This window comes from Mauremys mutica, chromosome 4, assembly GCF_020497125.1.
Source record: "Mauremys mutica isolate MM-2020 ecotype Southern chromosome 4, ASM2049712v1, whole genome shotgun sequence".
Taxonomy (NCBI): Eukaryota; Metazoa; Chordata; order Testudines; family Geoemydidae; genus Mauremys; species Mauremys mutica.
The window spans coordinates 40,590,339-40,651,106 of NC_059075.1; the positions used below are offsets into that span (position 1 = coordinate 40,590,339).

Consider the following 60,768-nt stretch of genomic DNA (forward strand, 5'->3'; position numbering starts at 1 on the left):
GACCTAATAGAAACATGGTATAAACAAGACTAGGTAATTGGTAAAGGGTTCCTATGATTTAATTACATTCTATGATTGATAAGAGGTACTTGTTATTGCAGAAGTTTTCTGTAATGGGTGAAATAAGGATCTATTGAAAGATGTTTTTAACTCAGTAAGAACTGACAGTTTTCACAGCTGTCAATAATAATGACCGAATTAGAATTACTTTTAGCTTATCAATCATGTAACCTAAAGATTCCAAGAAATTCCATAAGTAATTAGGAAAAACTAAAATGTCAAATCAGAACACACAGTAAAATTAATCATGGGAAAACAATTTTCCCTCCAAAAAGGAGTTTCCTTTGTCTCACCCCCATAAAAGGAAAAGGGTTGAAAAGTTATGTTGGGAATGAACACTGTCGGCACTCCACCAGGTACTGAAGAAGGGACCAATGTGCCTTCTCTTCACTATTTACAGGGGGTGGTAAAATACGCTTTCCTTCTGTATAGTGCTCTGCTAATCTCTGATTGTTAATCTTTCATTAAATAATTCCATTTGAGCCCATTATGAGAATCTTGAATCGTTATTAACTTCAATCATGCAACACCAATTAACTGGGTTGCTGCTTATACCCAGAAAGCTATAATAAACACCTACTAACAAAAGTGGCTTATTGTCTGCAAAGAGGAAAGATTGATCAGGGCTTCCCTACACTTGAAATGCTACTGCACCTCTGTAGTGTGTCAATTTAGACACTACCTACACCAACAGGAGTGGTTCTCCTGTTGACAAAGGATGATAATTCACCTCCCCCAAAAGTTGGTAGCTAGGTGAACAGAAGAATTCTTCCATTGACCTAACACTGTCTACACTGGGGGTTAGGTTAGCTTAACTATTTCACTCAGGGTGTCAACCTAATTTTTTAGTGTAGACCAGGCCTCAGCTGCAAAAGGAATAAGCAGGGAGAGCAAGGAAACCAGTGGAGCATTTCCCAAGTATTCAAGTTGAGGCAGATTGCTCAGCTCCAATTTTACATAACAGTTTTAGCTTTCATACAAACTGTATCTCAAAACACTTGACAAAGTTGCATACACCTCTACCCCGATATAACGTGGGTTAGCATACAACGCGGTAAAGCTCTGACATGCTGCTCTGAGCAGCGTGTTAATGGTGCTGGGCCAGGCCGGGGCTGAGGGGTTTGATAAGGGGTAGAGAGTATCGGGGGCGGTCAGGGGCTCCCTCTCCCAGGATCTAGGGGGCAGGAGCTGTGGGATGGCACTTTTGGGGGGGCCCGCAGTCCCAGAGTGGTCTGGGGGATTAGCAGGGTGCCGGGAGCAGCCTACTCTGCTTCCCTCACCCTGGCTCCAGCCGTGTCACTTGGGGGTGGGGGCTTGGGGGAAGGGATTCCCCTGCACTCACCAGCAGCAGTGGAAGCGGAGCAGCCCAGCCCCAGCCCGCTCCACTCCGCCAGCTCCCAGACGCAGCGCTCCGCTTCCCGCCGCAGGTGAGTATGGGGGGCTTCCTTTCCCTAACCTCCCTGCACTCACCTGTGGCGGGAAGCGGAGCACCGCAGCTGGGAGGTGGCAGAGTGGAGCAGGCTGGGACCACGTCTCTCTGCTTCCTGTCGCCGGTGAGTGCGGAGGGTGTGCTTTCCCCAACCTCCCCACACTCACCAGCATTGGGAAGCAGAGCAGGCCAGCCCCAGCCCACTCCACTCTGCCAGTTCCCAGCCGTGACGCTCTGCTTCCCACCGCAGGTGAGTGCAGGGGGACATCCTTTCCCCACCTCCCCGCACTCACCGATGGCGGGAAGCGGAGTGCTGCGGCTGGTAGCTGACGGAGTAAAGTGGACTGGGGCCGGGCTGCTCCGCTTCCTGCCGCTGCTGGTGAGTGCCTGTCAGGGGGCGGGGGCAGGGGGGTGGATAGGGGTCGGAGCAGTCAGGGGACAGGGGAGTTGGGTAGGGGGTGGGGTTCTGGGGGTGATTAGGGATGTGGGGTCTCTGGAGGGGGTGGTCAGGGAACAAGGAGGGGCAAAGCAAGTTTGATATAATGTGGTCTCACCCATAACGTGGTGAGTTTTTTTGTCTCTGGAGGACTGCGTTATATCGGGGTAGAGGTATAATCTACTTACCACACATCATTAAATAATATATCAAAGCACAGGGAGAAGATGAGAGCCAGAAGCAAGGGAGAAAAAGTAGTTTTTTTCAACTGAGTTGTGTAAGAGGGTTTGGAGAGACAGAGAGACATAGGCCTTGGCTACACTTGTGAGTTACAGCGCAATAAAGCAGCCCTGGGCACCCTAGCTCACTCCCCGTCCACACTGGCAAGGCACGTAGAGCACTCTGACTCTGCAGCCACAGCGCTGCTGGTACTCCACCTCGGCGAGTGGAATAACATTTGCTGCGCTCCCGCTGGAGCACTGCGTTGCCAGTGTGAACAACGTGTTGCATTACTGCACTATGATCAGCCTCTGGAAATGTCCCATAATCTCCTTAAGTCAAGTGGCCACTCTTGTCATTGTTGTGAAATTGCTGCAGGAATGTGGAAATGCCCTTTTAAATCTCCATTTTGGAGAAGCTGGCTGCTTATCAGCTCCAAGGAAAAGTGAGACAGTAAGAGAGAGATGGGGAGGGGAGGGGGGTCTGAACTTACAAGACAGCATGCTGACACACTTTCAGCACCCCAAAACCCCACTCTCTCCCCCCACATACACACAACACACTCCTTGTCACTCTCCACACCCCACCCCGATTTGAAATGCACGTTGCAGTCACTTGAATGCTGGGATAGCTGCCCATAATGCACCGCTCCCAATGCCGCTGCAAGTGCCGCAAATGTGGCAACGCCAGTGCGCTTGAAGCTGTCAGTGTGGACAGATTGCAGCGCTTTCCCTATTGCACTCTATGAAGGCGGGTTTAACTCACAGCGCTCTACATCTGTAAGTGTAGCCATGCCCACAAGAAGCTGCCTGTTTCAAATGGCAGGAGCTACAAAGGAGAAAGTTCTTGAACCTGCAGTGGCAATATTATGTGAACCAACAAATATATGCTTGTTGCTAGAGGACTGAAGGAAGCAGGGAGGGGAGAAGAGACAGATGAGGACTGAGAAGATGATTTCCTGTTAACTCTTGATAAACTATATGTGTAAAAGTTTTGTATCTTTGGCTGAAGGCTCGTGATGGAGAAGGAGAGAACACCTGTCATATACATGTATCTGGTGAATTGTAATTCTGCTAAGAGAGATTGAGCCTGAGGCAAAGATCCCACTGAAGTCAACAGGAATTTTGCCAGAACAAAGACTTGAGGACTGCCCTATCCTTCCCCTCACCCCACAAATGCACCATCCAGTGGAAGTTTAGAAGGTAAATTTGGGTTGCAGTTCTCTCATCTGTTTCCCTAATCCATTTGTCTATCTAATCAGAAGCTGTAAACCACCTGTCACAGGAGCATTGGGAAGAATCCTACATTTGTTAATTTCTGGTAATTTCTATCCCTTTCCTCTACTCTGTATCTGTTTTGTCTACTACATTGTAAACTCTTCAGGGCAGGACCACCTACTACTCTGTGTTTGTACAGTTCTCTGTTGATCCCTAGGCACTAGCATAATAGCAATTACTACATTCAATTTCTTATTTTTATTTTATATAAGGTCAGAGTCTGCTACCCTTACTCACATTACATAGTGCCCCACTCCATGATGAGTTCCATTTAGTCCAGTCGACATTTCACAGGCTAGCAGAGCTCAGTGGAGAATTTTTTCCTCAATATCATTTTCTTTGGCTTCTTTTTGTCTTTAATTTAAAAAAGCTACTTTAGTGGTATTTGAACACATGCCCACCACACAAATTCAGCCCAGTAGCTCACACTTAATGTAATATATGAGTTACTTTCTTTAAATCTAGTTAAGGATATTTTACCTGTGACAGAGTTTCATAAAAATGCTTATAATATTTACCACTTTTTTCATCATCATCTTAACCAGCCTACCTACCTATTTCTAATGCAGCAAGCTATGGTTCCTAGGCACTATATACCAGAATTAGTAGAAGTTTCATTGCAATCACACTTGTATTATATTTTTCTGTCACTCCCTAGAACAATTTTATTTTAGATAATTAGTGTTAACTTGCTGGGCTCAGCAGCCATCTTTGTGGAAGGCAGGTCTGAGAAAAGTAGGGTGACCAGATGTCCTGATTTTATAGACACAGTCCTAATTTTGTGGGTTTTTTCTTATATCGGCTCCTATTACTCCCCACCCCGTCCCAATTTTTCACACTTGCTGTCTGGTCACCCTAGAGAAAAGATGCAAATATGTTATTGAGCTCCCTTCCTTCCACTTTAAGCAATTTTCCTGGGATTATCCAGGTTTTGTTGGATTTGTGACATTCTTCTGGCAGCAGTGGTTTGGAAATGCCAGCAATATCCGAGGGTGGGTGCGGGGACTGTTGTTTTGCTTCATCGTACTGACTCTTTTTTGACTCTTTAGTCGCAAGTTAACAATATCGCATCATGACACTAGTGTTATGTCATCAGAGTGCAACACACCACATCCTGACGCAAGATCACCATGTGGTGACTGAGTATGGGCATGGAGCTTCACCCCCTGAACAAGGAAGAAAGCTCTGGCATTTGTCCAATTGGATCAGACAGCCCAAGGGAAAACTCCCCAACTGTGCTACATAAGAGTGTTTGCACAGCGCCTGTAAGCATGAAAAGTCAGCAATTCCCATCGCAGCTTCAGTAGCTATGAGCATCCGCATGAAAAGGGTGGGGGTCAGTTTCCTAATCAGTGCTCAGACTTCTTTGGAACACAGAAAGCTCCCAGCCCTGCAAGACACTATGGCTTGGAGAAGAGAGACTACAACTCCCTCAAGTGTTCAACCTGCGCATATGCATTAGAAACATGTATGCAGCATCTGAAGAAGTGAGGTTTTTTTACCCACGAAAGCTTATGCCCAAATACATCTGTTAGTCTTTAAGGTGCCACCGGACTCCTCGTTGTTCATCAAGTCTAGAGGCAGGCTTGTGAGGAAGACTACAACTCCCAGAAGACATTTCGTCATACGTCTGCGTAGTGTAGCATGTGACCTTCCCGCTGAGAAAAGATATGAGAGAGAGACTACAACTCCCAGATGCTTTTGCTGTCTGCGCTTGCGCACTTGCGATCTCCCTCCCTCCCTGCGGCCACTGGCCAGGGCCCCCGAGGCCCGATCCGAGCGAGAAGAGGAAGATGGCGCTCACCAGGTTGGTGGGGCAGGTCTCCGCTTGGGGTCGGGTTCCCTCCGTCCTGCTCACGGTCCAGCCCGCGTACACTTACACCCCGCAGGGGCCGGGGCCGGGTCCTGGCGGGCCCCGTTCCGGGTGCGAGGTGGCTCCTGCCCCCACCCAGGGACAAACCGCGCGGGCGGCGCGTAGGCCGCCCCGAGCCGGGGCCTTTCCCGAACGCCCAGCCGCGGGCCCCGCCGCCAGGGGGACAGGGCCGGAGAGACGGGGCGGGTCGGGGCGCGGGGACCGGACACCTCCCACCGGCCTGCGTCCCGGTTCGGGCGGCGGCTGAGCACTGGGTCTGGGGAAGCGTGGGAGCTGCCAGCTCCCAGGGCGGCACTGCGGGAGGCAGTGTGCACCCCGGGTCCGGAGGTCTGCGGCCAGCCTTCGGGCCTGTACCAGGGGGACCCCGAACAGGGGGGCTGGAGAGGGAGTTAGAGACGGGAGCCTTCTTCCAGAATGTGCAGCGAGCTCTCTGGAGCTGAAAGGGTTAATTTCCCCTCCTCACCCCCCATGTGGGGATCCCTAGGGTGTGATGCCTTCTCCGAGGGGCTACGCAATCACTCCTGCGTGGAGACCGGGGCATAGGGAGCCTGGGGTCTGATGCAGCGTTGTCCAGGACATCCCTGTGCACGGGGGTTGCACATAACGCTCTGGATATGGGCAGACACCCGTGGGCTGGGATGATAGATCCCATGGCGTGCACAGCTCCATCTAGGTCCTAGGGCAGTCTACTGAGAGAAGTTGAAAGATCAGTGTCATTGCTCTGTCTAGCTTAAGGTCTATCTCTTTTTGTGTTTACTCTGACAAACGTTTTGCAAGCAAACGTTTCCTTAAGGACGTGTAAAGAGGGGCAGCCTGGTACTCAGATGGGGGTGCAGGAAGCTAAATGTGGGAAGCTAAATGTTTGGAATTTTAGCTGAGTCCTTTGTTCTTGGCCAATGGGAACAAGAGGTGCTCTGGAGAAAGTGTGCACTACCCCGGAGAAAGGAACATCTTGTATAGCTTGGGTACTTTGTCCAAATCTTACTGAGAATGAGGTATATCATTGTGTCTGAGGCCATTTACATGAGAGAGTCATTAAGAATTGGAGGATATTTTCTTATTCACTTTGACAGAATGGTAGAAAACATACTTACATGGAAAGATCTGTTATGTTCTTTTGCTCTGTTGCTAAAGAAAAGGCAGACATGGCTCCTGGTGTGCTTTGGTTCAAATGGGTTGGCAATATGTGTTAATTAATTATGTTAAGTCTAGAGAGGTTGAGAAAGAGTGCCACCTTCAACATTTCAATTCAGTAGCAGCTGTGGCCCAGTTGAAAAGTCCTGCACTCAACTGTTAAATCTTAGATATTATTTCTGATCCAACACAGATCAGTGGCAAAGATTAACATTCCCTTGAAATACTCTAACAACAGACTCAAATATTGCATTTGATCTCAATTGTGTTGAGTGGGTGAGGCTGTCAAAGTTAACATCCTTTTGTTTTTGTTTGTGCAGTTTTTTGCCAGCCCCAACTCAGCTGTCTCAGGACCAGCTAGAGTTAGAAGAAAGGGCAAGATCTCAGAGGTCAAGACAGACTGCACTGGTGTCATCACGCAGGGAACCTCCCCCATATGGTTATCGGAAAGGATGGATACCACGAATGCTAGAGGTAAATATTTGAATTCACGCTCTGGTGATAGCTCTCCTTTATTATTGATGTTTTTTTTTTATTTTAAAAAGGATAGATTAAATCTAAGCATTTAGATATAGCACAGAAAATTGTGTAGCGCCCCACCATATGAGAAATTAACTGGTTATGTCCACCAGTCCAGGTGGAAATATTCTGGGTTTGGTTTTGTTTTACAGTATTACTACTTACCATAGGAACTTTCTAGCTATATTGTACATTACCTTCCCTGTGGAGGAGAATATAAAATGAAAGCAAGCAGCCCTTGAGATCATGGCCTTCTGAACACATGCCTATTTTCATTTTCCTGATTTGTTAAATACACAGTTCAGATTAAAGTTTTCCATGCATGATTACAGTTGGACAGCTAAAAAGAGTTGCATCAGAGAACAAACTCATGGTTACAGTGTTTTAATTAGTAACAGATTATCTTACTCTCCTGTGGTTGTAGAAAGCATTGGCATTTGTCAGACATCAGTGTTAAATATATAATTGCCAAAAACAACCAGAGATAATGATGTGTGTGTTCTTAGTCTTGACCCTGAACTTGGTTAATCTCCTTTCAACTGCAAATGCTGACAAATTGGGAGTGAAATTTGAGAAATTGCACCAAGACACTTTGTATTTTGACCCAGAAATTCCTTGCAGTGATTTAAAATTACATTTGACATGAGGTCTGAGACTTGGTGTGGTTAGTCCTAAACCAGTGTTAACAACAACAACACTTCTGGGACAAGGGACCAGTGACTCTACTGAAGTATTAATACTTTGCAAACCACCAGGACTAGAAAAGGATATCTCATATAGCAGTTGCGGCTTTCCACTAATATACAATATTCTTTTTTAGTTTCAATGTCTGATGAGAGATCGGATCTTAAAATTTCCACATTTTCATTAATTCTTTTCCTTACTGCATTTTAATTAGCAAAATTAATAGAGCTGCTAAAGATATCTTTTTAAAATTGGGTGTCATGGCTTTCAAATAGCATCCAGCCTCACTTCCAAACACGAGCAGTACATGAGCTGATAAGTATGTGGGAAGGACTGTTACAAGTATCTGTCCAGTTGATAGATCAGTTCAAATGTCTTTAAGAGCAGTAAACTGTTCCAAGCATGATCTTGGCCCAGAGAATAAAAACGAAGTTTAAAAATCAGTCTCTAACATAGCAAAAGTACTATGAAAAGGAATCTCATTTGGGTTTACTGACCAATGACTATCTTTTGGTCTGGTTAGGGTATGAAGACTATTTAATTCTGTAACTGGGGTCTTGGAATGTGACACTTGAATGAAAGAGCCTTGGTAACTCAGCTCAGATTGTTCTTAGCGTGTATGGATCACTAATCCTAGATGTATCTCAACTTTTATGGATTCAGAATGGTCTGGTTTGAGAGGCCTGTCTCCTTCAGCTCATTAAATACTGAGTGAAAGGGCAGGTAAGAACTCTTGAAGCATGGGGGCTTGGAATTCCTACCCAAGTGCCAATGTGTTGGAGTCTAGCATACCTACCATTTTGAATGCGTGAGCTACAGGTTTTGTGAAAAGAGTGTTTCATTGTTAAAGCAACAAATAAGCTGCTAAAAAATGTCCACTGCTAATTTTGCTGTGAAAAGTGACATACCAAATATAGCTTAGCAGCAGAAACCTGTCACTCTTGTAACATTAGTAGTTTGCAGTTGCTTTATTGTAATAGTAAAATACTTAAAGTTCAAACTCCTTGATTCATGTCTGAATCTAATTCTGTGATTATTATTTGTATTGTGGTAGTGTCTGACATAGTCCAGTCAGGGATAGGAGCCCTTGTATGGTGCAACAAATAATTCTGGACATTGCCCGAAGGAAAACGAATGCATCTCTCTTCTATTTTAAGAATTCTGAATTCTGCTGCCCACTGAAAGAATACACTGTTGTATAGTCTGGTTGTTGCACTCTGGGAACAAGGCCATTGTGCTGGAACCAAAGCACTCCCTGCTCCCATTCCTTGCTGAAAAATACTGGCAAATCTCATGCTTGGTTTCATGCCACATGTTTCATCTATTGCTCACTTCTGTTTCCTTTCTGTGCAGGATTTTGGAGATGGAGGTGCTTTCCCAGAAATCCATGTGGCCCAATACCCATTGGATATGGGCCGAAAGAAGAAAATGTCCAATGCTTTGGCCGTTCAAGTGGATGCAGAAGGAAAGATAAAATACGACGCTATAGCTCGACAGGGACAGTCAAAGGACAAGGTAATACATTCTTACAATAGGCGTACATGTGTCTGGAAGCCTTAAACAAATTGGGTTAAACATGTTTGTTCTAACAAACTGTCACCATTTTGACACTGGAAATCTAGATGGTCACTTTTAAGCATTGATGTGTTTTGTTAAAAGTTTAGGAGGTGAGGTAAGATCACTCAGATATGAGTGGCACGATTGGCAGGATATGGTGACCCAGACCTACTTGAGTCTTTCTATTTTGTAACTGAGATAATAACTTTGTGATCTTACAGAGGTTAGGTAATGGGGGTGAAAGTGCCTACTCAAAAGTTGTTTGTTGTTGGTGAGTATTATACTGGAGTTTGACCATCATGGGGCATTCTACAGAAAGCAAGGCACGAGGGTCGGCTTGTCAGAGTCAGCCTTCAATCAGACTTCTGTAATTCAGGACCAAATCAGGGGTCTCTTTCTGGCTATGAAATGCAGGCAGTAAAATAGCACAAGCACAGCTTCCAGAAAAGTGGACCCTATGTGCTTTTATTGTAACTGTCATGCTATCTGGAGTGACTCATGACCATGAGTACCTACCTTAGGGCAAAAATAGGACAGACACCCCAAACTGGTGGAATGTTCTGTAATTAGATTTCACCAACCCAGTATCAGATGTGAACTCCTGTATCACTATACAGTCTTTCTGTAAGTCACAGACTGTCCCCTTAGGCTCTCCAGTCTATCTTGCCACCGAGGCAAGCTGGACTTAGTGATAAATGATCACTTACACCAGAATAAAAAAAATATTCAGGTTGAGACCAGTCACTTACCCCAAGTCAATTTGTACTGTATATCTCTTACCAGTGACAATGCCTGTAGCCAATTCTGTAATAAACTAAAGATTTATTAACTTGGGGGGGGGAGAGTAAGGGTTATTTACAGGTTAAAGCAAGCAAGCATATAACACAAATGAGTTGCAATATAAATCCTAAGAGTGACAGAGTTGTAGTGATCTTTTAATTCAAAATATCTTTCAGGGCAAACCCAGGGATAACCCTGGTGGATCTCTTGCTTCATTTTGGAGTCTCTGGCCCTGTGAGAGTTCAAACAGCAAAGAGATGATTATTTTTCCTTGTGAGGCATTTTTATATCTTCTTCCCTCAGAAATCAAGCTGATAGTCAGAGTTCCCATAGAAGTCCCTTCCTCGTGGGGGGAGGGGTGAAGAGGAGGAGGAATGCACTTAACAGAGTCTTTGATCCTTGATATTATACAATGGCTCATTTGCCTTTAATTAACAGGATTTAACATCTTCTTGTTAACGACCATCAACACACAAAACAAATGTATTGCACAAGTCTCTTCCTCTTTCCTGGTTTGTTGAGTTACATAGAGGTTTACAATGCAAATGCTTGTTATCACTTTATAACAAGGGGTACAGTTGCATGAGAACAATACATGCAGCATGCTACAGGCATTTTATAAAACACTAAACACAACTTACCATCTAATATTTATTTTGCTAATGCTAACACACAAGTAACCAAGAGTGGTTTCCAGCTATGCATTTGTAAATGTTCAGTGAGGCCTGGGGCCTTGGCATGAGTTGGCACCTGGTCTGCCAGTGTCACAGTAACATTTACTACTTTTTTTTGTGTGGATAGTCTTCATGTTTTAACTCTTTTTTGCATTGGAGTATTATTTTGTTATTGCAACTTCCATTGCATTGCAATATGGGGTGGGCAATGTTGCTGACTTAAAATTGCTGTACTGTCAGACGCTCTGGGCCCGGACCTGCCCCCACTGAAGTCAGTGACAAAACTCCCATTGACTTCAATGGGAACAGATTTGGCTCCTATATCTGTAGTAGTGATTCCTAAAAGGAAATGGTTAAATTGGTTATTGTGGTGTCTTAATTGACATTTAGAAGACCATTATGCAAACTCCCAAGCCCACTATGAGGAGCTCATATTTCAGAGAGGGTGGATTGGATCATAGACTACATCAAAGCTTTCATTTTCCTTAAACAGGTGTGGGGACAGGAGAATTAGTGAGGTTTGACTAGATCATTTCCTTGCCACAGTAACTATTATCCATCTCTCTCCAGAGTAACCTAAAAGAAATCTGAAAAAAAAGAGCTGAACACAGAGGGCTTTTTAATTTTAAAATCATTGAGATGTTGGTATGTATAATTGTTCAGGAACTCAAGATTCTTCCTGGACTGATGGATAGCCCCATGAAAATTTAAGCACGAGGAGGAGCACTTACTTTTTACAGGGATGAGTGCTGTTCAAAACCCCAAGGTAGATGAGGAAGGGGTGTAGCTTTCTAAAAGTATCAAGTGCCCAATGAATGCGACGGTGACTCAAACTTTGAGGGGTGAAAATTTCCTTAATCAGAACACACTGATGGCTATGGTATGAAAACATGAATAGAATAGACCTAATAATTTGTGAAATGGTTCATTACTCATATCAGAGTAGTAGCCATCTCTTTTGATAGAGCTTTCCTTGAGAAGTGGGGTTAATCCTGGGTCTTTGTGGAGTGACCTGAATTCCAGTTTGGATAAATAGATGGTGCCTTCTCCAGTTGAAGTGCAGGGGAGAATTTTGAAGTTAGTCACTTTTGCCATAGACCAAAATGGAAAAATCTGTTTTGTAGTGTTCGGGGTTACCACATTCCATTCCTGTAGATGGCTGCATTTCAGGCCTGCAAATGATGCTTGCTTTACATATGTAGTTGATATAGCTCTGTTTAGAGCCACTTTGAATATACAGAATCAAACATATTGCTGAAAAAATATTTAAACAGTTACAATGTGACAAGTTTCAGGCAAGAAAGTTCTCCATATAAGCCTGTTCTTATAGAATTCTAAGCATGTATGATTAGATTCTACTGCTAGGTGAAGTGCCTTCAGATATAGGAATGTCAGAAAGCAATCTCTTCTGATAGCACCAAAGCACACAGACATTTAGTCTTTGTCTGTTAGGACTGCCCCAACCTGCAAAAGGAATCTTTCAGAGGGACCAATAAATTGATTTCTGATCACTCCACATTGGAATAATTTCAAAATGAAATGCTAAAGTCCAATAGCGATGAATCTCTTACCTGACTTTCCTTCGTCCTCATCATCAAAACAGTGGTCCAATTAACATTTATAAGATATTGGTTATCGCCACTAATGTCAGACTAATCTCCACATTGCATCCACTTTATTGTCACTTTGCACACAAGTAGAATGTCTGTTTAGTGGGTAATGAGTTGTGGATTTAGTTCACAAAGCTCATTTGTGCCCCAATCACCTGACAGAGGTATATTGTAATTTTGAGATAACTCCTTTAGCCTTCTTTTGGCTCTGAGAATATTCTGAGCTCCTTCGATTGCTTGGTCCTTCGTGCAGTGAGGCTCTTGAGTTTTATAGTTAATTACCATAGAGGAATACTGTTCTTCAGATGTCCTTCACTTGGCTTTGTGAGATGCTGGAATAGTGATGCTCATTTAAGGGATTATTAATTTTGGAGTATGTGGATAAGAAGCAGTAAATGGCTCTTGTGTGCTAATTTGGCACTGAGGCTAGAGGTCAGTTTTATAGTTAGGCATACACTACTAGGAGCAGTTTATTCCACCTTTCTACTTGCAAGAAAAGCTATTGAGAGATTTTAACCCTTTGAGCCAGGATTTTCTGATGTTACTTATTGAGACAGATGTAAAATCCTAATTCTAGGTGCAATTTTTTTTCCTTATATGAACCTTTCAATAACACTCCTTCCCTATATTATTATTATTGGGGATTAAGATTTAATAATTGTGTGTTGGAGGACTGAATTATTCATGCTAGGAAAAACATGAGATCTCTCAAATATTTAGCAATTTCAAGGAGGTAGGGAAGATGATGATGTAAGGTATAAAAGCAGGATAGCCATTTGAATTAAGTTTCCCTAGTTCTTGAAAACTGATATATAAATCTGGGTTTTCTAGCTTTGCTAGGGGATCCCAAAAAAGGAGAGGGACTGGGTCAGGGACTGGGAGCCAGGAATTCATTAATTCTAATCCCAGCTCTAGTGGCAGTTTGCTATGTCACTTGGGGCAGGTCACTTCTTTGCCTCCAAGTTTTTCCATTTGTAAAAAGGGGGTGATACTACTTCCCTATTTCACAGACGTTTTTTGAGAAATCCTGATTTCTGTGGTGCACCTGGAAGCTGAATGATTGCTATATAAATGCTTAATATTATCAAAAGGATAATCTATCTTCTGAAATATCTCCTTGTGGAATGGTGCATTTCCATGTATTCCTGTTCCACAGCACTGATCAATTATAATGTGTTTCAGGTAATTTACAGCAAATATACAGATCTGGTACCTAAAGAAGTTATGAATGTGGATGACCCTGACCTGCAAAGACCTGATGAAGAAGCAGTGAAAGAGGTACTGTATGCATTGATGCATATAGCTATTAAAGCTACATTTTATTTTTTGCATCTTTGTTATGGCACTCAACATTATATTCCTAATTACAGCTAACTGAAAAGACGAGAGCAGCCCTGGAGAAATCTGTCTCCCAGAAAGTTGCGGCAGCCATGCCAGTCCGAGCAGCTGACAAACTAGCTCCTGCTCAGTACATCCGGTATGGACTGAGTTAAAGTATATAATGCTTTTGTGTAGAATTGGGTTAGTAAAAGCGTGCCTTGATTTTTGGGAGGAGGGTCCTCTCTTTTGAAGCTTACTCCTTTGCAGGAGGCTGCAGTGTGAAACTTAATTCAAGAAATGTAGACTTCATTATTAATGAGGAGTTAGTTTGAAGCATGTTGATTGTCTTCACAACAGAAGTTAAACCATTTTAAAAGGTTATTGGTTTTTAATGGAATGTGATTATTAGTCCCATTACAGAGGGCACAGTGTGCTGGGGAAACTGACCATGATGTGTGCGTTTCCACTCAAAATGAGGTCTTTATAAGCAGGCTCTCCCTGTACATCGTGTGACCAACTCTAAAGCAATTCTGAACTACAAGATTAGTCTTTAGTTAGAAGGAATCTCAGCTGTGGCCACAAGAAACTTCCAAACCAGAGTTTGGGTCACTTCAAAGCGTACTTCTGCAAGTATATTAAGGGCTTTTCTGGGCCATAGCCAGTGCGTAGTCCAACAGTGTCTATGAGCATGTACTATGGCATCTGACTAGATAAGACTATTCTCGTCCTTCTAGTTTGTAATTTAAATATTATACTCTGTCCTGTTGCAGAAACAGGACACTATAGCCTGAAAAGGGGCAGTTCAAATGCTGAATGAATGTCTAGTTACATCTGTGCATTCTGATGTTGAAGAGCATTTTTAAAAAATGGTGTGAACAAAACTGAAATGCAGAGCAGTTAAATGAGGAAGGATGAGGCTGGCAGTGTATAGAGAACTGAATGTATCTCAACTGCTTTCTTCAGATACACACCATCTCAGCAGGGTGTGGCCTTCAACTCTGGAGCAAAACAGAGGGTTATTCGAATGGTGGAGATGCAGAAGGACCCCATGGAACCTCCAAGATTCAAGTGAGTACCTGGAATTTTTCATAGCAAGTAGAGGATTTTGATAAGCACATTTTCTTACTGCCTATTGATCACACTATGCTTTATCCTTCAGGATTAACAAGAAAATTCCTCGTGGGCCACCTTCTCCTCCTGCTCCTGTAATGCACTCCCCTAGCAGAAAGGTATTGAATGTAGCTCCTATTTTCTGGTCTGGCTTCTAGCGTGTGTTCTTAAACCCCACTCTATTGAGATCTAGCTGGTACCTGTGGTGCTTTTTCTCCTTTCCTCTGCCTTATGGTGTGTTGCTAGGTGATTAATTTAGTGTGAAATGTAAAATTCTGTGCCTGGGCAGTGTTGAAGGTATATTTTCCTATATACCTTCACAAAGGTTGATTTAAATTCCCCACTTGTTTTACAAAGGCTCACATTGCTGTGACTCTTCTCAGCTTGGAGGGTTGGTGAGGCTTTAGACTTAGCATATCAGTACTGCTCAGCCTCCTGTATTTCTTGCAGTATGTAGGACTAACAGGGCATTATTTTAAGTAATTAAAATATAATATGGACTCAGGACTGATTACCAATTTTACCTTTTTCATATGCAGGTTACTTAGTCTGTGCTGAGGTTTTGAGAAATAAACCAGTTCAATGTATCTCTTATACTTTTAATAAAAAGATTAAGCAAGCAGTTACAAACAAACAAGTTCAAGTGAAATATGTCACCAGCTAACTTATAGTTTTTATAAAGGTATAATACAGTGGTCAAATTGAGGGTACTAGTCAATGGTTCAATTTATCTGGCTAGTCAGTTACTACAGTTAGTAATTTAATTATGAGCAAGTTAAGGAAAACAAGCTTCTTAACCTTCCTGTAAAACTTTAAGGGGAGACATTCCTTTTGACTTGAACAGTTTAGCTCAGTGTCTAAGAGGCAAAGGCTATTGCCTGCCTTGGTTCTAGGGAAATATAGCTCTTAAAATAATTTCCCATAGCACCCTTTTGGCTTTTTCTCCCATTAACCTTCACTGTTTGAAAATTTTTGTTAAGCTTGGTTTGTTTGATACATTCCCCTCCCCACTTTAACACAATGCCTGCATCTTTCTGGCAGTCTGGCACAGACACAGAATGATTTATAAAATCCTAGACTTATAGGAACTTTGGAACACTATTGGTTTAACCCAGAGATCTTCTACTGTTTCAATAACTCCCTTAGAGGTTTAGTGTCTACTTTGGAGAACAGTTAGTAATTCATAGAGAGACACGCATACATGCACACACAAACTAGTGAGCATTAGAGTAATTTGAGCATCCTCAAATTGCTTTAGAGAAGAATTTTCACACCTTCCTAAAACCTTTAGCTCACAATTATCTTAGTTTGGATCTAAACTGATATTAACCGGTGTCTTTGATGATGCAATGTAATTTAAGCACATTCACATGTGAGGAGGAGGGTTGGTCTCTTCTCTCTTAGTTGTACTGCATGGTTGGCTCAGCTGGTGTTGTCTTTTACCACCCTTCCTTTGGATAGCCAGTCCAGAGAGGAAGAGTGTAGGATACAACTTGGGGTGTTGTGTTGATGGTTGGCATCTTTTGTAGGGCTCAGTGACTTCTCTGCTCCTCCCCAAGGGACCCTCTTGTCCCGTCATGGATTCTAGGATGTTGGCTACAGCTCATCATTGAACTGTGACCTGGCATCTTGCTATTGGTTTACAAAGAACCTTGCTTTCTGACTTGTCCCAATACTTCCCTAGCTGTCTTTTTGAGAGAGAGGAAGTGTAGAATTTTCCTTACTGGTATAAATCTAAAAAAAGTCTTTTCTCTTCTTCCCCCCAACCCCTCTCCCTTGTCCTTTCTCTCAATTCAGATGACCGTGAAAGAGCAACAAGAGTGGAAAATTCCTCCATGCATTTCAAACTGGAAAAATGCAAAGGTAATTAAGTTGTCATAAACTCAGCCTTTAATATTGCATCCTGCTGGAAGACTTCTGTGAATGATCTGCAGCCTGAATAATACTGGCTTTAAACCTCTAGAGCTCAGTAAACTGTCTGCTTTCAGAATGGAGAATAGTTGCAGAGCTTGTTTTTTCTATCTCCTATTTATTAGGAGTGTCAAGATGACAGGAGCACAGAGCTGATGGGGAATATATCTCTTCATGGAAGAGATTATATGTGTTGAGAGAAGGAATGGTATTTAATAAAATCCCCATAATATTGCAGTATGTGGAGCTTGAAACCAAAACCTCTGGGTTCTCTGTGAAAGTCAATTAAACTGATAAAAGGGGAAAGTGGCATCAGAGGACAGAGTGCATTTCTTTACACTCACTCAGACTCTCTAGATAGTTCTCAATTATGCCTTCTAAAACTAGTGCATTTTCCATTTCCAATTTAACTAAATTATTCCCTGGCCGGGGACATATGTGTTGTGCCATTCAGCAAGAACTATAGGGGGTCCCACTGCTTTTGTCAGTAGATCAGTGTTTGCAGGCGATATTAATAATAAAATTTCAGTGACTGTTCTGACCATTCTCTCAAAGTTGCTGCTGTGCAGAAATTCCAAATGAAGGAGGCAGGAAAAGCAACAGGCTGTGGTACTTTTTCCTACCGAAATGCAACTGTTTAACTGTGCTTGACAGTGATTAGAGGCTTGAGTTTTAGGTTAAAACTGCATAAACCCTAGCTAAGCAAAAACATTATAGAAACCTGTCTTAAATATCTCCCAAAATACCTGCAATATTCATAGACTTGCATTTTTGAGGTGGAGGCAGACCCTAACTATCTCCCAGCCTCACTGGGAGCCTTGTCTCCTGGGGACAGAGAGTCCTGAAGTGACTAATGTTTTACATGTATTAAAAACAATTCAGAGAAATCCGCTTTTAAACACAGATTTTAAAACTGGCTACCACCAGAAACAGTGGGTCCCTAGTTTTTAACACAAAGTCAAGAGCTGAGATGTATCAATTGCAGGTGATCACTCGCATCCCAATAAAGATGCTAGTTGAAAAAAACAGATGATCCTTGTGGAAAAAAAGGAGACTGGAGACGAGGCTTGTATTCTCCAACATAATTATGCAAATACGTGAAAAGCTAGTCCACTGAAGCATATTAACGACGGGTAAAGATTTTGATTTCCTTGTTCAGTATTCCACATTTCTTTCTCGTGATGAAGTGTCTGTCTGTTTTCACTCTAGGGTTACACTATTCCATTAGACAAGCGTCTGGCTGCAGATGGCAGAGGACTGCAGACTGTTCATATTAATGAAAACTTTGCCAAGCTGGCTGAGGCTCTCTACATTGCTGACAGAAAGGTCAGGCTGTTGTTTAATCTCAGTGTTGTTGTGGTTGGTTTAATTATTTTCTTCTGTGTATTTTTATTTCCTTGGAAAAAATCAACTGAGTGACATTATAGCTTTCTACTCCATCTTCCTCTTGGGCTGACATGAGACATATAAGTGGTATCATCAAAATATTTGAATCAACAGCTCAGCATGGACTGGTCTCCAGGGAGCTTGTGACTCTTTTCTTACCCCTGGTCTACACTTTGGGGGGTAGTGGTGGCGGGGGGGAGCTAAGTCAGTCTAAGTTACGCAACTTCAGCTACGAAAATAGCGTAGCTGAAGTTTACGCTCTTAGAGCTACTCACCACCGTGTCTTCACTGCGATAGGTTGACTGCTAACATTCCCCTGTCAACTCCGCGTACGCTTCTCACTCCGGTGGAGTACTGGAGTCAACAGAAGAGCGCTTGGTGGTTGAGTTAATCGCGTCTTCAGTAGATGATAAATCAACCCCTGCTGGATCGATTGCTCCAGAGCTAAGTGTAGACATGCCCTTAGTCTTAGCTGCTAGGCTGTATGGCTACCTGGTTTTGTTTCATGTTTACGATCTGATTTCTATTGAAAACAAAGCCTGTTTAGTGCGCAGCTTCATAGCTGTTGCTCTCCTTGCATCCCTTGCCCTACCAGCGTATTAACAAGTGTTCTTAATCTCATTCAGGCTCGTGAGGCTGTGGAGATGCGTGCCCAGGTGGAGAGAAAGATGGCACAGAAAGAAAAGGAAAAGCATGAGGAAAAGCTCAGAGAAATGGCCCAGAAAGCCCGAGAGAGGAGAGCTGGAATCAAAACCCATGCTGAGAAAGGTACATCCCTCCTCTCCTTCCCCGCAAGAAATCTTGTCAGGATATTAAAGTTGCTTTCATGTTAGTTTGAACCCTTTAAACTAGTTGGAAGAATATGAGAGCCTGTGTTAACTAAACCTAGACTGCAATTGCTAAGCACAGCAAATGCTTCTTGTGTCTTGAGTGACCTGGTGTCAACTCAGCTAGTTAGTGGGAGTGCAGTTTGATTTTGAACCCCAAGCTCCTGTGTCAGGGAATGCTGCAGAGGAGGTTCTTCAGTAAACTAGAGATGCACTCTGACCACAAGAAGGAGCAGCTTTTATGGATTTGTAGAGGGAACCCTTGACTTAAAGGAGGGGCTGGGGCAGCGAGAGATTTGGGGAAACAAACTAATTCACTTCTGTTGTCTAGAGCATGCTGATATTTCCATTCTGATTCTTTTCACGGGACTGTAACTGAATTACATATTTTATGCCAACGTACAATAAGACAGTCACAGGCCAAGAACAAATCTGACTTTACAAAACATAAATGAGCTTTTTTTAAGTCTTAGGGTGTCAGGCAGGAATTTTTTTTGCATCCCTGTAACTGGGCTTATTTTAAACAAAACTCTGCAGGCTTTAGTTCACACTGAACACTAGACCTGTTAGTTACTAAACTGTGAATCCCAAGTACTGGAACAGCTGTATGCTCTGGTTTGAAATATTATGTCAAAGATCCAGGTACCAGTTACAAAGAGCAAACATACTGTCTGGTGATAAATCCACTCAGTTGTTGGATGTTCTTTCCTAAGCTGGAAGTGCATGCCAGGGCTCGTTCTTCGGCTAGTAAAACCTAATTTTAATAACGCTTTGAAGTATAACTCTTCTGTAGTACATGGGGACCTATGACACCCTTTTACTTCCATGGGAGTTGCCAAGTGTTAATCCCCAGGCATTTTAGAGAGAGAAGTATCCCTTGAAGATTTAACTTAAACCCCTGAAAGCCAAGAAAATGTGGTTCAGACAGACTGCCTCCTCCATCTGTCTTGTTAAGCCAGGTGTTAGAGAAATGCTCTCAATGTCATTAGAAAGGGATGTTTTGATTCTGCTTTTTCACTTTGTTAAACATCTGATTTAAAAAGTGATAGAGCCCTTCATCTTCTGTAAATCAACACTGGCTTCAGTTACTGCAGTTTAACTCTATCAAATAACAAGTAGCTGTCTATAATCAACAATCTTAAACGTGTTTGTACAGAGGATGGAGAAGCTAGAGAGAGGGATGAAATCAGACATGACCGTCGCAAAGAGAGACAGCATGACAGGAATCTTTCCAGAGCAGCCCCTGACAAAAGGTGAGTCAGGAAGAGCAGTTTATCTAAGTGCTGTATTCATGCAACTCCCTTCCTGGGCAATGGAAATAACAGTAAAGAAGTTTCTACCCATGGGCCAAGTTTGAGTGACCTGTATTGATGAGAGGGCTTCACTGGTATTCCTCCCTCACTTTCTGTTACAGGATTTTAAAAGCTTTATCAGCATTGCCAGTAGTGTGTGTAAGTAAATGTTTAGATCACACAACTTAAGTTCCACAGGATGTCTGCAAAGCATTTAACTTCATGGAAACTGAGTTTACAGGATGTACACGTTGATCTTAAGGAACTAACACTAAAAACCCGCATTTGGCTCGTACCAGCTGATTTGGGCTTAGGGGCTATTTAATTGCAGTGTAGAGGTCTAGTCTTGAGCTGGAGCCCAGGCTCTAGGACCCTGAGATGTGGGAGGGTCTGAGTGCTCAGGCTGTAGCCTGAACCCAGAAATCTACAGTCATGCAGCCATGGGAGCCTGAGTCAGCTGGGATGGACCAGCTGTGGGCTTTTAGTTGTAGTGTAGACATACCTGTAATTAGTGAAATATTTGTAGCAGTTAGTATGGTACTTAGCTCCTGGAAGCTAGTTTTCTTGATCAGAAGCTATTTAACTCAAAGAGCTCTCAAACTTCTGTATATACCCTGAACCAGAACCATTTGGCTGAAGGCATTTTTAAATCCTGCAAGCATGCTGAGGAATTTAGTTGTGAACCAAAGTTTTAGTGATACAGAGCCTAGAAACCACATAAAGTCTCAGTTGAGATGAAATTCTGACCCAAGATCAATTGGAAACCTGCTGTTGACTTCAGTAGGGCCAGGATTTCACCCCTGGTATGTGGTTCCAGTTCATTAAACTTATTTAATTCAAGCAAAATGGTTCAAACGAAGCCTGTGTTTTTGCCCAGACCAACTTTTAAGTTCCCAAAGACTTCAGAGCTTGCACTTTTGAAATTTTTGTGGGATCAGCTCTGAAATTAACCACCCAACCTCCTAAGATTGTCTTCCGTATGGGATCTTATTGAAAGCAAATATAGAGGTTTCTAAACCTAAACCAGTTTGATGTGATGTTAAACAGTAGAAAAGCAAACTCAAAGGCCTTCCCCAAAATGTCTCCTGTGCCAAGAGACCACGTTAACCTTCAGCCTTAAAATGGAAGTTTCAGGGTCAAAATCCAGCTTCTGACAGAAACTGTCTTAGTCATTGGTCCAGCGGCAGGTCATGATTTTTAATCTTAACTTTAATAACTTTGATTATCTTCCAAATGAACAGTGTTAATTTTGTTACATTTTTAACTCAGGTCAAAGCTGCAGAGAAATGAGAACAGAGATATCAGCGAAGTTATTGCCCTGGGTGTTCCCAACCCTCGGACATCCAATGAGGTCCAGTATGACCAGAGGCTTTTCAACCAGAGCAAGGTAAAGAAATGAGGCCCTTTCACACTTGTGTTTATTTCTAAAAGGTGAATGTCGGGCCAACTCATCCCTTTGTAGGGACAGTCCAGTGCAGAGAATTAGTGACCCCTTTCTACTGGATGTGCAGAGGAAAGCTTTGAAGGCAGACAGACAAGTTGCAAGACAGAGCAGGAGCCACTTCAGCTAGCTGTTCTGATTCCCTTTCATTTAGTGCGGAGATACTAAAGTGACTGGATACTCTCTAAACTTAGATGGATGATGACCCTCTGTCAGGGGAATGAAGGAACTTCATTTGAAACACTTTTTGCAAAATGCATAAAGAAATGGGCTACTGAGACAAGGAGGCATATGGTAAAGACATGGATTCAGAACAGGAGGTTAATAGTAGCTTGAAAGTGGCAGATTGCAACTCCATGTTTTACTGCTCATATTGAAAATGCTTCTCAAACAATTATCACTTGCAGTAAGTTTTATTTAACCAGGTCCCAACTGTACTTTGAAATCAACACTATCAGGGAAGTCTAGTTAATTGAAAGAACTGCATGTGCCCCTTTTGTCCTCCTGCCCAGTGACTTTACAGTCATTTTTCTTATTTGTTCTCACTTCTTGAAGACCCCCAGGAAGGAAAATTGACTCTGTAGGGAAAGTGTAACATATGCAAAAAGCTGAAAAAGCAGGCTTTTCTTCTTTACTTCAATTCTAGAACTCCTGGGTATTTTTTTTTAAAGATGGCTTGTTACTTTTAATGCTGTAATAAAAGTATTTTCAGTTGCTTTAGTCCTAGTCTAAAACTGTTGCGTTAAACAGCTTCTCTGTAGGGCAGGTTGAAATAATACCTGTATATTAAAATGCAGGTGCTCTTTCCTGTTGCTTGCTGTGAGGACAGAAATGTCCTTTACACAGCAGATGTTTGTAGCACCGAGAATTCATGATCAGTAGACATTATATATTGTACTTCCCTGTAATTCATCAGCTTAATGTTACCTCACTGAGCTTTTGAAAACTCTTGTATCCTACTCTGATTAGTACCTCACACATGATCCATTCTCTTCTCTTTTTTTAGGGTATGGACAGTGGATTTGCTGGAGGAGAGGATGAAATTTACAATGTCTACGACCAGCCTTGGAGAAGCGGTAAAGACATGGCCCAGAACATCTACAGACCTAGTAAAAATGTGGACAAAGACATGTATGGAGATGACTTAGAGGCTCGAATAAAGACTAACAGGTAAGAAAACAGGAGAAACTCAGCCTCTTCTTGTGTTATTTAAAACAATCTGGACTAAACATCATCTCTCTTCTGCTGCAGGTTTGTTCCAGATAAGGAATTTTCTGGCTCAGACCGTAGACAGAGGGGCAGAGAGGGACCTGTTCAATTTGAGGAAGATCCTTTCGGTCTGGACAAGTTCTTGGAGGAAGCCAAACAGCATGGGGGTTCTAAGAGGCCCTCTGATAGTAGCCGCCCTAAAGAACATGAACATGAGGGCAAGAAGAGGAGGAAGGAGTGAATAAACTGTCCTAATTGAGTACCAAGAATGGACTATAAACTGGGACTTCATGCTCATGATATTTTTAATCTATCAGCAGTGGATGGTTACACATGAAGCAGTTTAGCAGTTCTGTGCAGTGTAGACAGATGTGCATAATGATTCTTTTAAGTTCTAACTAGGACAACCACCCATGAAGAACAGGGGAGGGGGAAGATTGTTTTGAACCATTCAGGGGCATATTATCTTTATGCAGGGCTTTAGCTATGCTACTCCCCTGTGCCCTATCAGCACTCACAAGAGCTCTGTCCCAGCATCTCAGGGTAAGATACTCTTGCCTGGAGCTTTAGTTTTGTTTTTTTTTAAACTAGCAAAGCTTTTACTTAATACGATAGTTCTCCTTGTGTATATAGCTAACCCCCTGCTTATGCTGTAATAAATGGAATTTGGGGGAGCTTGTAGGCTAGAGTTCTTATGATTCACTGTTCCCCTCCCAGCTCAAATATAAACTATACAGCCGCAGCAGGGGGAAACAGCTGGATTCTGTTTTAAAGTCAAATACTCTCACACTTCCCCTCAGTAATGTTTATTTTAGACTTTCTTTACATGTTGGTGAAATAAAGTCTCCTGCTGCTGCTAACTCATGTCAGTTTCTCCTTCATTTGTATACTGGCTTCGAAAACTTCTGCGTTTCTGCTGTTGAACCTGAAACTGAAATAGTGAAAACAGCTATTTAAACCACAATTGAAACTTCAACAAGAGACAGCTGACTTAATATTCTCCATCCCCACTGATCTCACTCTGGGACAGATGCTCTCAGAAGGTATTTTGCTCTGCTAAACTTGCAGTTTCAGGAGCCATAAGTATAGATACTAGGTTCCCAACAAGAAAGTTAGAAATAGTGCTGCCCTGTGGGAGAAAAATCTTAATAGCTTCCCCAGAACTACACCTAAAACTAATGGAAAGTAACTGTCTAGGATTAAATGGGATAAACTGCCTATGCATAGTCTTCTACAGGGCGGAAAAATGGTCATAGTAGGGAAAGGGTCCAAACAATACTGACAAAAGGCCTAGTTCTGTAAGGAAATGAGTCCCCCTGAGAGGATGGAGTAGTTTGGGGCAATCGCTGACTTCAGGAGCCAGTGTCTTGTTATTCCTGCAAGTGAGGCCACTAAAGGAGACAGCACGTGGTTTTCACTTTTCTGATACTTTGCTCTAAAATTGATGCATCAAACCTGGACAACTCAGTTGTCTGACTCTAGCATTACCCACACAAGTTTTGGGGCATTGAGCCCATACAGTCAATGTGGACATAAGAGGCAATATACTAAATTGCACAAGCAAGAAATGAAAAATTCAGGTGAGGGAGTATGTCTACCCTTTGACACAAAACCTAAGGCTTCTTCTGAATCCTCATGTGCTGGATTTCCAGATAGCCTTAGTGGCCCAAACCACCACCTTTTAGCCCTTCTGTACTTGGCTGGAAAGGCCTTGATTGATGGGGAGTGTCATCCAGATCTTTGACCTTCAGTATGAATGTGTGCAATATGCTTTACAGGAGACTACATCAGCTATGTCTACACTGCAATTAAACACCTGCAGCTTGGGCTCTGTCTACACAGCTGTTTAACTGCAGTATAAACATTTGTACTGGATCTTGGGTTCTAGGACCCTACCACGGGAAAGGATCCCAGAGCCTGAACTCCAGTCCAAGCATCTACACAGCCATTACACAGCTATGTAGCCCAAGCCCTGCATGCCCAAAGTCAGCTGGCATGGGCCAGCTGCAGGTGTTTAATTACAGTATGTGTGTGGGGGGGTGTATATATCTATATATCTCCATCCTTTAAGGCCACTCAAACTTTTGGAAATGCAGAATACACCTACCTTTTTAATTGTGGTTATATGAATGACACCTGTGCAGGGGTCCCCAACCCCCAGGCCGCGGACCAGTACCGGTCCGCGGCCTGTTAGGAACCAGGCCACGACCCGACCCCTAACACATCAAGCAGCGTGTCTCCAGCAGGGCCCCTGAGCCTCGCCCCATCAGAGCCGCGTGGTGAGGGGGCGGGGCTGCGAGCTCCGGGCTGAGCTCAGCTGCCTCCACTCAGTGTGGAGCTCCCAGCCCCGCCCCCTCACCACACGGCTCTGAGCGGGACGGAGCTCAGGCCTCGCCGGAGGCACGCTGCAGCTGTTCAGCGAGGCGCTGAGGCTCTGGGTGAGGAGGGAGCCAGGGGTAAGAGGCTGGGGCCAGGGGGGTTGGCTAAGGGGCAGGGAGTCCTGGGGACAGTCAGGGCACAGAGAGGGGGTGGAGGTTGGGGGGGGCGTTCAGGGGGCAGGGAATGGGGGGGTTGGATTGTGGGTGTTCCGGGGGGGTCTGTCAGGACTCAGCAGGGGGGGGAGATAGGGGATGGGGCAGTCAGGGGACAGGGGTGGGGTCCCAGGGTGGTGGGGGTCTCTGGGGGATGGTGAGGGGACAAGGAGCAGGATGGGTCGGGGATTCTGAGGGGGGCGGGCAGTAGGGGGGGCAGGAAGTGGGTGGGGGTCAGATAGGGGGCAGGGCTCCCACTAATTCTGCATTATGGTCAGTTGTATAATTATTTCACTATATATTACAATAATAATAGAAATAAAAGTACAAAAATAAATGTAATGCGCTTGAATCGTCCCAAAACCATCCCACAGGTCCGCGGAAATTTTTTTTTCTACGAAACCGGTCCCTGGTGCCAAAAAGGTTGGGGACCGCTGCTCTACAGACTACACTGACTCCCATGTAATTTCCACTGCAATTTAAAGTGTTGGTTCTAATTTAAATCCCTTTACAATTCAGGTCTTGCATATATTTCTCGGTTCCTATTCTACCTCAAATACTTGACTTCAAGTGATACGTGCATGTAGACCAAAGGTCCCCAAACTGAGGAGCACACTGAGGAACCTTCGGCAGGGCCAGGGCTACCGGCCCCATGACTGACCCCAGCCTGGCCCTGTTCCCAACCCAGGGCTGGGAATGGGGCCAGGAGTAGAGCCACACCTGGCCACAGGCCCAGCTGTGGCTCAGCTCTGCTCCCGGCCGCATCCCCAGCCCCTTTATCCCTGTCCACATCTCTCTCTCTTCCCCTGACCCCCGAGGCACAGCCCGGCTCCCAGCCAGGCACAGACAGGGTAAGGGGGGGGCAAAAACCATCAAAAGTTTGGGGACCACCAATCTAGACTGTCCCTAAGTTTATATAGCTGTGGGCTGCATTCAAGGCTGTCTTGGACAGCCCTCTACTCTTGAATTTTTCTTCCTTTTAGTCCAACATGAGGGAAGTTTGACTTTCAAGAGACACTGCAGAATCTGCTTAGTCACACTATCTGGAAAAGAGGTTTGGGATAACTTCAGAGAAAGTTCTCAGTTATAGGTTGGGGAGTGTTACAGTTGTCAATTTTACATTACTTCTATTGTAGTGTTTAGATGGTTCATCCAACTTGTGTTGGGCGAGGCACACGGAAGACACCTCAGCACCCTTGGGCTATGCAAAAGAAGGTAAGAGTTCAGTTTCTTTTATAAAATAAAGTGTTCATTTAAAACAAACTGTTACCTTGATGCCGTCTAGGATGTGAGATTCCTTTTGTAATGCATTGCGAAGGCCTTCTTCTGAAGAGAATCCAACCCAGCAAAAGCCTTTGTGAAATCCTGTTTCTTTATCCTAGCCACCAAATACAAAATTAAATGTAGCTCAATAAACTGAAAGTACTACATATATATTAAGTATCAGAGGGGTAGCTGTGTTAGTCTGGTTCTGTAGAAGCAGCAAAGAGTCCTGTGGCACCTTATAGACTAACAGACGTTTTGCAGCATGAGCTTTCGTGGGTGAATACCCACTTCTTGCATCTGAAGAAGTGGGTATTCACCCACGAAAGCTCATGCTGCAAAACGTCTGTTAGTCTATAAGGTGCCACAGGACTCTTTGCTGTTTCTACATTTATATTGTTACAGCACCCTCTTACAAAGTTTTTCATGGTAAAGATCTTTAGTTCACTAGAGAAAATTAAATACTTTTTCAGGAGCTCATCATACCCTTTCCAGAACACTTGTGCTCAACTGCCTTGTGAACTTGATTAACTGGATACTGCTCCCCTCCCCTCCAACAACTTGAGTCCAGCAGCCAAAAACATTGTCTTTTCAACATTAGTTTGAAAGGCTGGATAGCATAGGATGGTTATTTGTTCAAGACTGAAGGCATTATCTATTGTCTACCACAAGTGGCAGCATTTAAAGGTTGATCTAAATCACAAGCCTGAGCCTTGGAAAGTGAGGGAGCAGGATTATAGCAGTAGTCTAAAATACTAGGAAAGCAGATTGCAATAGTAAAACAAGCAAGACACATAGGAAAAAAAAAGTCTATGACTTCCTAAATTCCTTTTAATGGACTTGCCACTTTAAAAATGCATTGCTATCCATGAAGAACAAAGCCAGCTACAATAGCCAAATCTGCCAAAGTACCTCAGGCCTGGGCTACAGCTAGTTAAGCCTGGGTCAGCTACACAGTTCTGCCACTGAATTTCAATCATGACCACCAGCACCACTTCCAATTTATGCTGAATCTTCTGTCTAGACATTAGCCTTGTCACAGTGTGACATCTGTAGTGTCCTGTAAAGAGTGGTGATAAAGACATCAATTTTATTTTTGGAAATAAGATGATTCCCTGCAGTGCCCAATAATTTCACCCACTTCCCAAGTGGTCTCCAATTCTTATTAAACCTACTCTTAAGTAAAATAATCAGTTCACAACAAGAAATTTAGGGGGGTTGTTTGTTTTGTTGTCCAGCTGTAGCTCACTAACATTGGGGTTATTAGTGAGGGGACACGATACTTTTATCCTGTTGAAATATTAATTTTTGAGAAACTGGACTGGTAATCAGTGTCCTACCAGTTACGACAGCTTTACTGAAATATTTTAAACTCACAGAGAATTAAATGAAAGGCAAAGATGCATCTGCTATACCTTCAGAAAGGAATTTATTCACCAGAATATTTTTACATAAGACAACTGAGAAAAGTGACAGGTTTCAGAGTAGCAGCTGTGTTAGTCTGTATCCGCAAAAAGAACAGGAGTACTTGTGGCACCTTAAAGACTAACACATTTATTGTAGCATGAGCTTTCGTGAGCTACAGCTCACTTCTTCGGATGCATAGAATGGAACACACAGACAGGAGATATTTATACATACAGAGAACATGAAAAGGTGGAAGTATGCATAACAACAGGAAAAGTCTAATCAATTGAGATGAGCCCTTATCAGCAGGAGGAAAAAAAACTTTTTGAAGTGATAATTAAGATGGCCAATAGAAGGTGTGAGGAGAACTTAACATAGGGAAATAGATTCAATTAGTGTAATGACCCAACCATTCCCAGTCTTTGTTTAGGCCAGAGTTAATTGTATCTAATTTGCATATTAATTCGAGTTCAGCTGTTTCTCTTTGGAGTCTGTTTTTGAAGTTTTTTGTTGCAAAATTGCCACCTTCAAGTCTGTCACTGAGTGGTTAGAGAGGTTGAAGTGTTCTCCCACTGGTTTTTGAATGTTATGATTCCTGATGTCAGATTTGTGTCCATTTATTCTTTTGCGTAGAGACTGTCCGTTTTGGCCAATGTACATGGCAGAGGGGCAATGCTGGCACATGATGGCATATATCACGTTGGCATATATCCCAGACACACCACACGATCCATTGTCTACAGCCAAGCTCTAAGATACAACCGTATTTGCTCCAATCCCTCAGACAGAGAAACACCTACAAGATCTCTATCAAGCATTCTTAAAACTACAATACCCACCTGCTGAAGTAAAAAAAGAGATTGACAGAGCCAGAAGAGTACCCAGAAGTCACCTACTACAGGACAGGCCTAAAAAAGAAAATAACAGAACACCACTAGCCATCACCTACAGCCCTCAACTAAAACCTCTCCAGCGCATCATCAAAGATCTACAACCTATCCTTAAAGATGATCCCTCACTCTCACAGATCTTGGGAGACAGGCCAGTCCTCGCTTACAGACAGCCTCCCAACCTGAAGCAAATACTCACCAGCAACTGCACACCATACAACATAAACACTAACCCAGGAACCTATCCTTGCAACAAAGCCCGATGCCAGCTCTGTCCACATATCCATTCAAGTGACACCATCATAGGACCTAATCACATCAGACACGCCATCAGGGGCTCGTACACCTGCACATCTACCAACGTGATATATGCCCACTTTGCAGATGGGTAAAGTAAGGCTCCAAAAGGTTAAGTACATCAGCAGGCATACTGGTAATAGTAACCAAAAGTCCAGACTCCCACTTCTAACATTCTGAAGTGTTTTCCAAATATTAGCTATAACTGCTTATAAGAATCTGAAAGCATGAACCACAAGAGGTATATGAGTTATTTAGGGTGACCCAAGGAAATATAGTAAAGAGATAGAATTAAGGAAAATTAGATCAGAATACAAGAAAAGGCTTCCTAACAGTGATATTTACAAAGCCGTGGAAAAAATTCTGGAGGAGTAGTGGAAGTCTCACTGGGGACTAAACTAATTAAGCATTTGTTCATAGGGAACAACCCTAAATTAGTGGGGAAAGTTGGACAATATGAACTAATAGACACTTTCCAGCTCCTGTTGATTATATGATGAATAGCAGCGTTAATTTACTTTACATAAAGGGGGAATTAGCTAAAGAAAGGCAGATACTCACAAATGGCAACATGCATTTTCTTACAGTCCCAAACTGAGCAAAATAGTTTCTGAGTTCCTCTGTGGGAGAAAAACGTACAGTCACAACGAAGTCTAACGACAATGGGCCGGTGCCTAAGGCCCTAACGCTGTGAGACGTGCCCATCCCTCCATCACACGCACCCCCTCAAGGTCAGCACAGGCTGCCTCGCGATACACCCCCTGCTCCACCCACGAGGTTGGCCCCTCTGCTGGAGCAGACAATGGCCGGGGGGGGCTATGGAGCCGCCCGCCCCGCTGGAGTCCCGGACAGGAGACAGCTCCTGCCGGGCGGGGACCGGCTCCGGCTCCCCTTTGCGGGGCGGACAGGGGGCTCCCCTGGGGATCGGGCCCGCTGGTCACACCGCCCCGTGACTGGAGACCCGGGCCCGGCACGGGGGAGGGGCAGCCCTGCCACCCGGACTCACTGGTGGACAGAGTCCAGTGGATCCGGGACACGAAGAGCTCGAACACTCGCCGGGAAGAGGCGCGCGTCGCCGCCATCTTGAAACGAGAGGAGCGAATTCTGACCTCCGACCTCTTCCCGCTCAGCCAATCAGATCCGAGCCGTCCGCGGCTTTTGCTCCCGCGGGTCAGGATGGGGGTGGGGGGTGAGAGGTTGCCATGGCCAAGATGGCGGCGGCGGCCGCGGCCCTGGCGAGGGAGGGTCGGGAAGACGCCTTCCGCCGGCTTTTCCGTTTCTACCGGCGGCGGGACCTGCGGGGCGGGCCCGACTTGCGGGGCGTAATTGATTTTTCCGCCGCGGGGGACCAGGTAACTGCTGCAAGCACGCGGGCTAGAAACGCGTGTGCCCAAGGAAGGTGGAAATTCTCCTGTGAGGGCCTGACTCTGGGAGCTGGGCGCCAGGTGACTTGCGCTACGCTCTGAGAATTACTTGTGGCACCTTAGAGACTAACAGATTTATTTGAGCATAAGCTTTCATGGGCTAAATACATGCTCATATATGTTAGTCTCTAAGGTGCCGCAAGGACTCCTTGTTCTTTTTGCTGATCCAAACTAACACAGCTACCACTCTGAGAACTGGCATCTCTAGAGGTTGGCAAGAAAGCCTTTTAGAAGAGACCATCAGGTTTGCTTACAGAGTATTCAGAGAGGCTGGAGTTTCCTCCTTTCCTTATATATAGGTATGTTAATATTCCTATTTGCCTTGCCGCAAATACTTGTCTTGAATATTTATAGTACAGATAATGATACCGTTAAAATGGCTGCCTCCTCGGTGTAAACAAGCCAACACTGGCTCCTCATATTCATACAATCTTTCATCAACAGTAGTTGATCACAATGTCTGTGACTAGCATTTTTCCCATCTGCAATAGCAGATTTATGGGTATTTATTCTTCACATGGCAGTTGTGCTCAGTGCAGTGGGCTGGAACCTCATGGAAAACTTTGAAATGCACCCAGCTAGAAATCCTTTTCCATAACCTGTTAATATCTCTGCATTTCTAAAGCACCATACTAGCTATACCTAATCTGTTAATATGATTGTATTTCTCTTGGTTTTTTTAATTGCATATTCTTAGGACTATTTCAGAGAGGAAGCTATTTCCTTAAGAGTCAATCTATTTGCTGCTTATTTCCTACCTAAACCCAGCATCTTCTATCTGTGGTAGCACAATTAGCTGATGTACAGAAAACACATTAAGAGTAGAGGATAACAACTTCTGGGGAGTAATAAATAGAAGAAGCAAATAAGGGCTCTCTCTAAAATAACACATAGTCCTTTTCAACTATGTAAGAGAAACACGCTGCATATGACCAAGGATCAACAATTTCTGTCCACAAACTTAGATAAGTTTAGTGGTCCTCCAATAACACTGTGATGCGCACATTCTGATCATAGGAGGAGCTAGTAATGACCTCCAAATTTAGGTTGCCTAACACTTTCTACCATAAAAGATTCTTGCAACCCTTTTTTTTAAAAAAGCTCCGACACCTGCTTTGGAGGATAGGATTAAAATTCAAAATGATCTGGCCAAACTGGGAAAATGGTCTGAAGTAAATAGGATGAAGTTCAATAAGGACAAATGCAAAATACTCCACTTGGGAAGGAACAATCATTGCACATATACAAAATGGGAAATGACTGTCTAGGAAGGAGTACTGCGGAAAGGGGTCTGGAGGTCATAGTGGATCAAAAGCTAAATATAAGTCAACAGTGTAACACTTGCAAAAAAAAGCAAACATTCTGGGATGTATAGCAGGAGTATTGTAAGCCAGACACGAGAAGTAATTCTTGCGCTCTACTCTGCGTTGATTAGGCCTCAACTGGAGTATTGTGTCCAGTTCTGGGCACCAATTTCAGGAAAGATGTGAACAAATTTGAGAAAGTCCAGAGAAGAGCAACAAAAATGATTAAATGTCTAGAAAACATGACCTATGAGGGAAGATTGAAAAAACTGGGTTTGTTTAGTCTGGAGCAGAGAAGTCTGAGAGGGTCCCTTCCAGTGCTATGATTCTATGATTAATTGTTGTAGTCCAGGAGTAGTCAATAGGTGGACCGTGGTCCAAATCCAGACTGCCAGACACTTTTGAACGGACCGTGAAATCTATTTTTATTATTTTCTCTGAAGTCTGGACCTTGACTCTACCTTGACCAAGAAATTTGGATCTTGACAAAAAATAATTGACTACCCTGTTGAAATTCAGCAGGAATGAAACCCTCAGGCTAAGAAGTGCCTTTTCTTTTCTCCATGAAATACCATTGGAAGTTTCAGAGAGAAACTGTTTTTAAAAAAAAAACAAAAAACATTTAACCACTGTGACTTTCACTGCACAGGATAATGTTGGCATAATGCCCAAACATCTAAACATGAATATTTTTAAGCCCAGGTTCATACATTGGCTAAAGCAGCAGCATGCATTTATTTGGGAACAGGAGCTTCTGGAGCAGCTTTCAGGGGTCAAAGAGCCCAGCCTCACTCTCTACCACCACCACAATACCCCTCCTGAGAGGAGACACATTACCCTAGCAACTTATCCCCTTTTTGGTGGTGGTTCTGCTTCCCCCAACTTCCTGGGTGGAAGGAGAAGAGAGTCCCACGATGACACTCCCTGACTGTTCTTCAGACCTACCACAAAGCCCCAGCTATCCCTGCCTTTCTTTAGGGACATAACATGGGGAACAAAATCCAACTGTCTCTGGGGGGACCAAGAGAAAAAGCCAGGTTGGGCTCCCAGACCCAGCATGTGGCACCAGCAGCCCATCCACCCTTCTTGGATAGCATTGTTCTGCTGCCAACTAATGTAGTTAGTGCTGTTTAAGCCAGGGGTTCTCAAACGTGGTTGGAACCCCTCAGGGGGTCATGAGGTTATTACATGGGGGGTTGTGAGCTGTCAGCCTCCACCCCAAACCCCACTTTGCCTCCAGCATTTATAATGATGTTAAATATACCAAAACAATTTTTAATTTATAATGGGGTCGCACTCAGAGGCTTGCTGTGTGAAAGGGGTCACCAGTACAAAAGTTTGAGAACGACTGTTTTAAGTGTTAGAAGTATGTGTTGAAGCTGCAAGGTTCAAGCTCTGCTAATGAGTCATGATGTGGGGATTGTTGCAGTTTTACTTATTATATATTTTATCTTTTTCCTTTAAAAAAGCCTAAGAAATTACACTTTAAAAATACTATATTAAAAATATATTTAGGTTGCAAAGTCAAGCAATTTAAGTTAGAAAATGCCAGATATAAAATTGCCTGGGCCATCCATCCTACCAGGAGAAGAAAGCTGCATGCGGGGGAGTGAGGGGGAGGTTACTTCACAACCACAGGGCCTATTTCTGTTCCTTCATCTAGTCATGTCTCTAGGCAGAGTTCCTCTGGGCAGCGTCCACTGACTTCTTAGATGCCTTTGAGGAGCAGTGGGAACTATTGGAGGTTCTCTGCTTGGTGTTCCCCCCAGGATCCCTGCTTCTTTATCTCTGACCTCACCCTCGCTCCTGTTTTTTCATTTGTTGTGCCCTATAAGCAAATGATGCTTGGGTCCAGTGGTTCCTCCCTCTTAATTGAGGGGGAGGGTCTTTAATTTTGAGCAGGCCTACAGCCATTCATCTGCAGTACTTCAGATATTGCACTCCTTCCAATTTCTGCAATAAATGAGGTTGGGGCACTGCAGACAACAGCCTCTTCCACTTACTACCCTGATTCACTCCTAGAAGGGGTCTGTACTGTGCACTGAATGAGGCAGGGGTCCTGTGGAAAAGTAGTGTGTGATTAGGTAATTAAAGACAGTTTTGTAATGCATTCACACAGAAGGACCAAATTAAGGTTGCACAGGCACCTTTCATTCTGGCATTTCCTAACTTTTGAGAACTTGCTTATGCAACCTTAATAATACTCGTAATATGGTTTGTGTGTAATGTCTATATAGAAGTCCTGTCAAAGTGTTTCTACACCTGGTCATAAAATCAAATCATTTTTTTATTGCTCTCTTACTTCCCCCAACATCATTTCCAATATGAAGTCCTAAGATTGCATGACCTGCTAGTTAGAGATTAATGCTTTATACCATTTGAAAACTCTGATTCCAGTCTGTCACATACTATAAAACATTGTGGTTTCTAGCTCTTGTAGAGTGGCCATTACATCTTAATTACTGTATTATTGTATAGACAAAACCAAGCTATTACACCGAATGATGTGATTTTTTTTTAAGGTCCATTATCTTACAACCTGCCATCTCTAGAAACAAATGTGTCCAAAAGTACTGCTAGACCAAGGCAGCTGTGGTGATTTTAATGTGTGATATCTCAAAATTCATCAGGGCTAGAAACAAATGCACTATGCCTTTAAAAGAAGCTGAGATTCCACATACGTCATATGCTCATAAACCTGGGATTTTTCAAGATAGCAGACTTTAAAAACATAAGTGGTTTTTGGCCTAGCAGTTCTTTTTAGGCAATTGTCCAGTGCTTTCTCCTGAGGGTATTCTGCACCAAAAAAATAAAAATTCTGTGCACAATATATTTATTTGTCAAATAAATGTGGAGGATCCAGCATGGCATTGGGGAGCACAGGCCACTGGCAGCGCAGAGGTGGGAGACCACTGTGCAGCTTCCACGCCCCCGCTGCCTCCCCAGGACATGGACTCAGCAGTGAGGCTGCTCTCAACCCTGACACAGTGCAAGGACCGAGCCTGCCCCAGAAACACCCCAGTGACTTGTCCCTCCGTGCCAGGTGCACCACGTGTGGTCAGGCAGGATCCAAATGTGGAGGGACTTAGTGTGTGGGGGGATCCAGGTGTGGGTTGAGAGGATTCTCTGTGGGGCAATCTGGGTGCAGGTGGCTCAGTGGGGGATCTGGATGTCAGGGGGTCTGGATGCACAGGGGCTTGTTGGGGGTTCTGGGTGGAATGGTAATGGGACCCTGCAGGGGGACTAGGTGAAGAGGCTCAGGTCTGGGGGGGAGGTGGTGGGGGCTCAGTGGGGAGGGATAGAGCTCAGAAGGGGAGTCTGGATGTGGGGGCTCAGTGGGGTTCCAAATGCTGGGGGAGTGTAGCTCAGTGGCATGGGGATCTGGGTTCGGGTGACTTGGAGTAATCCAGATTGGGGTGGGGGGAGGCTCAGCAGGAGGGTCTGGATATGAGGGGGTCTGGAATCACAGGGGTTGGGTGGATGGGGGAGCAGCTCCCTGTACAGGGATCCCTCTCTCTGCAGCTAAGGAGTGATGGGTGCAGAAAGTGGGGTGGAGAAGGGAGTTTGCAGAGCTTCCTGCTGCCTGGGGAGAAATCTGGGGATGGATCTGACCTGGCCCTTGATGCCGTGCAGGGGAGGAGGAAGTCCTGTCTTCCCCAGCCCAGCCGGGACTAGCAGCTGAGCCCAGCACAGGGAGGAGACACCAGCCGGGTCTTTCCTCAGTCCTGCTTCCTGCCCCAGAGTAATTTACCTATCTTCCCGCTGCCCTGGGCACCCAAAACATACTGCTGTGGAGGGTTGCATGACCGCTCTTGTGGCTTCCCGTTGCTTCTCTGTCAGAAAGTCATTTTTCTGTGGGGAAGCAAAGAAATCTGCCTGGGGGACATGAAGTTTGCACATGCACAGTGGCGCAGAATTTCCTCAGGAGTAAGTGCTGAATGTGACAAGTCTTAGATTTTGAACCAATAAAACTTGAATTCTCTGGAAGCAAAGAATTCAATTTAGTTCAAATATTTTTGGTACTAAAAAATAAGGGAAGAGAAGCAGAATTGTTTCTTAATTTAGTGTTTTTTGTTTTTTCCAGAAAAGTCCTGGAGTTATCTCTGACTTTCAGGAATTATGGATGGGTATAGATTTGCCTGTTGTGACATTGTTCATGTAGCTGAGGGCAGGAGTCTTAGATGTTCTGATGATGCGCAATAATTATCGATAGCCCCCAGATTCTGTCCTGTAATTACTAAGCAGCAGGGATACACTCTCCCATTCCTGATATTCACAGTGCCTCAGAGGGGTCCAGGCAAACACACATCATCAGATTGGGTGACCTGATAGTAGAGTCACTTAAATACCAGAGAGATTAAGAATTGTTGCCTTTAATTCTACACTTTCTTGGTATCTTATACCCTTCATGAGGTCTGCAGAGTAGAGAATCTCTACAGCTGCTATGTGGCTGAATTTGGCTGCATAGGAACAAAACGGATGCTGGCCATGATTTGAAAAATAAAGGGGTGGGCCAGGAGTTATTGATCAACACTCTCTACTCTTAAATTGATCAAGGTAACAAAAGTCCAACTCAGCTTGTTACATAAAATTGTTAATGAAAGTAGGCGGAAATTAGAGACAAGCAGACTGCTACAAATTTGTTTAAGTTAAAATAACTGTGATAAGGGGTCTTCAAGGCTCCTGGTAAAGTCACAGATCACTAAATGGGAGGAGTGGAATGAGTGGACTAGAAGGAGCCAAGCTTTACCTTCATGACTTCCACCCCCACCATCTCCTGGGACACGGATCCACCATATCACCACCATTGTCCTAGTCCTGGCCCAGTCAGAATCAGATGACACTGTCATCTCCACTAGCTTTGACTAAGGCTGTGTCTACGCTACAGGCCTTATAGTGGCATAGTTGTACCACTGCAGCTGTGCCCCAGTAAGATCTCCCAGGTAGCCCTCTATGCCAACATAGATCATGTAGATCATAGAATATCAGGGTTGGAAGGGACCTCAGGAAGTAATCTAGTCCAATCCCTTGCTCAAAGCAGGACCAATCCTCAGACAGATTTTTGCCCCAGATCCCTAAATGGCCCCCTCAAGGATTGAACTCTAAGCCCTGGGTTTAACAGGCCAATACTCAAACCACTGAGCTCTCCTGTGAGCATGATTAAACCACCTTAATGAGTGGCGGTAGGCGGGAGAGCATCTCCTGCCGACATAGCACTGTGCACACAGGCACTTCTGTTGGTGAAGCTTATATCAGTCAGGAGTGTGTGTTTTTTCACACCTCTGACCAACAAAAATTTTTCCAACAAGAGTGCTAGTGTAGACATAACCTTAGTCCTGAACAACACCTGGAATATGAGATTTGGATAATCCCTTTTCTCGTGTTTTTATTCTCCCGCATCCCTACCGTATTTCTTCTCTTTCCTATTTCTCTTTGCCTTCTGTCTAATAGTGAGTCTTGCTTAGCTGCCAAGACAACTCTATGCTTTGCAACAGTGCTGTGAGGCTATAACCAGAACAGCATCTAAAAGCAATGCCTTCAACAACCCACTCCTGGTACAAGTTTGACAGATCTTGATTGGCTGATAAGATCATGGCTGAGCCTGTGTTTCTCCTGCAGTGAGGCTGTAAGTCACACCACAGACGGAATCTGCATTTTCTGTTTGTGGTATTCTTTTCTCTTTCCTCCCCTCAAAAATGACAAATAATACCATCTAAAACAGTGGTTTTCAAACTGCAGGTTGTGACCCAGTACTGGGTTGTGGAATGTAAGGCCATTAAAAGTCCCGTTGGTGGTCTGATCCATTTAAATGTCTCTGTTCTGTCCCTACCACCATCGGAAGTGACTCGATATTTGGCAATGTATGTATTTCTTTTTCCCCCATGGGCTAAAAACGTGTGGATCTTCTCTTCAGTGAGGAGTGAGTGTAAAGCCAGACAGACTGGGCCAGACATTATTCCTTTTGTTCTCCAATAAACTTCTTCAAGCAGCTGCGTTCTCTGATGATGTGAGATGTCTCCAAGCTGTCTTGTTCTGAGGTTTATTTACCTATTTCAGTGCATGTAGATCTTTGGCACAGAAGCAGTTTCCATTATTCTGAAGAAAGGGCCACAGCTGGTGTATTAGCAGCTTTTAGAGGCAGGAGCTGGGAAGTCTGTGGTGACATCCCTGGCTGAGGAAAGAATCTTCTCAGGCACATTCCACAGACAGGAGTCTCTGAGCTAATGACTGTTCATGGTTTGCAGTAATAAAGTTCCTTTTTGTTGAGAGATGAGCAAACCAGTAAAAATGGTTAGGTGCAGGAAACTCCTAAGTCCCAAGGATTTAGCGTCACCTGACACAATTAACTCAGATCTAGCTGTTTTCTATAGAATTTAAGATGTCACGAAAACAAAATGTTTATCTATATTTATAGATAGATATTTGTCCTTTGATTCAGAACACTGTAAACCAGGGGTCGGCAACCTGCGGCACGCGAGCCAATTTTTAATGGCATGCTGCTGCCTGCCGAGGTCCCGCCCCACTCAGCCCCTCTGTCCACGGCTCTCTCCTGCGGGGGCAGGAGGCAGAAGCTTGGTCCTGCCAGCAGCCAAGCTTCCTCCTCCCCCGCTTCTTCCCTCAGCGTGCTGCTTTCCTGCCCCTCGTCCTCTCCTTCCCTGCGTCGATCAGCTGGTGGTCCTTGCGAGGGGGAGGGGGAACAGAGCTTCAGCGTGGTCGCTGCTCCGGGAGGCAGAGAAGAGGTGGGGACAGACAGGGCCCGGTGGAAAGGGGTGGAATCGGGCATATCCCCTCCAGCCCCCTGTCGTGAGCCACTCATGGCAGGGTGCTGGGAGCACTCCCACAAGCCGAGCACCTCTGCCCTGAACCCCCCCACATCCAACCCTCTGCCATGACCTCTGAACCCCCCCACACAGCCCTCTGCCCTGACCCCTGCATCCTCCCACACACACAGCCCTCTGCCCTAACCCCTGCATCCCTCCCAGCCCTCTGCCCTGACCCCTGCACTCCCTACACGGTACCGCATGAAGAATTACTGGTTAAATTGGAAAAGATGGGGATCGAAATGAAAATCCAGAGGTGGATAAGGAACTGGTTAAAGGGGAGACTGCAGCGGGTCGTATTGAAAGGTGATCTGTCGGGTTGGAGGGAGGTTACTAGTGGAGTTCCTCAAGGTTCGGTTTTGGGTCCGATCTTATTCAATCTATTTATCACTGACCTCGGAACCAAAAGTAGGAGTGGGCTGATAAAGTTTGCGGATGTCACGAAGTTGGGAGGTATTGCCAATTTGGAGAAGGATCGGGATATCCTCCAGGGAGATTTGGATGACCTTGTAAACTGGAGTATTAGTAATAGGATGAAATTCAATAGTGAGAAGTGTAAGGTTATGCATTTAGGAATGACTAACAGGAATTTTAGTTATAAGCTGGGGACGCACCAGTTGGAAGTAACGGAAGAGGAGAAGGACCTCGGAGTCCTGGTTGATCGCAGGATGACTATGAGTCGGCAATGTGATGTGGCCGTTAAAAAAGCTAATGTGGTTTTGGGATGCATTAGGCGAGGTATTTCTAGTAGAGATAAGAAGGTGCTAGTCCCGTTATACAAGGCGTTGGTGAGACCTCATTTGGAGTACTGTGTGCAGTTTTGGTCTCCCATGTTTAAGAAGGATGAATTAAAACTGGAACGGGTACAAAGAAGGGCCACTAGAATGATCCGAGGAATGGAAAGCCTGTCGTATGAAAGGAGACTTGAGGAGCTCGGTTTGTTTTCCTTAACCAAAAGGTGGTTGAGAGGAGATATGATTGCTCTCTTTAAATATATCAGAGGGATAAATACCAGGGAGGGAGAAGAATTATTTCAGCTCAGTACTAATGTGGACACGAGAACAAATGGATATAAATTGGCAGTCGGGAAGTTTAGGCTTGAAATTAGACGAAGGTTTCTAACCATCAGGGGAGTGAAATTCTGGAACAGCCTACCAAGGGAAACAGTGGGGGCGAAGGACCTCTCTGGCTTTAAGATTAAGCTTGATAAGTTTATGGAGGGAATGGTTTGATAGGAGAGCGTGATTTAGTCAATAGGTCAATAACGTGCGACCACTGGTAATTAGTACCTAGGGTCAATGTTGGGATATTGAAAGTCTTTTTCCTGAGTGTCTGGCTGGAGAGTCTTGCCCGCATGCTCGGGGTTCAGCTGATCGCCATATTTAGGGTCGGGAAGGAATTTTCCTCCAGGGTAGATTGGCGGTGGCCCTGGAGGTTTTTCGCCTTCCTCCGCAGCATGGGGCAGGGGTCGCTTGCTGGAGGATTATCTGCTATTTGAAGTCTTTAAATCAGGATTTGGGGACTTCAACAGCTGAGTCAAGGGAGAGAATTATTTCAGGAGTGGGTGGGTCAGCTTTTGTGGCCTGCATCTTGCGGGAGGTCAGACTAGATGATCATAATGGTCCCTTCTGATCTTTAGTTCTATGATTCTATGATACACACACCCAGCCCTCTGCCCTGACCCCTGCACCCCCACAACCCCAGCCCTGACTTCTGCACCCCCTTACACACCTCCAGCCCCTGTTCTGACTCCTGCACCCCCCCCCACATACCTAGCCTCCCACACCCCATGCCCTGACTCTTGCACCCCCCCACATCCCCACCCCCACCCTGAGCACCAAACGGGAGCTCCTGCACGCCCCCCCCCCCCCCATTCCCACCTGCATCCCCGGTCTGGGATCCCAGCCACCGGCCCCACTCAGCCCACTGCCGGTCTGTGGTTCCAGCTGCCAGCCCCTTAGCAGCTGGGGTCCCGCAGGCCCTGCTCAGCCTGCTGCCAAACTTGGTGAACGGAACCCCGGGCCAGCAGCGGGCTGAGTGAGCATTTTAATTTAATTTTAAATTAAGCTTCTTAAACATTTTGAAAACCTTGTTTACTTTACATACAACAATAGTTTAGTTATATAATATAGACTTATAGAGAGAGACCTAAAAAACGTTGAAATATATTACTGGCACGCAAAACCTTAAAATAGAGTGAATAAATAAAGACTCGGCACACCACTTCTGAAAGGTTGCCAACCCCTGCTGTAAACTGAGGCTCTGTCAGCTTTGAGTGTGCAGAGAGACAAGCTCTACCTAGGCATTTATACTGCATTCATTGTGAAGTCTGAGTAGTTGAACTAAGGCTATGTCTACGCTACCGCGGTAAGTCGACTTACTGCAGGATCCACACTATGGTGGGTCGATGGGAGATATTCTCCTGTTGACTTACCTTGCTCTTTTCATTTGGGGTAGAGTACTGGGGTTGAGTGGAGAGTGATCTGCGGTTGATTTGGTGGGTCTTCACTAGATCCACTAAATCTGCCCCGGTGCATTGATCCTCAGAACATTGATCTTGGGGGGTAGTATAGACATAGGCTGAGAGAGAACATGATCAGTGAAACAATCCAAATGAGGTGCAAAGAATAACACTTAATCCTGTAGCTGCTGATTCTGGTACAAGAAAAAGAGAACTCTGTGGTGTGAGCACAGGATAGGGAACAATTCTACTACCAGTTCTGGCTCTGACTCATTTTGTAGCCTTGGCCAAGTCATTTTATATATCTTAGTTTCCCTTTCTGTAGAATACAGATAATCCTCACCTACCTCCAAAGGGATTGTGATGAGTGACAAATGTTTGGAAAGTGCTCTGAAGGTGGAAAGTGCGTTGATGATGGGAAGTGTTAGATAAGTGCTACACATTATTATCCAGTGCAGCTTGATGAATCTGTCAACACCAGCATGAGGTAGCAATCTGTGAATAGGTGAATACATTCTTTCTGGCCACATGTAATTTTTCCCTGCTGCCCCTACTCTTTTAAGAATGAGGGGTTTTCCTTCTGACCTATGATGTATGATAAAGGCTCTAGCTTCTGTTTGATTTGTCATATATTCATGCCAGTTTAACAATTTGATTTTGCTCCTGCAAGTTCACTAAGGGAATCGTTCTCTGGGAGCATTCCTATCACTAGAGTCCCTGAGACACTGATACACTACAGCATAGCCCCACTCCTTCCTGACTTACACGCGTAGCAGGAAAGACTCCCGTGCTCCTATTTTAACGTAGTTGAATATAAATCAGATAAACTTCATCTGTCTGTATTTGAAGGGATGTCAAATTTTTGCCATGTTCAGTTGCCTGACTTCTGCTTCTCTCCTACCAGGTGGTCAGCTCTGACCTAAGCATTTCTTCAGTCAGCGATCAAGATGCCTACAGAGCAGGACTGCGGCCAGTTAGCCAGTGGAAAGCCTATGGCCTGGATGGTTACCCAGGTAAGTGCATCTGACTTCAAGCAAGACAAAACATGGCTTTGCCACCTCTGATTTAGTTGTCTCCCTCTCTTGTTCTCCCCACCCTGTACTCTGTGGCATTACAGTGCCCTGGCTGAGGAATTGATATAGGTTTGTCTGTGCATGATATAAGTTGTAGCCCAAGTGCAGGAGGAAGAGGAACTGATTTAGAGCTTTGAAGGTTGGTATGCATGAAGAGGGAAACAGAAGAATAAACTGAGTTTTTTGAGCTGTATCAACTCCACCTTCCATCTTGAGAATGGAAATCCATTGGCGCACCCTGTGACGACGATCTTACATTTCCATAGTACCTTTCATCTCAAATTTCAAATGCTACAGGAATAATTTCACCCATCACTGAAATGCAGTCACCGCTGGGATGAAATGGCGCTAATGTTCAACCATGCACAGCAACAGTCCACAACAGTTGAGCAGAGTAAGAGAAAGTGAATCCCATATCCAGTTGAAGCTGTCGGGAATTTAGGGAGACAGGAAATGAAATTCAAAAGTTCGCGGGGCTTTTCCTGTCTACCTGGCCAGTGCATCCAACTCCAGATTGCTGTCCAGAGCGGTCACAATGGTGCACTGTGGGATAGCTCCCGGAGGCCAATACCGTCGAATTGCGGCCACACTAACCCTATTCCGAAATGGCAATACCGATTTGAGCGCTACTCCCCCCGTCGGGGAGGAGTACAGAAATCGGTTTAAAGAGCCCCTTATATTGATATAAAGGGCTTCGTTGTGTGGACGGGTGCAGGGTTAATTCGGTTTAACGCTGCTAAATTCGGTTTAAACGCGTAGTGTAGACCAGGCCTAAGAGACTGCAGATCCCAGTAACAAAAGGTTTCTTCTGGTATTTCTGTTGAGTGTATGTCACCTGTGACATGCTCTATAAGCCACCCTTTGAATGTAACTACAGTTGCTGTTCTTGAAAACTAGAATTCCAGGCTTACTGACTTCTCTGCCCTGGAGCCAGCCTGCCATTTTTGAAATTGAGATTGCCCCAGGAACTATCTGGCTTAGGTAACCTACTGGAAATTTAATGTTTGTAGGCGAGACCCCTTCACCTCTCTATCCTGTTAACTTTGGTTCAATTTACCAACCACACATTCAGTCACTGTCTGCACATGTGCCTGCTGTCATGGCCGCCCCATAGCACCCCCGTCTGTCTGCTGTTGCACTGCAGTGCTCCCTGTCTGTTTTCCTCCCCAAAGTGAGTCTCCTTTGCTCTCCACACACCAGTTAGTTCTGGAGAAGTGTTTGAACCCTCCAGCCATGTCACAAAACACAAAGTCCAAACTGAAAAGTCCAGACAAACAAAAGGTTCTTCCATCATTTGGGGTGTCTCTTCAACATGCTTCTGGGCCTTATTCCCAGCCACTCTCTGGGCTACCTTTTAGAGTCTCATTCTCTGCTCTTTGCTATGGGAATGGCCCCAGGCTGCTTCCCTTGGAGTACCATTTCCTGTGCAAGCTGGCTCAGAACCTTCTGTAGGAACTTACTGCCTGTGGTTCCAACTGCCAGACTGAGTTCTCTCTGCCCTCTTATAAAGCCCAGGTGTCTGTTAAGCTAATTAACTGCCACCCAGTCATCTACGTAATGAACTACTCACAGGTGGATCTGGGTTGGCTCATTCTCCTTGCCTCTTGTGGGTACTGGGATGGGCGGGCTTAGAACCACCCAGAAAAGTCTGCCATGTCAGCTGTGGGGGAGGAACCACCGAACCCAGGTCACAGATGAATTATGGGGACAACAAATGACAAAACAGGAACAGGAGGATCAAAGGTGTAAAATCAAAAGGGGACGCTGAACAGGGACCCCCAACAGCGACCATTGTTCCTCAAAGGTGTCTAAGGAGTTAGTGGACACTGCCCATAAGAATTCTGCTCAGAGGTGCGATTTAACAAGGGACTGGAAATAGGCCTCACAGTTGCAGAGCATGCTCCTTCCCTCCCCATACCAAGCTTCCTCCTCCTAGTTTGATGGATTGCCATCTTAGCCAGCACCATAAGGATGTTGATGAGGAGGTCTTGTGACTTTGTAGGGCTATGGATGGGGTGCGAGGAGATGTGGGGAAAAGCGCAGCCAGAACCTCAGTAAGAGGTTTTGGAGGAGCCAGAAGAGGAGCTGCAACTTGACACAGTCTATGTAGATGTGCACCAGGCTCCCATTTCAGAAGGGACAGGCATCGGCAGATTCCGTGAACTGCACCAAATACATGCGTAGGTTCACGGCTCCGTGGAGTTACCACTAACTAAAGTCACCGGCAGGCCATGAAACCAGAGTGAAAAACAGACTAGCCCTTCAGGTTCTCTGCCCTCTGCAGGTGGCAACAGGTCCTGCTCATTCTCTAGCCATGCCTGTCACAGGTAGACTAGTCCTGACTCCCCTGAAAGGGCCAGCCCCCAGGACATGTGGGTTCTATTCCAAGCTTTGCTGTGTGACCTAGGATAATCCCCATCTAGTGCAGTGTAATTCATGTATTTTGTAGAGTGCTTTGAGAACACCAGGTATAAATCTATCAAAGGGCAAAGCAGTATTATTATTATTCTGTTCCATACAGATGCCAACAGAGTAAATGTAATACTTCTGGTGAGGGAATGTCTTGTAACCAAAGCTGTCAGAAGGCAGCCCCATGATCTGGAGGGTGTGGGGGATTGAGTGGAATGAGCAATGGTATACTAATAACTTGAGAGCATCTTTTCTAAGATAGGCCTTTCAACAGTAAATTAACTATAAGATTTGCTGGCAGGAGGTTTTTTCTGTTTGTTACCTCTTTCATAAAGCTTCAGCGTAAGTTTGTATCCCACTGAGACTTTCAGCCTTGCAGCTTGTGTTCATCTGTTTCTGATTTTGTCTCTGTTTAACCTTACATATCTTCAGAGTTCAAAAGAATCCAGCTGAACAAATCCTGGAAACTTCTTTTGCTTTCTTTTTCCCTCTATACATCCTCTTTTTTTTTTTTTAATGTGAATTTAAAAAAAGTGTTGGTGTTGGTGAAATTTACCATACTGATAGCCCTGGAGAGAGAGAGAGAGAGATCCACATGACAGATATAACATGGACTAGTGGAAGGGAAAGCATCCCCTGTGCACCTTGCACCCACCAGTTTGCCTCAACCCTGACCTGGCAGGGACCCCTTCTCTGGTTTCAGGGATGAATTATGAAGGAACATTCCAAGAACTAAATCTTAATCAGCCCAGAGAAAAGGAGGATGTGAGGAATATTTACCTGCCCACACTAGCCACCTGTAGTTAGTGGTTAGACTGGAACACTGTTTCTTCTCCTGTCATCACTTTTTCCTCACACCAAAGCTAATCACTGTCTCCACTGCTAGCCCTTTCTCCCAGAAGCCTTATTGCCTACAATCCTTTACTTTGGGCAGAATAAACCCACTGGGTATGGGATAATTTTGTCTCTCTGGTACTTTGGTAACAGACTTCACCTGCCCATGCATAGAGTCAGTGCTGGAGCACATAAGAGAGTTTCTCAGTGTCCCTCCAATGCTAAGGGTTTAGAAAAATGGATGGACACCTAACCATATTCTTTCTTTTTTCTTTTCGACTGCATGGCCAGGGTTTATTTTCATCTCAAACCCCTTTCTTCCGGGCTGCCAGCGGCACTGGGTGAAGCAGTGTCTCAAGTTGTACCCCCAAAAACCCAATGTGTGCAATCTGGACATGCACATGGCTGCTGAGGAGACCATTGATCTGTGGGGGCAGAGCCAGGAGCACCTGAGGTGAGTCCTGACTGTCAGAATAACCTCAGATTATCAAATAAAACCAGAAGGATTTGGCACCTAGCTAGTGGAATTTTCCCACAGGTCAGATTGGCAGAGACTGTGAGGGGGTTTTGCCTTCCTTTGCAGCATGGGGCATGAGTCATTTGCAGGTTTAAACTAGAGTAAATAGCGGATTCTATGTAACGTGAAGTCTTAAAATTGTGATTTGAGGACTTCAGCCAGAGGATAAAAGTCTATTACAGGAGTGGGTGGGGAAGGTTCTGTGGCCTGCAATGTGCAGGAGGTCAGATTAAATGATCATGATTGTCCCTTCTGGCCTTGAAGTCTGAGTCTAGTTACAGTATATTTACAGGGGATGGAACTGGCAGAATATTGTGCAGGAAGAAGGGTTTCACACAGTATTATGGACTTAAACATCTTGAATTCAAGTTTGGTCTTTTCACTGTTTGGTGTGCACCTTTGCTAAGCCTCCTTCTTCCAGCCGAGGGAGCAGGACCCTCCAGTTGCTATGAATCCATTAGACGGTGACAAGAGCATAAGTAGGATAACCATTGCCTCTTTGCATTCTCACCCTAGAGATCAGGGACTGTACCATAGTGAGCCCAGGCAGCAGGAATTGTAAGGTCTTTCTAAGCCTTAGATTGGAGCCAGTGCTCTAGAGGTGAAAAGCCTCTTTCCAAACTCTCTGAGCCTGCCAGGCAGCCCGCCTCACACTTCCAACCTGGCAATGGGTGTCCTGTAGGTGAAAGGCTCCACAGCCCATTCCCAGAACCGCTTGAGCCAGCCAGTCTTGTCTCATCTTCTAATCTTGTTTTGATTCCAAAGGCTCTGTAACCATAAGACACTTCCTGTAACCAGTTTCCTTTTGCGTTCCTCCTTGCCCGCAAACCTGCCCATTCCCTCTCCCTTCCAGAAGATGCACTTAACATTTTATCAAGGGAGCAAAAATGCCCTGCTGTACTGAAGAGGTGGAGAGCCACTGTAGCCCCATTATAAAAGCAAAATGCTTTCCCCTCATTCCTTCAAAACTGCCTTGGGAAATTGCTTTCTCTCTTCTCCTGGGGCTCTGTAGGGGGAAGGCACTGCAGTCTAGAACAGGAGTTGGCAACCTTTCAGAAGTGGTGTGCCGAGTCTTCATTTATTCACTCTAATGTAAGGTTTTGCGTGCCAGTAATACATTTTAACATTTTCAGAAGGTCTCTTTCTATAAGTCTATAATATATAACTAAACTATTGTTGTATGTAAAGTAAATAAGGTTTTTAAAATGTTTAAGAAGCTTCATTTAAAATTAAATTAAAATGCAGAGCCCCTCGGACCAGTGGCCAGGACCCGGGCAGTGTGAGTGTCACTGAAAATCAGCTCGCATGCTGCCTTCGGCATGTGTGCCATAGGTTGCCTACCCCTGGTCTAGAACTTTTCTATTATAATGCAATTTCCATTTTGCCCTGAGAGGTGAGCCTTCTTAAGGCACATTTGCAGAGTGCTGTAAACGGAAACTTGTCTTGCTGCTACCTGTGCTGTTGCTGATCTGAGGGTAAGTGAAGTATTCCAGGCTTTTTGTTTCTGAAGTCTTGGCTTTTACATTTCTGCGTTCAATCTAGTATGAACGTTACTTATTAAAATCTGGTCAGTAGTGCTCCCCAACCCATCAGGTGAGAGAACTGGGGTGCCACTATGACTTGGCAGGACTTTCCTAGGAGCATCCTCTGCATGCACAGAGAGCAGTCACATGGAGGTTAATTTTAGCTGGTGCTGATTCAGCTGAAATCAGCGCTGTATGAGTGTGATGGCTGGGAGAAACTTTAGCACTTTTAGTAAGCACTCACTTGAGAGAACGAGCAAGCAAACTGATGTGTGGGCACTTTCACTAGGGGAGAGTGAGTGACCCAGCCAGCTCATCTGTCATCTTGTGGCAAGGGCTTTTTGGGGTGCAGAGAGAGTTGCTGGAGCTCCATGCTCCAGAGGAATGTTGGAGTTCCCACTCCCTGAAGGCACCTGTCAAGCACTCATCACTGGTAGAGGGGAAGTTGGGTTTCCTCCTAAATATTGGGAACTGCTAGCAGTTCCAGAGGGCTTAGTGCGTTCCTCTGCCATCTTGCTGAGGGAGAAAAGGTGTTATAGTGGCAATTGCTACCAGGGGATTGAGGAGGAAGCTGATACCAACAGGAAGACTTGGGCTTTGGAGCATAATACATTATATAAGAGTAAATAAACCAAAAACTTTGAAACTCCATTGCCTCCCCAGAAGAGCCATCAAAAGACTTTTAGCACATGCAACAGTGAGGCTTTTAAAATATGAGTGAATTTAGTGCTATTGAAAGAGAAGAATTAGAGCCCTGTTTATTCCAAGCAGGTTCTGTTCATGCCTCCTTGCATATCTTTGCCAGTGCATCTCATTCCTGACCCACAGCCCTCTCCTTTTCCAGTCCTGAGCTCCTCCCACTCCCAGAGCTCTGCTCTGATGCATCTCATGCATGCTCTGCAGTTCCCTCTGCTATTAATTAACTGGGCACCCTGCATAGTTCTGCTAATGCATTTCAGTTTTAACCTGTAGGCTCCCTGCTATTTCAATTTTGTTCCCCTTCCACACACACAGCTCTGCTCTACTGATACCCCTCAATACCTGCAGCGCCCCTGGCTATTCCAGTCCTAGGAATTTATCATTTCCAAGAATATGAAACATCACCTTCCTTCCCACAGCAACCACTTGTGAAATTACACATAAAGTGTTAAGGCCACAGGACAAATAAGCTGTTGAACATGTAAGAAGTGGAGATCCTGGTGTCACAGAAACACCTCTAGCATTGTAACAAAAAAACAGGTGAAGAGAAACATTGAAAATGGAGGTACTAGTAGAATTCTTTTTTAATTGCACACGTTAAGTTCTCCTTGAAGTGTGTGGGAATCATAGGTTCTCCATCCTTTAATTGCAGTGCCATGTGCCTCCAGGCACCATGGGTTACTCAGTCCAACAGATATTTGAAAGTTACTGTATTGCTACATTAAAGTAACTGCAGTTCCCTGTATTGTACCTTGAAGAAGGAAACTGGAATGGGAGCTGTGGAAGTTGGCCTTTAAAGGCCTGTCCATGGTGTAGGCTAGAAGCTGTGCTACTATCTACAGACCTGTCATTTAGAGGGCAAAAAAAGTGGAAAGGCAACAGCCAAACATTGAAGTTTGGGTCAGACTTGGCAGTGGCAGCAGAAACCGCATGCTTCTTGTTTGCTGAGAGAGAAGGTGTGTAATTGGGTTAACAAGCCTTATAGCTGAAAGCCAGCCTCCCTGGCACTATTATTTATCAAAATCATAGAATCATAGAATATCAGGGTTGGAAGGGACCTCAGGAGGTCATCTAGTCCAACCCCCTGCTCAAAGCAGGACCAATTCCCAACTAAATCATCACAGCCAGGGCTTTGTCAAGCCTGACCTTAAAAACCTCTAAGGAAGGAGATTCCACCACCTCTCTAGGTAACCCATTCCAATGTTTCACCACTCTCTGAGTGAAAAAGTTTTTCCTAATATCCATCCTAAACCTCCCCCACTGCAACTTGAGACCATTACTCCTTGTTCTGTCATCGGGTACCACTGAGAACAGTCTAGATCCATCCTCTTTGGAATCCCCGTTCAGATAGTTGAAAGCAGCTATCAAATCCCCCCTCATTCTTCTCTTCTGCAGACTAAACAATTCCAGTTCCCTCAGCCTCTCCTCATAAGCCATGTGCTCCAGCCCCCTAATCATTTTTGTTGCCTTCCACTGGACTCTTTCCAATTTTTCCACATCCTTCTTGTAGAGTGGGGCCCAAAACTGGATACAGTACTCCAGATGAGGCCTCACCAATGTCGAATAGAGGGGAATGATCACATCCCTTGATCTGCTGGCAATGCCCCTACTTATACAGCCCAAAAAGCCATTAGCCTTCTTGGCAACAAGGGCACACTGTTGACTCATATCCAGCTTCTCGTCCACTGTAACCCCTAGGTCCTTTTCTGCAGAACTGCTGCCTGGCCATTCGGTCCCTACTCTGTAACAGTGCATGGGATTCTTCCGTCCTAAGTGCAGGACTCTGCACTTGTCCTTGTTGAATGCTCGGATACAGATCCTCTTTCACAGCAGAGCAAACAGTAATAAAATAAAGAAAGAGGGGCTGCAGATGCTGGGATAAATGATTGGGAGGTGTTTCATCTGCATGCAGCCCGCTCTGTATTTGCCACTGACATGCTGTCATGTGACTGTCTTCCTTAAAAATACTTTGGGGAACTCTTTTTTTGTCCTGCATGCCAGTCTGGATGGTTGTCAGCAGTATTCTAGAATAATAGATATTACAAGATGGAGCAGACTTGTTAGTTTATCCATCATATATCCCACAGCCAATGCAGCATTACTTCTTCCATGACGTCTTCTAGTCAGTCTGTCATCAACACTTTTTATAAATGCACCAAGCCACAGAGAATCTATCCCTTCTCTTTGGTGACTGTTACACAGCCTGACCCATCTAACTCACTGTCCTCTAGTTCAGCCCAAATATTCCCTTTCTTAATTTCCTCCCTTTTTTCTAGTTATACCCCATGTGTTGCCCTACATAATTCTTCCTCCTCTTTTTTATTTACACCCTTCAGATATTCATAGGCTGAGATGTTCCTTCCCCACATTAGCTGTTTAGCCAAGCTCTACATATTTAGTTTTTTCCATACCTTTTAAAGCTACTCCTTCAGTCCACTGATCACCCCTGTTGCTCCCATGATAACTCCAGTAGCTCCTATATTGAAAGTGAAGTGATGGCAGTTTGTTCCCGGTCCCTAGATTTTGTACAAATGTCATAAACTGAATTTTCAGAGCAGCTGCGCCAAGGGAAAGATTTGGGCACTGTAAGTGAAAGATCCACTGTGAGGTGTTTAATGTGCTGTTGTACGGGTGAATGTCTCCCATTTCTACATGCAGCAATGTCAGAGAATGTCAAGGAAGGAAATAAATGTCCATTCTATTATCTGTTTAAATTTTGTTTTTTAGGAGCAAAGGTTCCAGCAAACGGGAGCCCAGAAGTTTACTGGAGAAGCTGCGCTGGGTGACCTTAGGTTACCATTATAACTGGGATACCAAGGTATTTGAGGGGAATCACTCCTTTCTCTCCTTTTTGCTGCATGCTCTGAATGGAGGATGCAGTTCTGTCAGAAAGGGAGGGGAGAAGGACATCCCAGAATGCAATGGCAGGGAAATCCGTATGGCCCCATAAGGCTCTGTCTCAAGAAGGGCCTTGAGCCAAAGCTTGATTTCATGGGAGTTTAAATCCTATGCTTGGGTGTTGGGGGTTTAATGGCAGATGTGTGTTGCCATGTGTCATTTCCTTTGGGAGGTAGTGCAGTGAGGCACATCTGGCCTGCAGGCCTGAGCCTCTGTTCAGAGTATCTCGTCATCACTGAAAGGAGGTGGCCTTTGAAACATTGTAACTTGGTAATTGAACATAAGGGTGGGGCATATCTCCTGATCTTGGGTATGTGGCGGTGAGCTATTTCTGATGGCAGGTCTACACTACAGCTTAAGTCGATATAACTTAAGTCGCTTAGGGGTGTGAAAAAGCCACCCCCTGAGCGACGCAAGTTATAGTGTCCACACTAGCGCTATGTCGGTGTGGGAGACGCTCTCCCTCTGATGTAGCTTCTGCCTCCTACAGAGGTGGAGTAATTATCCCAATGGGAGAGCTCTCTCTTGTTGACATAGAGCATCTTCACGCTGTGCCGATGTAGCGCTTCTAGTGTAGACTAGCTGTAAAAAAAAAACAAAACAAAACAAAACAAAAAAAACCAAACCCCATTACCTCTTGGTAAAGGGTAGAGGAGATAGTTGCTGGGGTGGCTGTAAACTTCAGGCCTGAAGCAATAGCAAAGCGTCGCCAGCCAGCAGGAATCATGCGGCTGTTGAAGATCTCAGAGACAAAAATGGCCTTTATAATCAGACTCTCAATCTGAGGAAGGCTGGGAGAGGAATGCAGAGCAGAGCAAGAGCACAGTCTATCAGCGCGCTGCAGACACACTTAGCCAAATTACCTGCAGCCTTATCTGTACAGAGTGAGCCTATTACTGAACAGCCTTAATGAAAATGCAGCTGCTCCCTCCCGGTCTCCCCAGTCGGAGATATTCAGTGGGGAATGGAAAAGTGGAAGTGGTGGGCTTGCAGTTCTCTGTTTGATTTTTTTTTTTTTTTTTTTTGTTCAAATTGGAGGCAGAGCTAGTTGGCTCTGGGCTTTGGTGATAGGATACACAGAGTCTTTCACCTCTATTTTTGTCAACCTTAAGTAATGACAGCTGCTCAGTAGCCCATGTAAAATGGCCTCAGGTCTACCACCCAAACCACCATATCACATGGCACTATTTAGCATGCATGTCTAGTGGCAGTCTCAGCACAGACCCAGAATTGAATGGGCCACTGAGCCTAAATTTATTTTGTTCCCTCCAAGGGCATTCATCCAGAGCAAGGTGTGAGGGATATTTGCCTTGCTGCTGCCCATGTATGATCATTCTGGGGTAATATAAGATGTCACTCTCCAGCTGTCAACTTGGCACTAGCATGCAATAAACTATAAAACAAGCCCCTGAGTTCTCACTAAATGTTTTTTAAAATTGATTTTACTGCTCTTGGGTTCTGTTTTTCCTGAGCATTTCTGTTCTCTATGCCCTCCCTTCTCCAGAAGTACTCAGCAGATCACTACACTCCTTTCCCCTCAGACCTTGCTTTTTTGTCAGAGCAAGTGGCTGCTGCTTGTGGGTTCCAGGGCTTCCAAGCTGAAGCAGGGATCCTGAACTACTATCACTTCGATTCTTCGCTGGGAATTCACGTAGATGAGTCTGAGCTGGACCATTCTCAGCCTCTCTTATCATTCAGGTGAGTCGGGGGAAGGGCTTGTGTACTGTGGAGGGGCGGCACATCCATTTATTTTCTGTTGAATGCATGTTTTTGTAAACTAATGTAAGGTTACAGGAGACCCATGAAACTTAGTGGCAAATTGTCTGTCTGTAACCTTTCACCTCTGGAGACTTGAAGAGCAGGGATGCTGTAGGTCAGGAGTGAGGTGCATAAGCAGAGCTGTGCATGAAAAGGGCACAGGATTTGAATTACAGTGGATGCTGCTCCTCAGGATTGAGGGGCACATCAGCAGAGTTGGAGACCCAAGACTGGAATAGCTGAATGGCAGGGGAGTGCTGAAGGGCAGGAATGAAATCCATCAGCAGAGCTCCTGCCCAACTTAAACCAATGCACAGTTAGTCTGTTTTACGTGCACTAAACTTAAAGTGGTAACAGAGGAATTTAGCTGATTAAAATCCTCCTGTTTCTGCACATAATTATTATTTCACTAACTGAGCTTTCCCTTCTGTGTGTGTTTTCTCTCTCTCCTCTCACTCCCACCGCAACCTCTCATGCTTCCCAGTTTTGGACAATCCTCTATATTTTTGTTGGGGGGCCTGAAGCGTGATGAAGCCCCAACAGCCATGTTCATGCACAGTGGGGACATCATGGTAATGTCCGGCTTCAGCCGCCTGCTGTACCATGCTGTCCCACGGGTCCTCCCCAACCCTGAGGGGACTGCTTTGCCCTCGTGCCTGGAGCAGGCATTCCTCTCAGACTTTCCTGACCGCTCAGTCATTGAGCACTGCTCTGAAGAGGACTGGCAGATCTGTACCAAGTATTTGCAGACTTCCCGCATTAACATGACCATCAGACAGGTGCTGGCTGTGGGTCAGAGCTTTCCAGATGAGTCCAGGAGAGAGAAAGAATGGGATGCAACCTCTGAAAGCTGTTACCACCAGGAGGATGGCGAAGTCAAGCGTCACAAACTGAATACAGACAGCTGAGATGGCTTGGACTGGGTCGGTAACCTCCCAGGTGGGACAGATGGTTCAGGTGACCACATGGAGCCCCATCCAGTCGGGGAGAGAATAGGGGATTCCAGCAGAATAGTTGTGATCTTTAGTGGTAAGATGGTGGTGGTGGGGACAAGAGGAGGGTCTGTGAAGGGGAGGAAAGATGCTCATGTGGCCAAAGGATAGGGCTGGGACTCGCCTCTGTTTCCAGCTTTGTCATGAAATTACTGTGTGACATTGAGCAAATAACTTCCTCTCTGCACCTTAGTTTCCCCATCTGTAAAATACCCCCATCACAGGGATTGTGAGGCTCAATTCATTAAAGCTTGCTAAAGCACTTCGAGATTCTTGGATAGAAGGTGCTAGCAAAGGGAAGGATGTGGTTGCTCTTATGTTAAAGTAAATTATTTCATTTACAAAGCCCAGTTGAAGTGCTCTGCTGATCATGCACAAGTTTGAATGGCAACATGTGTCTGAATGGGCATCTGCTTACAGCGCTTTTAATATGGGGCCACATCTGCAGCTCATATTGATTCAGCTCTCAGAAGCCAGAGGCTACCCGAAACATGCTCTGAAGAAGGCTTGCTGTATTTGCTGGAGTCCTGCCCTCTGGCTGGCTGTTTACACCCCACAATCTGCAGCAGAGACTCATCTCATGAGTAGGACTGGGTGGGCTGTTTTAAATACCTCAGGTTTTAGAGCACAATAATTAGGGCCAGGCTTCTCTGGAATACCTACTGATTTCTGTTCAGGCCTCCTCCCATGCCCCTTGTGTGACTGAGCCCTAGATCCCATTCTTCAGAATCGATCCTTCTAGTTGTCTGCAGAATGCGGTCTCTGCAGTCCCTGCTTGGCTCCTTTAAGGAGCAGCATGAGGAGAATGGCTTACAAGCAGGAACAATGAAGTTGTAAATTAAGTACCAAAAAAAGAAATTAATCAGTGACTATCGCTATTGCCCAAAAGGTAATTGTATTTAAACAAAATAAGGAAAACACTGGCTTCTGTGCCCATCTTCTTTAGGACTCAGACCTTCCTATCGGCTTTTTAATGCAATTTTAATTGTTTGAGGGCAACGCTCTATCCCAGGGGTATTTTGTCATGCTTTCCCCATGAATACACTTACTCTGTTTTTAAATTAAAGATTTCTATCTCTCTTGGAGAGTTTTTTTTTTCTTTTCTCCCGTTTAGTTATTTTTCTGTATTGTTAATGCTGCTGCATCCCTTTTGCTGTTTCCTTCAGGGTTCTCTTGGATGTGCTAAGTGTGCCATCCACCAGCTGTGTAAAAGGAACCCTACATAGGGCTTCAGGGCCACTTGGTTTATATGGTGCTTGGTTTTTTGTCGGGCTGTATGAGAGAGGTGCTACCTTCAATGCCTCTTGGCTAAGTTCCACTCTATCATGGACTTGGTATCTCTTTCTGTTGGGAAACGACGTCTGATCTGTTTATTACTTACAGAACGAACTCTTCAGACCAGGGACTGTCTTTCTTTGTGTGTGGACAGTGCCTTGCACAATACCAATACATAATATTGGTGGGCTCCTGCAAATGGATGGATAAGGGGATTAGATGGGGATTTTCCATCTCTGACCTTTGTGGTTCTGCACCAAAAATGTTCCCCAAATATCTTAGTACTTACTGTACTTAACATTTTCCTCATAGGTAAGTCTTGGGGGAGCAGAGGCTGTCATGAATAAATGCCGTAGTATGGCTGCATGAAAACTAAAGGTCTCTGGTATTTGAATAAGCCCCAGAAAATATCAGAGAGCACATTAGCAGCATCTAAAAGGCAAAATTCTTGCTCTGTTTTGTAAAGGGCTAAGTTAGAGATCATTGAGGGCTGAGAATTCATAATGAATTCACTACTTGCTTTGAACTGCATTATTCCAGATCTTTGCTTCAGTCTTGAGCACTCCAGTCATAATTTCCCCATTAGCAACTGGAAAAGTGTCTAAAATCAGCTCTGTCCAAGTTTAGAAAGTGAATGTTACCACTGTTTTTTTTTTTTAAGGGACTACGCCCAGGTCGATAGGCTCAAGATGCAGATAATAACCCCTGTCCCCTCTGGGTGGACATTCTATTTTTAAACATCCCCAGCATAGGTTTAAATCCAGGATATCTGCAAGGAGAGCAGCAAAGGTCCATCTGATCAGCAAACATTGAAAAATAGATAGGACAAAGCTCTAATGGTTAGACAACAGTGAACCAACCTGCTCTGGCCCCTTCCACGGGATGGACAGTATGGGAGTTAAGTCAGCCTTTTGCATCTCTGATTTCTGTGATTCCCTAGAAACCAAGGGCCAAGTGATGAATAGATCCTTCTGTTGTTCCAAATAAGGGATTGCAATGAAACAAGATTCAGCCCTTCCTGAGGTTCAGAAACTGGAAGACTTTTTTTGAATTTTAAACCCTTGCAGAAAGCTTGAGATGTCTGCAATTGCAATCAATGTAAGCAGGCTGATGGTCATTAGAGATGGGGAGGTCATTGAAGCCATGTGCTTGGATTTCCTGACAGACAAGCTAGGAATTTGTTGGTTATGTTTGGAAGGGGTAACAGTTTGTAATCAGTAATTACAGTGTGTGCTGACTGTGATGACATCCAGTAACTAAAGATTCATAATATTTTAGCTACGTGCTGGGCCATCCAATAGGTGAGAGATCCATAACCACCTCTGTATCTAGATGTCAGAAACTGGAAAACAGCAAAACAGAAGCACAAATAAATATGCGCATATGAGGGGCACCAAATGGAGTGAGAGTGTCCTGAACTAAGGCCCATCCACACTACAAGACTACCCAGATGTGAAACTTTCATTTGACCTGATTACAACAAAGAGGGTTATGTCCACACAGCAGTTCTTTCCTAGTATAACTCAAGTTTGTGCATCCATACCTACCACACTAACTAACCATGTTTATTGGTGCATTCTGGGAAAATCTGGACAGCTATTCCATAGTGCTTCAGAGGACAACGTCCAGGGTTCATGAATACAAAGTGGCAACAGCAGCATGGGAAGCAAAGCTCTCTGGGTTGTCCCATTACATAGAGTGGGAGGAAGGATGGGTCAGACTTTGAGGGTCCATCTATGCTGCAAACTTAGTGTTATGAGCTGGTTACAGGAAGACAAGTATGTGACAACTTTAGGCCATTGGTAAGTGAAACGCACTGGTTACCAACATGCTATGGCAGGGGTGACCAAACCACAGCTAGTGAGCTGCATGCGTAGGGTGACCAGATGTCCTGATTTTATAGGAACAGTCCCGATTTTTGGGTCTTTTTTCTTATATAGGCTCCTATTACCCCCCCACCCCCGTCATGATTTTTCACATTTGCTGGTTGATCACCCTACGCATGCGGCTCTTTTACAGTTAAAGTGCAGTTCATGGAACCCCCACATACCTCCCCCCCATTCTCCGCCTACCACACTGCAGGGGGAGCTCTGGGCTTCTGCTCTGCAGCAAAGTGGTAGGGCTGGGGGGGTTCTGCCAGAGATGACTGCTGCCTGCTGAGAGTGAGGGGCTCAGTTTAAAGGTTCACCCCACACACACCCCTGCATGTCCCCCCTTTTTACCTTCAGCAGCCCCTCCCTGCACCTCCCAGATGTTGGGTTCCCCATGGAGCAACAGGAGCAAACAGCTGACACCTGCAGGGAGGGGCTGTTGCTTTAGCTCCTGGGATAGAGGCAGTAGCAAAAGCAGTAGCTGTCCTTGCAACTCCCAGCTGTTTTCCACTGCCTCTCCCCATGGTCTCAGCTCCCAGCTTGCAAGCTCCAGCAGCTGCTGTACAGTGAGTGGGCCTGATGGCAAACCCTGGCAAAAACGAGGCGGGGAGGAGACATGTAACCCCCCCCACCCCCCTCCGATGCATCACCTCTGGCTTCTGTCCAGCAGGGAGGGGAGTCTTGGGGCTTCAGTCCTGCAGAGTGTTCCTGCTGGGGCTCGGGGCTCAGAGCTGAAGCTCTGAGACCCCCTCCCCACAGTACTGAAGCCCTGACAGTCGCCCATGGGGGCTGAAGGTCCAAGCCCTGGCAGGCACACCCTGGCTCTTGAACTTCTAAAGATTGTCATATGCGGTTTGGAGGGCCAGCAAGTTTGGCCACCCCTGCGCTATGCCTCTACTATGTGTGTGACAATGGACGCAAATCAGCTGTACAACTGATGGGTTGAAAGTTCCAGTGTGGACATCATGTAAAATGAAATCTGCAAGTCCCCTAAATAGTGACCAAGCTACAGCACGGGCTGTATAATTAGAATAGGGGACTTGAACTGGAGGAGACTTGAATTAGAGTTAGAATAGGGGACTTGAATCTCGGAAGTCAGCCTCCATGGACTCCAAGCAGGTGCATGCCATATTTCCTTTCTGGTGGAGCAGACCACCTCATTCTTGACTTCTCCCAGCGCGATGCCTTCTGGAGAAGTCTGGCAGCCAGTGCCTCTGGGAAGCTTTGCTGAAGACATGTTTCTTGCTAGTCTGATCGGTAATGTACTGGGAGAACTGGCTCCAGAATTGTGTGTGCTCACGCTCCCCCCAAGTGGCTCTGGTCTTGATCAGTTTCCCTCTGTTGGGGGAATTAGTTGAAATTCTCATTCCTGTATTCTATATAGGGTGTATTTTTGCAGTAGAAGTCTTAGATGAGTCTGCTTTAGCAAAGTGACATGTTGCTACCAGGGACTCCTTCCCATGACTTTCCTTTAACTGGAATTGAAAACAGTTTAGTTGCTTGTACAGAGAGGACCAAGACCCTGTTATGGAAAGCACACTATATATACATTAGTCCTCTAGAGGAAGAGCATCCCATGCTCTATTTCTGATCACGTGCTACCTCAAAAAGATACAGCAGAAACAGAAGGGCTCCAGAGATAGATAGCAAAAAATTATGGGAGACCTGGAAAGACCTCTATATGAGGAGAGCTTGAAAAGACTGGGACTGTTTAGAGAGAAGCAAATCAGAAGGGGACATGATAGGAGTACTGAAAATGAATGGTCTAGAGGTACTGGCTATTGTCAGAGACAGGACACTGGAGTAGAGGGACCATTGGTCTGATCTGGTGTGGTAGGTCCTAGGACTTTCCTAGGCAGAATTTTTTTGAAAGAACTCTTCTGCTCCCCTATATACAGTATACCATAATAAAACCAAACACAGAATCTCCTTCACACCTTTAATGCATACCAGGCTAGGGCCTCCCACCAGCAAGTTTACTCAGAGTGCATTGCTCCTGGGGTCCCAGTGGGGGAAGAGGAACTTCTGGAACATCATGGGTAAGTTTAGTATAAGCAAGCTCTCTCACGCTTTTCCTGGTTCCTACTATTTTAAAGGTACATCCTGACCCAAGAGGATTTGAATGTGAGCACACCACTCTGAACAGATTAATCAGCTAAATTCTTATCTCCCTGAGATAAGTAAGTACTTGTGGGTTGGCAGGGAGCCGGATTTTATATTCTCATTGAAATCCAGGGCCTGTGCACATTGGAAAATGTGAGAGACATTGGAAATAGTAGCTGCTGCCTCCACCACTTGCTAGGAGAAGGAGAATGTTTAATGTCTGCAGTAGCTTTTTCATTCTTCCAAATAAAGAAGCATTGCCTTGTCTCTGAACAGGTCACAGCAAATGCAGACATTCCCAATCTCTTTTTGCTTCTCAAAGCAGATTCACTAAGGTTGGCTGACCCAACGTATCCCCTTAGCCTGAATCCAGCCTTTTCTTTTGTTGCTGATGTTAAATATCCTCCCTCCTATGAAATGAGTTTGGCTTCAGACTTGTTCCTACTGAGTAAGTATTCACATTCTAAACTCCAACAGCTTCATTGTCACCTGTGTTGAATGGGCCATGTGGAGACTGAGCTCAGCCATCAAGCTGATTCCTTGAGATCAGGACTGAACACTGCTGATGGGGTAGCACAGGGAATTTCTCAGACCTGCTGCCCGTGCTGTACATGTTCCTATGTAATAGGTCATAAGGCTTTTCTGAGATGTCTTTCAGGCAGGAAATCTCAAAGTACATCACAAAGGTGGATCAGTATCATTATCCCCTTGCTACAGATAGGAAAAATGAGACACAGATGAAGTGAGGCAAAAAGAACCATTGTCCAAAACTTTAAATTGAACTCAGATCTCCTGACTCCCAATCATCTGCTCTAACCAGTAGACACACTGCTTCTCTACAGTGACTTCATTCACCAGTATTGTCACGTCAGCACCTTATACTAGCATTTAAATTTACCTAAAAAGAACCTGGAACTCCTTCCCAACCTGCATTTACTATAGAAGGCTGCAGGGTTGCTGCCCTGGACAGAGAATCAATAAAGGTCTTGGCTTTCCAGAGCTGATCATTACACCAATCATTTGTCTGTTTTTCTTTGTAGTGGCTGAGATAAGAAACTTTTTCTCCTTAATGGAAAGTCCCATTGATTAAGGTGGGGGAAAATGGGGAGTGCAATTCTGCTGTGGCAATTTAGAACTATAATGAGACAGAGATAAGCTGAAGGGGGAGAATCAGAGATGGCTATTGATTTTTTTTAAAGAGTGGAGGAGCTGTAGCAGAGCACAGACCATAGAAAGAAGACTCATCTTTCATGTCATGCTTCTTGCTTACAGATAATCAGCCCTGGGGAAGGGGTTGTTTGGTGGTGGTATTTGGGTGTTTACTTTTGAGGGAAAGATTTAAACTTGGAAAGACTCATCAGAATTCAGGCATTTGGGCAGATCTCAAAGATATGGAACTAGGAATCATGGGCTGGACCTGAACAAATCTTGGGCTGAGTACCAGGAAACACCAACAGTGACATTGGTGAGAATGGATCAGACTGTGAAAAAGTCCCACCAAAGAAAGGGGTGGAAGCTTCATTGCCCAAAGCTCAGCAGAATAGACATGAGGGAATAACCCTGCACTGCCATAGGAATGGATTATTTTACTGCTAATCAGTCTTCTCGTCTCCAGTTTCTGTGTTCTGGGACCCATCATTTCTATGATTGAAAATTTTCAAACAGGCTCT

The 60,768-nt window shown here is 44.7% G+C and overlaps 3 protein-coding genes across 3 annotated transcripts; 2 read left to right on the forward strand and 1 right to left on the reverse strand.

Annotated features, from left to right (window-relative positions):
* Positions 1-5,071: 5,071 nt before the first annotated feature.
* On the forward strand, positions 5,072-23,608 carry SNW1 (SNW domain containing 1). Its single transcript, XM_045013583.1, has 14 exons — positions 5,072-5,228; positions 6,749-6,902; positions 8,985-9,146; positions 13,435-13,530; positions 13,623-13,729; positions 14,536-14,640; positions 14,732-14,801; positions 16,480-16,545; positions 17,803-17,919; positions 18,606-18,747; positions 19,963-20,059; positions 21,368-21,485; positions 22,546-22,709; positions 22,791-23,608. Exons 1-14 carry the CDS (start codon positions 5,092-5,094, stop codon positions 22,987-22,989), a joined length of 1,734 nt encoding a protein of 577 aa, XP_044869518.1. The 5' UTR covers positions 5,072-5,091; the 3' UTR covers positions 22,990-23,608.
* On the reverse strand, positions 23,539-30,299 carry LOC123368646 (SRA stem-loop interacting RNA binding protein). The gene is made up of 4 exons (XM_045013586.1): positions 30,143-30,299; positions 29,698-29,756; positions 26,550-26,657; positions 23,539-23,679 (listed from the first exon to the last, which is right to left on the reverse strand). Exons 1-4 carry the CDS (start codon positions 30,216-30,218, stop codon positions 23,605-23,607), a joined length of 318 nt encoding a protein of 105 aa, XP_044869521.1. The 5' UTR covers positions 30,219-30,299; the 3' UTR covers positions 23,539-23,604.
* Positions 30,300-30,308: 9 nt separating this feature from the next.
* Positions 30,309-54,953, forward strand: ALKBH1 (alkB homolog 1, histone H2A dioxygenase). Its single transcript, XM_045013585.1, has 6 exons — positions 30,309-30,488; positions 42,051-42,159; positions 45,754-45,916; positions 50,929-51,019; positions 52,604-52,797; positions 53,342-54,953. Exons 1-6 carry the CDS (start codon positions 30,339-30,341, stop codon positions 53,763-53,765), a joined length of 1,131 nt encoding a protein of 376 aa, XP_044869520.1. The 5' UTR covers positions 30,309-30,338; the 3' UTR covers positions 53,766-54,953.
* The last annotated feature ends 5,815 nt before the right edge of the window (positions 54,954-60,768 follow it).

What these genes read in the sequence shown, in the direction of transcription:
- SNW1 (XM_045013583.1), top strand. Translation starts at nt 5,092, where the DNA reads ATGAGAGAGAGACTACAACTCCCAGATGCTTTTGCTGTCTGCGCTTGC. An exon ending in GCTCCTGCTCAGTACATCCG is followed by an intron (nt 13,730 to 14,535) that starts GTATGGACTGAG and finishes TGCTTTCTTCAG; the next exon opens with ATACACACCATCTCAGCAGG. An exon ending in GGCTTTTCAACCAGAGCAAG is followed by an intron (nt 21,486 to 22,545) that starts GTAAAGAAATGA and finishes CTCTTTTTTTAG; the next exon opens with GGTATGGACAGTGGATTTGC.
- LOC123368646 (XM_045013586.1), bottom strand. Translation starts at nt 30,218, where the DNA reads ATGGCGGCGACGCGCGCCTCTTCCCGGCGAGTGTTCGAGCTCTTCGTG. An exon ending in GAAAATGCATGTTGCCATTT is followed by an intron (nt 26,658 to 29,697) that starts GTGAGTATCTGC and finishes TTTGGTGGCTAG; the next exon opens with GATAAAGAAACAGGATTTCA. An exon ending in ACATCCTAGACGGCATCAAG is followed by an intron (nt 23,680 to 26,549) that starts GTAACAGTTTGT and finishes TCACTATTTCAG; the next exon opens with TTTCAGGTTCAACAGCAGAA.
- ALKBH1 (XM_045013585.1), top strand. Translation starts at nt 30,339, where the DNA reads ATGGCCAAGATGGCGGCGGCGGCCGCGGCCCTGGCGAGGGAGGGTCGG. An exon ending in TGGCCTGGATGGTTACCCAG is followed by an intron (nt 42,160 to 45,753) that starts GTAAGTGCATCT and finishes CTGCATGGCCAG; the next exon opens with GGTTTATTTTCATCTCAAAC. An exon ending in ATTATAACTGGGATACCAAG is followed by an intron (nt 51,020 to 52,603) that starts GTATTTGAGGGG and finishes TCCCTTCTCCAG; the next exon opens with AAGTACTCAGCAGATCACTA.